Source organism: Castanea sativa, chromosome 12 (genome assembly GCF_040712315.1).
Source record: "Castanea sativa cultivar Marrone di Chiusa Pesio chromosome 12, ASM4071231v1".
NCBI lineage: Eukaryota > Viridiplantae > Streptophyta > Magnoliopsida > Fagales > Fagaceae > Castanea > Castanea sativa.
Window position 1 is genome coordinate 15,278,962 of NC_134024.1, and position 71,298 is coordinate 15,350,259.

At 37.8% G+C, this 71,298-nt stretch overlaps 5 protein-coding genes across 9 annotated transcripts; 1 reads left to right on the forward strand and 4 right to left on the reverse strand.

The window, feature by feature from the left end:
- The first annotated feature begins 1,648 nt into the window (after positions 1 to 1,648).
- On the forward strand, positions 1,649 to 17,856 carry LOC142619990 (hyperosmolality-gated Ca2+ permeable channel 2.1-like). 5 transcript variants are annotated; one of them, XM_075793417.1, is made up of 13 exons: positions 1,649 to 2,063; positions 5,142 to 5,206; positions 5,311 to 5,623; positions 6,696 to 6,845; positions 7,639 to 7,702; positions 7,823 to 8,032; positions 9,285 to 9,467; positions 11,120 to 11,418; positions 12,685 to 12,961; positions 13,297 to 13,575; positions 16,866 to 17,099; positions 17,175 to 17,367; positions 17,454 to 17,856. In XM_075793417.1, the coding sequence occupies exons 3-13, from the start codon at positions 5,343 to 5,345 to the stop codon at positions 17,522 to 17,524; spliced, it is 2,241 nt and encodes a 746-aa protein (XP_075649532.1). In that variant the 5' UTR covers positions 1,649 to 2,063; positions 5,142 to 5,206; positions 5,311 to 5,342; the 3' UTR covers positions 17,525 to 17,856. The 5 variants fall into 5 exon arrangements, with proteins under 5 accessions (XP_075649532.1, XP_075649530.1, XP_075649533.1 ...); XM_075793415.1 differs by having other exon boundaries at positions 5,321 to 5,623; XM_075793418.1 differs by having other exon boundaries at positions 5,157 to 5,206.
- Positions 17,857 to 24,025: 6,169 nt separating this feature from the next.
- LOC142620237 (uncharacterized) lies at positions 24,026 to 25,071 on the reverse strand. The gene is made up of 4 exons (XM_075793637.1): positions 25,012 to 25,071; positions 24,550 to 24,737; positions 24,145 to 24,463; positions 24,026 to 24,046 (listed from the first exon to the last, which is right to left on the reverse strand). Exons 1-4 carry the CDS (start codon positions 25,069 to 25,071, stop codon positions 24,026 to 24,028), a joined length of 588 nt encoding a protein of 195 aa, XP_075649752.1.
- A 2,338-nt stretch (positions 25,072 to 27,409) lies between these two features.
- On the reverse strand, positions 27,410 to 29,786 carry LOC142620238 (uncharacterized). Its single transcript, XM_075793638.1, has 3 exons — positions 29,721 to 29,786; positions 29,094 to 29,429; positions 27,410 to 27,772 (listed from the first exon to the last, which is right to left on the reverse strand). Exons 1-3 carry the CDS (start codon positions 29,784 to 29,786, stop codon positions 27,410 to 27,412), a joined length of 765 nt encoding a protein of 254 aa, XP_075649753.1.
- Positions 29,787 to 32,534: 2,748 nt separating this feature from the next.
- LOC142618845 (uncharacterized) lies at positions 32,535 to 34,969 on the reverse strand. Its single transcript, XM_075791878.1, has 3 exons — positions 34,803 to 34,969; positions 33,123 to 33,530; positions 32,535 to 33,017 (listed from the first exon to the last, which is right to left on the reverse strand). The coding sequence occupies exons 1-3, from the start codon at positions 34,872 to 34,874 to the stop codon at positions 32,793 to 32,795; spliced, it is 705 nt and encodes a 234-aa protein (XP_075647993.1). The 5' UTR covers positions 34,875 to 34,969; the 3' UTR covers positions 32,535 to 32,792.
- Positions 34,970 to 57,128: 22,159 nt separating this feature from the next.
- On the reverse strand, positions 57,129 to 58,912 carry LOC142618818 (transcription factor MYB36-like). Its single transcript, XM_075791849.1, has 3 exons — positions 58,438 to 58,912; positions 58,159 to 58,288; positions 57,129 to 58,004 (listed from the first exon to the last, which is right to left on the reverse strand). The coding sequence occupies exons 1-3, from the start codon at positions 58,571 to 58,573 to the stop codon at positions 57,230 to 57,232; spliced, it is 1,041 nt and encodes a 346-aa protein (XP_075647964.1). The 5' UTR covers positions 58,574 to 58,912; the 3' UTR covers positions 57,129 to 57,229.
- Positions 58,913 to 71,298: the final 12,386 nt, after the last annotated feature.

A 71,298-nucleotide genomic window follows, 5' to 3' on the forward strand; every position in this document is an offset into this window, starting at 1 on the left:
TTTAAGAATAGGAAGGATATATATTGATTATTATTTTTTGGTTATTGAGTTTGACTCATTATTTTAGTGTATGTGTTTTAAGTGGTGCTCTCCCTTCCTCCTATTATTTTAGTCTGTTATTTTTCTTCCATTTATGCTTTACTCTCTATTTTTTTTTGTATTTGTTTAGAGTGACATATCAACAATTTGGTTAGATTGCATAGCAAGCACATTGGATGAATTCGGGTGAGCGAAGTGGTAGTCAATCTATCAAGTAGTCGTTAAAAAACATTTTTTTTGTAAATATCCTACCACATGAAATTTAATTTGTTTCGTGCCTTTCATTGCACATTTGTTGATTTTGTAACGCAAATTTGCTAAAACAAGAATGATACTGGAGAAGTTATCTTTAAAGATTAAATTTAAAAATTATGGTGAAAATTGCTTCTAAATAGTAGAGACTAATTTTTAGGGGTAAAAACCTACACCCTTAAATATATCTTATATTTAATAGTTTAAAATGTTACATCATTTTAAATTTTAATGTACATACATTTTGAAAATTGGTAAAATTTAATCGGATTCAAAATAACTTACCAAAAGACAAAAAGACTCCTAACAAACCATGCCTTTTGAATTTGCACAAAGTTTGAGTTCTTCAACGTTAGTTTCATATTTTTTTACATTTTCAAGCCAAAAAAAAAACATGGCAGCACTATTTTACATTTAAAATTTACATGTAAAATTTGAAAAAAAAAAAAAAAAACAAACAAACGTTGGTTTCATGTTTTGGTATTTTAATAATATACCAGCACTGTTTTACATTTAAAAAAAAAAAACATGTCTTAGGTATTTTTATTCCTAAAATTTTGCCTATTATTTAGATATTATTTAGAAGCAACTTTTTCTATAATTTTATAATGTTATCTTCAAAGAAAAGAGGAAGAAAAAAAAAACACGTTTTATAGAATTTACGAGGTATTTTTTATTCATTAAACTTTTGGGCTTGGGTTCAAAAAATTAATACTTGCACAAAAAAAAATTACATCTTTTGATATTAAACTTAAAGAATTGGTAGACTCCTCAAATGGTATTTATTTATACTAGCCTATGTGCACGCCCTCACGCGCGTGCTCAGAAGCTCTTCTATTTTTTGATTAAGGGTTAATTTAGAGAATTTATTATAATTTGGAATCACTATATTTTCCAATTACAAAAAACACCTAGGGGCGTGATGAAAGAATTATTTCACCACAAATGCTTAACGCTCATCACATCCCTAAGTTTGTGGTAAAATAATTTTTTCATCACGGTCTTAGGTTTTTTTTTTTTTGTAATTGAAAAATGTAGTAATCCCAAATTATAATAAATTCTCTAAATTAATAATCAAAATATAGAAGAGCTTCTGAGCACGCGCGTGAGCGCGTGCACAGAGGCTAGTATTATTTAAAAGGTGTAAAAATGTGTTTAAACATACTTTTCAAATGCCCGTAACTATTATTAGGTACACACACCTCATTGTCTACTCGAACACGTTTTAAGGCGGTTGGAGCCTTTAAATTCTTTATATGGACGGTCGCCTTGCTGTTACCCACGTGGCTGTTTTGTCGGTCCCACAACCTTTTTTGAAATCAAAATCACTTGGACACAAGCATAGGTTCTTTTCGATTTCCCAACGGAATTTTCGTGAACCCTCTTTCTCTCTCCTCGAAAAACAAAACGCAAACTCAACAACAACAACAACTACTACTACAACAAAAACATAGTACAACAATTCTTAACAACGGTTTTTTTTTTTTGGTTTTGGTTTTGTTAGGTTTGGTTCACCTTCCTAGAGTTTCGGGTTTTTTTTTGGTGTTTTCCTTTACTCAAAGAAAATCTAATATATACACGTATATAAAATTTTGTTTTCTGTGGAGTCGAAGCAAAGCGCGGCAATGCCGTACAAGTTTTAACTCGACCACGTTTTTATCGATCTGTTTTGTTCTTCTTTTATAAGACCTTAATTTGTGGCTCTTCAACATTCTCATCGATTCCAAAATCGTTCGGAATTACACACAAAGCCATATCACAGATTTGTGCGGGTACTCTTCGTTTCTTTTTTATTTTTAATATATATATATATATATATGTATATGTATGTATGTATATGGATTTATGTATGTATGTGTTTTTATCTAGCTAGTTGTTTCAATGTTGCTTTGGTTTGTTTTATGATTTTATGCTTTAATTCTTCATGATTCTGCACTTTACTTATAGCAGTGATTAAGTTTCTAATATGAAATTCCAGCCAATTTATTTATTTATTATAGGTGTGAACGCGATTTAATCATGACTGAGAAGAATAATAATAATAATTGATGCTCATTGATGTTTTTACTCTATGTGATTTTTATGAAGGGAAAGATATGCTCAATCTTTAATTAAATAAAATTTGAAATGAGTGAAAGCTTGCAAGCTCGCTGAAGGCCGGCGTAGAGGCTTTTAATGAAGTGGGTTTAGAAATGCTTAGAGACATGTTTTAAATCCAGTTAAGAGTTTTTCTAGGACATTTTGTATTGATGAGTGTTCTAGTGTTTCTTCGGGTTTAAGCAGTTGAAAACAACTGGGATTATTTGAGTTTTCACTTGGTTTTTTTTTTTTTAACACATTTGAACACCAAATTTTTGGTAGTTTAGCACTTTCATCTTTTATAAGCACTGCGGGTATATGAGCAAAGGGAAAAGGCAATGCATGTTTGAAAAGAGAGCACTGTATTATTGTATTTGAGAAACAAGTTTTTATTCATCAATCAATGCAGTAAACTCAAGAACAATAAGCAGCATGCAAACACCAATGGAAAAACAAACAAAACAATAGCACTAGAAACATGCCAGGACAAACTCATAGCAGAGTCCCTACCTCACAAGACCTTTGCAAACTCTAATCAAACTAAGAAAGGAAAATACAAAATTACAGCAAACTTAAGAAACAACAAGCAGCATGCAGGCTGCAAACACCAAACAAAGGTGAATGAAATTAAGCAACAGCACTACAAACAGCAAGGATAGACACATAAACTGAGTATCTAAAGAGCTACAAACTCTAACCAATCTAAGGCAATAGACTCTTATCAAAATACAACTACTTACTCTTCTTACAATTACAGCTCTTATCAGATCATCCAGTATGGAAACAGGAAAAGTGTTAGCCATATCTGTGCTATATCTCAAAACGACTAGTCAAAAAATTTACAATTGAAGCTCTTTGTAGATGTTAATAAAACCCAAGTCTACCTAGTAAATGACCGATGTGGGACTCATTACACACCTATATGGCATACACTTAGAGTTAGACAATATCCAAATCAGATATAGGGTGGCACAAACTCCCCCACTTAAATCCCTAGCATCCTCATTAGGGCTCAATTTGTGGAGTAGTGTGTCCACACGGGATTAGAGGGCTGGGTTTGATACCATGTTAAATTACTGATTGTCTCAAAAGCTTAAGTTATTAGGATATGGTAACTTTAATCATTTAACCATGTACACTTAGAGTTAGACAATATCCAAATCAGAAATAGGCTGTCTATTGCAGGTAGACAACCTATTTCTAAAAAACCAACCAATTAAAGAAAGTCTTCTTAAGCATTGCAATAGAATAACCATTTTAGACTCCACCTATTAATCGTAGGCAACCCCTTCCAAATTGCATTCCATATCTCAGGACAAGCATAGTTGCTAGATTTAGAAGGAAGCCAAAATGCCTTATCCTTTTCACCAAGCTGAATCAAGGAGAGTTTTCTTTGAATAGAAATCTAATCTTTAGACCTTGTAGTCCTCTAACACCCAATCTTTTCCTCGAAGGACACTAGACTGATGCACTGTTAGCTGAATAAGTTTTGAGAAAAATTTTATAGAAAAATAAAAGGTTGTACACAGTGCACAGTAATCCCAGTTATATGGGTTTGAGAGAGCCAAAGAGGTAACTGTTTGGCAGCCTTACCCCCAATCTTGTTTTGGAGAGGCTGATTTCAGACTCAAACCCTTGACATGCTGATTTGGGTGAAAGGCACTTGCCTTCATGCCAATGTCTGATATCTTTTCCATAGCAAGCACAAAAAAAAAAAAAGGGAGAAAGGGTCTCCTTGCCTTAAATTCTGGTATGACCTTAAAGAACCAACTAAGCTCCCATTGAGAGAAACCAAACCTGGGAGCAATTATACACTCCTTAACCCAAGCCACATATTTCACAGGAATGCCAAAAATTTTTAGACAAAGCTAGATAAAGTCTCAGTCAAGGGAATTATAGGATTTCATTAGATCTACCTTAATAGCACACCTAGCTTGGCTTTTTTTCCTTTGATAATTCTTAACAATTTCATGAGCTAATTACTTGCATATCCATGGTATATCTCATTTAGTTTCAAGTTGTTCAGTACATGTTAGGGAATTATACAATGTACACCTGGTAGGGAAGTTCACATATGATATTAGACTTATTCAGCAGTTAGGTGAGTTGGAGACACTGTTGGTGCTATTGTGTTTGAGTTGATTGCCTTGTTCTTGTGTTTTTTCCTATTTTATTCTTGGAACTAGTACAACATAAATATTTACCTGTTCTATCCTGCTAGCACACTTAATCTCAATGTGGTGCACCAAGTATGTGAACATGTTCCTGTTTAAATATTTTATATAGTTTTTAACTGTACCATTTGTAGAAATTTTCAATAAATGCTCTTTCTAGCAAACAACCACACACACACACACACAAAATTTATAGGTGGCAGGGAATGCGAAGTATCCAACTTGGCTATCTTTGCAGAGGATCTCCGTGGGTGGCATTTATTTGTCTTCTCTCACATTTACCTTTACATAATTAACTTGTTCTTATTCTCAGATTTTTACTGGAAAAGGGAAATTCTTGGTCTAACACCAAGAAATTAAGATTTTTCTCTCTCTCTTTTTTTTTTTCCCATGTAGTAGTGAAGATGCATACTGCAAATGGTAACACTATTGCTTGTATAAAATTAAATCCTCTGCTTTGGTATGCCCTTGCTTGTGTTTTAGGTCAAACTGATGTTAATATTATTTCTTTTCCATATGCTTCAACATTATTATATGCATTTTCAGTGAGAAACTTATTTGAATTCAATACACATACCATGATACACTTACCTGCAGAGTTTTATTAAGCAGGAAAGAAAAGAAGACTACATCTAAATTTTGCACACAAAAACCTGAATCAGGTAAAGCCACTTCTCCATGCAATATTGGTCTTTGAAGACAATCAAATGCTTTCAGCTCATGGAACTAATCTAGGCGTCCTTTTTCTTTGTTCTTGGGTGATGAGATGTGCGAAGGTTGCTGACATAGCATAAGGAGATGAATGTTTCTGCTCTTCTTACCTCTGTAGGAATTAATACAGGTTTGTGTGCGGTCCTTCTATTGCTATATTCCATATTAAGAAAACAACCAAGCAATGTAAATGTGTACTTTGGACGGAGGCTTGCTTCAAAGCACTTGGCACACAATGATCCTTTTTGCCTTGAGAGGTTTGTTCCTTCCCCTAGTTGGATAGTGAAAGCATGGAAAACAAGTGAAGAAGAAATATTGGGTATTGGTGGCATGGATGCCGTGGTTTTTCTCAGGATAGTTGTTTTCAGGTGATTGCTTACTACCCAAAACTTGTAGTTAGTGAAGGGTGATAGTTTGTGCTCAATATATTGTTGGAAAATAATGTAATATAGATTATATTTGTGTTTGTTGATAGATGGCTTGAAAAGATAATTGTTGTTGTCTTGGTCTATGGCATTATTATTATTATTATGTCCCTTTTATAATAAAACTTTCTGTTTGAGGTCACTTCTTATATTTTCTGTGAACATATTACCATCTTATTGATTGATTTTATACTTCCCTATGGTATGAATAATTTTACAAGATCAAATCCAAACAATTGAATGGTGAATATAGCCACTGGGTAATTATTAGTGCTTCAAATCGGAGTTGCTTACTTCCCTTAGAATTGCCCCTTTAGTTGCTTTTTATATCTTTGTTGTTTTTTGTTGTTGTTTCTTGTGTTCACCATCACGAACACCTTGGATTTGCTGTTTTCACTTTTTCTTCATGATTAATACGATTCTTATTACTTATCAAGAAAAAAAAATAGTGCTTTACGAATGGTAATGTAACCAAGCTTTAGTTGGATTTAGTTTTTTGGTAATTATATGTTTGTTAGACATTGTGTTATTATGGCACCTGGTTTGAACAAAAACTCTGACACAATTAATTTATATTGTATGATGTGGTTATACAATTGTATGATTTATATGTATGATTATGGCACCTGGTTTGAACAAAAACTCTGGCACAATTGTATGATTTATATGTTTGTTAGACATTCTCTTCTTACTTATCAAAAAAAAAGTTGTGGTTATAGAACAATTTTCCTCTTATAATGGCTCTTAATAGCTTGTTTGCTAGAAGTTCATTATTTGTTTTCAAATTTATTGAGCTATGGTTCAAATCCCCTCACCCCAAACTGTTGAATTACCAAAAACCATTAATTTGATTTCCAACTCTCTATTAGTTCTTCTTGATTTGCTTGTAACTGTTTGAGGTGCTTTATGTTCATTGTCATGAACAGTCCTTTTCATCTTCAGTAAACTTCTATTACTTATATATATATATAAAAGGTTCAGGTTCTTATGGGTGCTCTTTAAATTTTCTTTGCAGTATTCGAGTCTTTTCTATTGCTTTTGTCATTTGCTTTCTTCTAGTGCTTCCGGTGAATTATTATGGGAACGGAGAAATTCATCACAAGCAAATCTCTTCAGAGCAAATGGAAGTATTTACCATTGAGAATGTTAAGGAAGGTTCAAGGTGGTACGTGCTATATATTGTTGATGATTAGACCATTATTAAAGCAAAGAGGTATATGTGTTAGGCTATGTTTGCTTCAAGGGAATGGGAGAGAAGGGTAGAGAAATAATTCATTTTCATTTGTTTGGTTAGAAGGAAAGAGGGAAGAGAAAGGAAATGTGGAGATAAATACTTTCTATTAGCCCCACCAATTTTTTATTTTTTACTTTCCCTCCAAATCCATAAAATTACTCTTGTATCCTTGAAAATTTTTGATTTTTTTTTAAAATTACTTTTATATCCTCACAATTCATTATTAATTTATAATTCATAAGGATAAAATAGTAAAATATTATTTTGTTATTATTTTTTTACTATGTCTCTCTCATTTCTCTTTCCCCTACATCCAAGCACATGAAATATTTCTTTCTCCTCTCTTTTTACTTTCCCTCTCCTTATTATTTTCTCTTCTCTTCCCTTCCCTCAAACCAAACATAGCCTTAATTTTTATTCTAGAGTGTTATGATGCTAACCTATGAGGCACGTAAACAATGCTTGAAAAGGAACATTTTGACATGCTGTGTCTTATTTATAATTGGTTTGGCTTGGAGTATACTTGAGCTTGTCTCTTTTCTATGGACATTTGTCTCTCTTCTTGAATTGAAGAGATTGTGGGAGAAAATAATTCATAGTACTTTAGAGTGGAGCTCAAGACCTTGTTATTTTATTGCTAATTTGCATTTATCAGCAGTCACATACTTAACCACCTTTGTTTTTGAAGTAGACTCAATTGTTATTTTTTTGGTGTGCATGTCAGGCTTTGGACTCATTGTCTCGCATTATACATTATAACCTGCTCAGCTTGCATTCTTCTTTACTTTGTAAGTATGTAAATTTATCTTCATTTTCTACTGTTGTGTAGCTTTTCATCTTTTGTTCAAAGGTTTTTCTAGAAAATTTCTTTTAATTATTCTTATGATAATTTTTGTATACAATTATAGGAGTACAAGAGCATTTCCCAGATGAGACTAGCACATATTACTGGATCTCCAACAAATCCAAGTCATTTTACAGTTCTTGTCCGTGCCATCCCCTGGTCGTCAAAGGAATCTTACAGTGATTCTGTGAAAAGATTTTTCACAAATTATCATGCATCAAACTACTTGTCACACCAAATGGTGTATCGGTCTGGTAGAGTTCAGAAACTGATGGTGCGCTTCTTAAATTAGCAATTTATTGTTTATATTCAGCAACACTTTTCAAAATTTAAAATCTTTTACATGTCTGTGAGTCAATATCCTCATGGCTTATCAAGTCATCACTTTCTATTTTACACGCTGACACTTGTATATCACATACATACTTGAGTTTAGACCATTATGTGGTTTAGTGTGTGCTTGCGCACGCGTGTGTGTATATATATATATACTGGTTTCTTACATGCTAACACCTGTATGTCACAAGCTTGAATTTTGATGTGGTCCAGAATTTTCCCTTCATACTCTGTTTTAGAAATTTCAGAAATATTATGATTCATAATCTCATATTTACCTGATTAGCATTGTGATTGGGACTCTGAATTTCGTTTGTACCAAATCCCAAATGATTAGCATATGATACGTTGTGATTGAAGTGAATGGTAATTCCACATTCCTACTACTTGAATTTATTAATCATTTTATTTTATTCTGGATTATACTATGAAAAGCCGTCTGTTGCAAAAAACTAATTGCATTGCTTGTTCTTCATTGCAAAAAACTAACTGCCTTTGACTTCCCTCATTTCACATTTTTTAACCGACTTCTTCACGAAATCGCTTAATTCTATTTTCATCTTCTCATCTTACCTGGCCTCGGTCTTGGCTTTTTTATTTTAGGCACTTTCAATGAGGACTAGCTGACTGTGCAGCATTTTCTTTCACGTTCTTTATAAAGTTTCACATTCACTATGGCTATTGGCACAATGATCATTCTTCTATTTTGTTAAATTTACACTGAGAGCAGTCCTTGATCTGTATATTAGCTGAGTTTATTTAGTGTTGTTATTAAGTTTCGACAATAATTAGATGATGATTGTGATGACTGACTGCATTCTGGTTTGACTTCCAATTTTGATGGATAAGTCCTAGATTTTTATGGGGTGTTTGGGAGAGGAGTTTGAGTTATGTTGTTTAAGTGTTTTTGATATATGTGTGGGTGAAAAAGTGTGTGAAAAAGTGTGTGATGTTGTTTAAAATGTAAAAATGTGAGTTAGAACTCACTCACCAAACAGGGCCTTAGTGGCTACACAGCTATGGAATGGTTATATTGGGGGCTATATTTGAATTTCTCACATTGATATTTGAAGTTGGGGCTTTGTTGTGTTGTTTCTTCTTGTTGGGTGGGTTGAGCGAGTGCTGTGAAATAAAATTTTCTGAGTTTGCATGCCTTTATTTTTCCTACTAAGATATGTTTTATATTGCAGACTGATGCAGAGAAGATGTACATGGTTATTAAGGCTGCTTCTATTGAACAGAACTGCAAGCCAAGTTTAATGCAACATGGTCTTTGTGGACAGCCTGCAGATTCTTTTAGCATCCTTCCTAGCGAGGATGGTAGTGTTAGTGGGAAATCTGTTGTTAATATGGAATTGGGTAAAAGCACAAAGGTAACGTATTTTGGCATGTATTGATTTAAATAGTTCTGATTTCGGGGTTACTAATTATTTATGTGAATATAACAGGGTAAATCATGTTTGGCTTCTGCTTTCTTTTGCATGTGTGGGTGTGTTTTTTTGGCATGAATTGATTTAAATAGTTCTGATTTCAGGGTTACTAATTATTTATGTGAATATAACAGGGTAAATCATGTTTGGCTTCTGCTCTCTTTTGCATGTGTGTGTTTTTTTTTTTTTTTTTGCAGGGGGGTGGGGGGGGATACGATCTCAAGTTTTGCAACATAAGCTGCTGTAGTTGCTTGCTTAGCTTTTTCTAGGAGTGCAAGTAATTTTGGTGAAGTTTTGCAGTTTATTTGCAATCTGTGATTTTTTATAAGGGAAATTCTTCATTATAAAATATGTGAAAAAGGGGCTTCCAGGGGCTTTGTTTTCTGTAAAAATTTGAGTAATATATGTATGTTTTTATTTAAGAAAAGAATTCAGTATGAATGAGTAGCTACTTATCCCTCTAGACATTAGTAGCTTTTCTTAGTTGTGTGCGGCAAGGGTTAGATGGAAAGGGATATTTCTGGTGGAAAATTACCTTTATAGATATTTGAGGTAAATTTTGAATGCTTCAGATTGAAGGTCTTCTTTCTTGGAAACAAATCTGGTTTTTTCTTGTGTAAAATACCCTTTTTAGCATGGACTGCTACACCCTAAAGAATTTTGACCATTGACAATTTGGGGAGTTGATCTTATGTTCTTTTGGTGCCTATGGATGGAGTGGAATAGCTTGAATTTTGAGGGGGTTTCTTGTTATCTCCTTGAACTCTAAGCTTTAATGTGTATGGCTGATATGGCTGATTGAATGATTCTACCTATTCTTTTATATGTTGCTTTCGGATATATTGATCTGCTACAATATTAATGTTTAGTTTTAATTGTTTTCTCTTTTCTAATATGCTTAGTGGTACCTGGGTTGTGACTTTTGATCCTGTGGAATTTTTAATGAATTTATTTATTGAGAAGAGGTTCAAAGTAAGATAGGTTTATGTTCAATTTTCGTAACTGGTCAAGGGGTGTTATCAGCTGTAAGTGGGAGGGTTTGATTCTTTAAAGCGATCACTTCAATTAAAAAAAATGCTTTAGGGTAGGATCCTCTCTCTCTCTCTCCAAAAAAAAAAAAAAAAAGAACTTGCTTTTTGCGAGACACTGTGCTTATGGCCTTTTATGGTCTTTTTCAGTCATTTTTTACGTGTTTATGGTGCAAGTTTCTATTGTCTAAGATTAAAAATTGCTTGCTGTGGGTGCATTTTTGGGCGTGGGAGAATGATAGACTGGTGTAGATGGCAGTGTGATTTACTTATTCTAGGTTTGACATGTAGCTTATGGTTTGTACTTTTTATATCTGTGACTCTCCGCAGAAGGTTTTTATGGCAGCTCCATTTGCCTTTTCAATTAGATGCAATTTAGTCACTAATTTATTTGAAAATATGGTCTAGCATATACTTAATTTAAGTAGTTGTCTAAGCATACACTATTTTCTAAATAGAGGATATTGGGCTATATTATTATCATCTAATCCTTTTGGTTTCTTAATTATTATCTTTCTTTTTTCGAAATTTACTACATAGCCTAAATTATTTTGGTCTTCTGTACAGGAGAGTGCAGCTGCTTTTGTTTTTTTCAAGACTCGCTATGCTGCTGTTGTTGCTGCACAGGTTCTTCAATCTTCACATCCCATGTTATGGGTAACAAACTTGGCTCCAGAGCCACATGATGTGTATTGGTCAAATCTTTGTATACCATACAAACAACTTTGGATCCGTAAGATAGGAACACTTGTGGCTGCTATTGCCTTCATGTTTGTGTTTCTTATTCCTGTAACATTTGTTCAAGGTTTGACTCAACTAGATCAGCTACAACAAACATTTCCATTCTTGAGAGGACTTCTGAAGAAGTACGTAAATATTGTGATGATTCATTAAAAATTAGAAAAGAAAAGAAGAAGTAAATATTGTGATGATAGAGCTGTGTTGTGTCTATTATTTTTATAATTTTGTTAGGTTAGTTTTGCATGACTCACTTGTTGGTGTTGCATTGTTAAGTGTCAAAGAACACATTTGCTTCATAAATTGCATATGTGATATTCCGAGGATTTAAAAAAAAAGAAGAAGAAGAAATTTTGGACAAGTCAGGGCATTCTAATATGTTGGAAGAATACACTAGAATATAGATTCTTGATAAAATATTCAGGTGTTTATCTGAATTAGAGAGTTTGCTATTTCTAGTGCATCATTATGAGATAACCTAGTTTGAGAATATAAAAAGCAACTATGATTTATTTTGAGTTGGAATTTAAAGTGGTAGCTATGAAAGGCAATCTAACATCAAAAATATTTTCTTGTGTGTAAATCTACATGTTATTCCTAATGGATGGTCTAATCCCTCATGGGGTTCACATATGAATGTGATATATATAAATTCTTTTGTCAAAATTGTATCGATGTTAGGTAAAGTTATTAACCATGGATATCCTTTACTTAGTAGTGCCATGATTAACTTTGTTCTTGAATTTTTAATTTTAAATAGTTTTCTAGCTTAATATCGTTTATAGAAGCAATGTATAAGAAAATGTACACTGTGAATTCTGAATGACTGGTCAGATTATATATTTCCCCCTCCAATAAACACACAACATAAGTTGCATCGTACATGATGTGGTTGTAATAATTGGATGACCTATCCTTTTATCTTTATTTTTTTATTTGTTTTTTTTTTTCTCCCTTCGTCACATTGATTTACACATTTATGCCATGGAGACTTACACATGGTGCTTGTGCAATGTGGCTCAACATAAAGTGGTACATGCTGTATGATGTGTTTCCATCATGTGAAGCACGATAAGTACTTTAAATTAGTAATATATTTTACTCTTAAGTTAAACTTTGTTACTAAAGTTTCAAGAAGTTTAAAAAAATTATTCCAATTAAATCCTATCACCATAAGTTTCCAACAATTGAATAGAAGTTTTGTTATATATTTTAAATTATTTTAATCATAGTTTTATTTTAATAATAAAGGTTCTTACATGTGCTTGCACTATGTCAACATGTCACATGTCATATGATGTGCTTTAGTTTAGAGTGATTTTGATTAAATTTAAAAGTTCTTGCATGGGCATAGTGCTAATTTGCATGTAAATTTACTATGTGCCTTGATGCAGGAAGTATATGAGCCAGCTGGTAACAGGTTACCTTCCAAGTGTAGTTTTGATTTTAGCTCTGTATATTGTACCACCAATCATGATGCTATTTTCAGCAATAGAGGGGTCTATTTCCCGCAGTGGGAGGAAAAAGAGTGCATGCTGCAAAGTCTTGTACTTCACAATTTGGAACGTCTTTTTTGTTAATGTTTTTACTGGCTCTGTTATCAGCCAATTTAATGTCTTTTCTAGTGTGAAAGACATACCTACACAACTTGCCAAAGCGGTTCCTAGACAGGTTTATTCTTTGATTCTCAAATAAGTTTGTGATTTTACTTTATTTGACTATGCTACTCTATGCAGACTATTCCATGTAATTTTGCGGGAGTGTTGACCATTATTAATTTCTAAGTATTGATTGTACTAAGGCTATACAACGAAGGGTTTTATTTGTGAAAATAATTCCTCATGATGGATGTTTCACATTTAAATCCTTTCTTCAATTATGAGATTCTCATGGAAAGAAAGATTTTCCAGCCTTTTTCAAAAAAAAAAAAGAAAAAACTTTTTAGGCAAATATAGAAGTTTCGACATCAACTTTTCATCATGATTGTGGTATTCAAATTTTTGCAGGTTACCTTCTTCACGACTTATGTTTTATCATCTGGTTGGGCAAGTTTGGCTTGTGAAGTGATGCAAATCTTTGCCCTTTTCTGCAACTTGTGTAAAAGATTCGTACTTAGAAACAAGGATGATTCATCCAGTGGCACCTTGTCTTTCCCATACCATACAGAAGTCCCACGACTCCTCTTGTTTGGATTCCTTGGCTTTACATGTTCCATCTTGGCACCCTTAATAGTGCCCTTCTTGTGGGTCTACTTTGTACTTGCTTATTTTGTCTATCGAAATCAGGTGAGTGCTCCCATCATTCATTTGTCCCTGTTTTTGCCTTTAGAGATATTAGTTGCACTTTCTAATTGTTAATGTGTCTTCAGCATGAGTAATTTTTTGCCAAGTTCTGTAATTAGTGATTTGATTGTGTTTTGTCCATGATTCAGAGCTTGTTCTTCCATTTCCATTGTAGTTATTGAATATGTTTGAATAAGGTATTCAATAGATTGTGTTCTTCCATTTTACATCATAGATACAGAATGTGTTCAAATAGTGCATTCAGTTGAGTTGTATACTAATGGTGTTTCTTTTCGTTATCTAACCTCCAACCAGATTTTGGTATCAACTTCCTTTCTCTCTTCTAGTACCTGATCTTAGTTCTCTCTGACTTAGTCATAGGTTTATTGCTAGAAACTAAATGTTCTTAGCATCCCTCAATCTTAGTACATTTTGAAATTATTAAAGGGCCAAAATGATGGTTCCAAAAGAAGCACCTTGATGCAGGGAAGCCTAGAGAATTTTTTGATTGGGGGCTGCCATCACAATGGAAGGGTGGTGAGTTGAATCTTAGGTGATAGGAAATTGATTCGATACGATTGCAGTGGCTGATTTAAATTTAAAATTTTTTTTAACTTTCAGAGAACTATTTGTAGACAATAATAGCCCACTGATAAATTAAGATAATGAAAAAGAGAAGAGTGCACATTCTAGAAACAAGAAAAGAGATAGAAGAGACCTTATGGGAAAGTGCCTATTAAGTTCTTAAGTTTTCATTGTGTCTGGGTTGTTTGACCACAATAATCATATGTAAGGATTTTTATAGACTTAGTAAAGAAAGCTGATGTGATGCTTGCACCTCGCAAAATGAAAACTACCTAATAACGCTATTAACTCAAGGACCAAGAAAGCACACACTTTGGATGGCTGGAGAAACTTTTTGCCTTGCACAATTTGATTTCATGGGCATTGCAAGCATCCCCATAAATAAAAACTGTAGACTTCTAAAATTTAATACACATAAAAGTCCTACTAAGCTCCTTTTTGATGGCTGCACTATAAGTAGAAGAAGCTCCTTCTATATATATATAAATCTTGAAAAAATCCATCTGGGATGTACCATCAGTACTTAGCTTGTGGCTTATAGTCATTCCTTTTTCTAATACATCAAGTTTCAGCTTTATTTTTAACAAGTGATGATGCTGCTAATAGATTTTGTGGCAAGGAAGGGATTGATAATGTGATTGGATTGTTGAGATTGTTAAGTTGAATTAGAGTTTTGCTGGTACCATCTATATGGTTGTATATTTTTTCTTTTGGAGTTATTTATTGTACCAGGAAACATATTTGGATACACAACTTTGGTACTGTAGGTTGGTAAAGTAGTTGTAGTTATTAGTCTTCTGCATCTGTACTCTTATTTTAGTGTGTTGTTACCTAGTTCTAGAGAATCTAATTCCCAGACTCAAGCTCGTGACTCTTGGACAGAGTGCACTTGTCATGGAACCAGGTTCTGAGGTCTTTAGCATCTTCATATAGGAAAGATACATGAGGGAGATGGAGACCGGTTGTAGAGATCCAAGTCTGGATGATATCTTAGTGGCCCAAATTAGAAATTGATTGGCTGCTAATATACCATTGTATCTATTCTTTATGTTGGCATTTTGAAACTAGGTTGTATTTGACATTATGCGTATTAGGAATAAGCTCAAAATTTTAAAATTAGAAATTGTTTGGCTACTAATATACTGTTGCATCTATTCTTCATGTCAGTATATGAGATGGGCTAAATTTAGAGAATCTACTTTCTTACAGCATCCACTAGTATCAAGGTCAAATGTACTCAAATTTTTCACTTCATTTTGTTCCTAGAATTCTTTTTTTTTTCCCCCTCTTTTTTTGGGAAGATTAGTACAGAGAGGCATTTTGTTAACAGATTGCTGATGCACTTAATAATGAGTTCAATGCTTTAGCAGTTTTAAAACAAATATAGGTAAGATGTCCTAGCTTGGGCATCTAATTTCCAATTATGTAATATTAAGTGAGCATATATAGTTTTGTGTTATCTGTGAAATGATTTGCTTACCATCTTTGAAGCTGTGCTCATTTTTCTATTTGAAGTATAATTAAGGAAAATCATAATTTAACTTCAAAGGTAGATTGGGATGTTTAGAACTTCCATTTTCCTCCAAATTTTCCTAGAAAGTGACAAGTATCAAAATTTATAGGGTGGGAATAACTGTTTCATGAGTAGCTAAGTTGAATTAGGAAGCACATTTAGATCTCATGCTAGAACTTTTGAGGGATGTAAATGCTCTATTCTTGAGATTAAGTCTTTCTTCTTTTATTTTTTGCTCAAGTGGAGTTCAGCTTTACAAACTTATTCATGTTCTTCTCTCCCTGATTTGATTGATAGTTGTAATTTGGGATCTTGATTGTATTGCACCCATAGTACATTTCCTATGTACTTGGGCCTGTTTTGATTTATAATAAAATTTTATTACTAATCCAAAAAAAAAAAATCTCATGCCTCCATATTGTTTTAGGTTAACTAATTCACTGAAAAGTGAAAACTTTTGGGAATGTGAAGAGGAGAATAAATTGCGTGTGCGCAAACAGAAGATTTTGCTGTGTGCCCTAAATATAGAAATTGAAAAAGTTTGAATGTTGGCTCTAATTGGAGCATTCCAAGTTAGGCTAATGAGAAAGATTCCCCTGCATCGTGGTCCATGGATAGAAGCTGTTAAGAAAAAAGCCTATGCATTTAATTATATTGTTTTTGGATAATGTATGCATGTGCTTTTGTCCATATGTGAACAATAGGACCTGAAGTGTTATGCGCCTATTTTTCATAATCGATCCTAGTAAGAGCGCGCAATGTTGATTTTATGATACTCTATTAGGCAATGGATTTGGAGTTCCTGTAGGACGTATATAACCAATGTCATAAATTGTTAAGACTGGCTATAATAGTATGCGTCTGAGTATTCCATTTCGTTTTAGGTCTATGTTCCAACCATAAAGTATAGTGTTCCATATTTTATTTTTGGTTGTAGTAAAAAATGGCATGTTAATTAAGGAGGTGACAAAATAGGATAAAACAACAAAGAATGCATGTGTCTGACCCTTATGAGTTTGTCAAGGATCCATAGCCAACCTTAAAATTTTGGGATTAAGGCTTTGTTGTTATTATTATTATTCTTTTTTTTACTAGAATTTAATATATTTGCTTTCATTTGAAATTTTGTGATTTGTTCTCTCTCTCTCTCTCTCTATTAAGAAAATCATTTACATGCTTCAAATGTATTTTTCAGATACTCAATGTATATGTTTCAAAATATGAAACTGGGGGACAGTTTTGGCCCATTGTTCACAACACAACAATCTTTTCATTGACACTATCACAAATAATCGCTCTTGGGGTTTTTGGAATTAAACGATCACCAGTGGCTTCAGGCTTCACATTTCCATTGATTATCTGCACTCTTCTATTCAACGAGTATTGTAGGCAGCGATTTCTCCCAATATTTAAGACCAATGCTGCAGAGGTAGCAATTTAAACTGGACCCCCCCCCCCCCCCTCTCTCTCTCTCTCAAAACTTGATGATTGGATGTTTTTACAGATTCTTATTGAGATGGATCGGAAAGATGAGCAGAGTGGAAAAATGGAAGAGATTCATCGACAGTTGCGTGCAGCTTATTACCAGTTCACAGTAGCTTCTCATGAAACAGTAGCTTCTCATGAATTGTGTAAATTTGAATGCTTGAGTCATGGGGCCAAAAAAAGCAGCCCAGATCCAAAAAATGTGAAGCCAGGTTTGATTCACTCAACACTTAGGATACTCCCATTACCTGGAATCAAAGCATCGATTGATTGGTTGTATTTTCTTTTCTCTTTTCAGGTAATGAACCAAGACAACAAAATGGGTCACAAACTGTTCATTGCGATGTAGAAGAAAACAGAATGAAGTAAATTGAGCTCATGCATCTGTACATAATTTGTTTGTTATACATGCACATTTCATTCATCACAAACAAGTGCAACAAAATTATGCTTTTGAAAGGCCTTGTACAGATTACAAAAATATTAGTGCTGGGACATTTGACAGCAAAATACATAGCTTGACCAGCATACAGATCAGTTTTTTGTTTTCCTCATTTTTGGCTCAAAAATGTTTCCTGTGATCCCAAATTTTCTGTATGGGCAAGGAAATGATGGGGAAAACAACTTTTCTATGATGTCATCATGTAGTTTTATAGTTGTGTTCAAATAAAATGAAAAAAAGAAAAGAAAAAAGTTTTACACTGGACCGTGCCTTTAGACAATTAGTGTTGGTGCATGCTGCACTAAGCTTTGTACTTTTTGTAGATATTCTTTATTCATTGAACTTTTTATGTGCAATTATGCTGCACTCATTTTACTTATCGGCATCCTTCATATTTTATATCTATGTGCTTCTCAATTTGTTCATTGAGGTCTGTTCATCTAAAATGTATGACATGGAGTATGATTTGTACTGACATAATCAAAGACTCCTAGTACCTTCACCACATATCACTACGTTAATCAGCTCACATCAATGTGGACCACATTACTCGGCTGAAGCTGATTGAATATAATGCAATTGGTTTTATAAAAATATTTATGGCACTTGGATTTTGATTCAGGGTGACCTCATTTCCTTTGTCATGGCCTTTCTCACTCTCTCAATGACCTTACCTTAAAACATTTAACTTCAGAAATGCTTTCATTTGCTTTGCTACATTTTATTCCAGACACAAAAAAATTGGACTAAAAAGAATACTGTTTTGACCTCACTCACCATTTGAAATTTTGGTGGAGGGTTTTGGATAAAACACTATCAAGATAAAAGCATTAAAACTTTTATTTGTGTAGATTGTATTCTAATTCTTCAGTGAGATTTTACATGTGAGATCCTAGCAAGATTATCTATTTCAAGAGGTGATCTGTATTGTGTAGTGTTCAGGATTACCTCGTTCTACCAAGAACGCATTGCTTTTCTCCATACATATTACCCAGTTGCATGATATGCAGAATTGATTATAGCTTTGGCAGGTGTGCCAATGGATTGGACATGACAATCTCATGGTCCAATTGTTTGCTAAATCACTGACTAGCTTGGCCGAATCTATATAATATTTAAATTTAATGCAACACCATGTGTTCCATAGAATGGTGGTGTACATTTTTTTTTTTTTTAATATTCTCTTTCTCCGTTTGTTTCAGCGATGATGTTTTTTAGAAAGTTAGTCATTGTAAGGACACAATTTGCACCCACACCCAAACGTGTGTAGGGCTAGGCTCAAATAGCCTTATACAATGAAATTTGTAGAGCGTGGGCTTGAAACCTAAATTTATGGATATTGGATAACAAGTATGGTGGGCTAGATTGCCAATACATGCATAATGAAATGGTTTTATGACAAAAACTCTCCTCGGACGCTGGTTGAGGATGTCTTGTATTACTTTTTCTCCTTTCCACAATAAATTACAGTTGAAGGTAATGGATACAGTATTTTTCTCTTTCTTTTTTCAAATCCCCCTCCTTGAATGCCATTCTTTTTCTTTTATATCATCTTCCTTCCTTCTACCATCCTCCACATATAACCAGATCACCAATCTAGATACTTGTCCCATCCACTATCTTCTTGAAGCCCTCAAACAACAGCTATAACACTGCCCACCACTGTTTAGAGGTCATTTCTCCATTAATGCGGCCAGAGAGGTAGGTGCAGAGTCTTTAATGCGGTGGTAGCAACTTTTTCTAAGATATTCTTTTTTCACTACTTCTTGTGCTTATGTGGGACATATCCTCACTCATTAGACCTTTTAGAAATCCCTTACGTACACCAGGATGTATGGCACGACCTTTATCTCATGGAGCCAAGGAGATCTCTCTCCTCGGACCATTTCCACCAATTTCTCTCGCAACAATTTGCTTGTGGGCCTTTATATCCAGTATAGTCATTATCACTAAGACCTCCTTGGACGAGTTAATATCCTCGGATTAAGCCCAAGGCCCACAAACACACTCTGACTCTTTTGCCCCCCAAAATAGCCCCTCAAAAATTCATTTTTTCCTCCCATCCGAGGGGAAAAATGAAGTTTTGATTCAACACCACTACTCTTGCACGCTCACAGAACCGCCACACGTGAGAATGCCATCTCACTTCATTTGTAACTGCTCCTGACACCTTGAGATTCATAACGCCCCCATTAAATGCTTCAAGCAACACCCTGTCTGCCACGTCCAACGGTAGGACGCGTATCCAGCGGTCTGGATTCTTCTCAAAAATTTGAGCGGGATAACTCCCAATTAATGCTGCTTCCTTTATGTCAAAACACCTAGGAAATCACGACTCAAACCATTACTCCAGAAAATCCATCACATCTTACAACTTCCTCCTTTTCACTTTTCTCCAGAAGATCGCGAAGAATCATCCACTCATTTCTCGTAAGTTTTCATTCTCCTAAAATCTTTTTCTCCCCGGCTGTATTCCTCGGCCATTAACTGTACCCCTTCCCTTTCTAAAACTCAATTTTTCTTCCAACCAAATGGGTAGATTTAAGTGTCTAGTAGATACTGACGTCGGTATGGAGGGTTTCCGGGCCAAATACCACATCTCTCCAGATGTGGGTTTGAGATACTGCTCCCCAGAGGCCATAGCTGATGATAGGAAAGAAGGGGAAGTTGTCATTCCCATCATCGCCTTTTTAGAGGGTAGAATGACACTTCCCATGAAAAAACGTAACTAGTGAATACCTCCGTAACCATAGATTATGCCCAGATCAATGTACGCCTAATATGTTTAGAATCCTAGGTTGTGTAGACGCCCTCAACGAGCAAATGAGTTTAAACCTCACATGGCACGATGTCGTCCATATGTATGAATGTCATCAACTTAAAAATGTAGGTTATTATCTCAAATCCAGGTCTAGCATTGTTAGACTCATATCATGTCTTCCCAAATCTAACAAAGGAATGAAGGACGACTACTTAATCGCCTCTAGGAGATGGTTTGACGGCCCTTATTGTCCGGTCAAAGAGGGAAAACCAGGTGTGATTCCTTAGGACTTAGGTTCCCTAGTTTTGGGTCTAGTTCCCCTAACTTCATCACCTAGATTCAGATTTGCATTCCATCGTTCTTTCCATTTAACGTTTGTTATTGATCTCACCATATTTGATTTCTTGGATGTTTTTCTTTGCAGATAAGCAACACGTATCGCCCCACTTGAGTTTAATCAACGTTGCGGACCTCAATAGAGTTCTGAGATCCGAGATATTCGTGAGTGAGGACCTGCAAGTGAGGGCTGCCCATCTCATCTTGGGATATGAACCACTGTCGAACATCGTCCAAGACATTGGTAACACGATCATTACGGGTGACCGGAGACGTAGACGGACAGACGTCTCGAAACCAAATTTTCTTACTCCTCACGACTTACCAGACGACCCCTCTGTCATCCTGTACGTGCGCCCGATAAAAAGCGATCCCTATTTTAGCACAACCTAAAGCAAAAACCATCCGAGAAGAACTCGTGTCTTCTCGTCTATCCCTTGAAGAAGAAATAGACTAGTTCCGACTCAAGGAAGCAGAAAAACCATCAAAAGACCACGTTGTCAACATCTCGGACGAAGAAGAGGAATCTGTATGTACCGATAAGAGCGACGAGGAAGAAGAAGAAATATCTCGAAAACAAGGGTTAGGTTTGAGGGGCCTGCTTACCCAAAGGGGCTAACAATCCACCGCGAAAAATGCCTCGGTGTCCCAACTTCCTACCAATCTCCCTCCTCCACCTCTTCCTCCAGGCCCTTTTCTCCCCGATCCTAACCCCAAGAAGAAAAGAGCAATTGAGGTTGAAGAAAAGGTATTGGCCCAAAAGAAGAAACAAAAACAACAAAAAACAGGAAAGGGCCAGACTCGAGCCTCCTCCATGGAGAGTAGAGGTAGCCATGATTTGGTCGAGGTGTGCCGTACCCCAGCACATTGGTCACCACCGCTAGAGTTGGACGGAACTCCTATCCTAGAACACTCTTCCATAAGGGAATTCCAAAAAGGGCATGCTTACCACTTAGCTGAAACCCTGGAAAAGCCCCTTCTCCTACCAAGGGATATGGAGGCCTTGGAGAACATGAAACAGCCTCAACTTTTCCTTTCCCTAAAAAGGGATTTGGCTCTGGTATGTACCATTCAACTAGTTCTGCTTTGCTTTTTGACTTTTCTTTTCGTATAAACTGTTTTATATATATATACTTTTCTATTACTCTTATCAAAATGCATTTGTTCGTCATTGCTTCTCAGGCTATCCAGGAGGTTTTCGTGGCTGAAAAGCGGGTACAAGATGCTCGGACCAAGACTAATGCCGAGATCAGGGGTTAAGGTAGAAACTGAAAAAGCCCTGGGATAGGCTGAGCATGAAAAGAAGAAACTTGCTGATAAGCTGGTGGAAGAGGAGCAACTAAGGAAAAGCGTTGAGGCTGGTTTTAACATGGCCGAGGCACAAGCTAAGGAGCAACGCAAGCAGCTTCGAAGCAAAAGAGAGGAACTTGCCACTGCCCAACAAGATATTGAATGCTTGAAGGGTGAATTGGAGCAAGCCAAAGAAACGGCTCGTACCATCAAGGAAACTGTTGATGCTGAGTCACTTGCTTCCTTCAACAAGGGGGTTGAAGAAACAGAAGCCCACCTAGTTGAAGAATTTGCTGAAGTATGCAGGGAATACTGTCAACAGGTATGAACAGAAGCCTTTAATGTTGCTGGGGTCCCTACTACTTCCGAGTGGAGAAAAGCTGAAAACATGTGGATTCCCCCAGACATTCACGGGATTGAAGCCTTGCCTCCTCCAACTACCTCTAAGTCAGCACCTTTTATCCAAACCTTGGCAATCCAGGACCCACTTCCACCCATTAAAGCGTCCACAAGCCCTGATCAGACTATAGCCTAGGACGAGAAGACTAACAAGGGTTTGAACAAGAAAATTGACCAGGTTGACCCTTCACTTAGGGCGAAAGACAAAGGAAAACAAATCATGACCTCGTCCGAGGTGAAATCTTCCACTGTTCCTCTTGTTATCAAGGAAGTGGCTCCTCAGTCCAAGGAAACTGGTCAGAAAGGGGCAGAGAACAAATCAAAGGAAGTAGAGACCAAGTCCCAAGAGAACCCTCCTGTGAAGGCTAAGACATGAGCAGCTGGGAACCCTCTCTCTTCCGATCTGTTGTTTAAATTCCAGATAGAACCTCTTAGTTTCTATATGTTTTTTTTTTGTTTTTTTTTTTAATGTAATCAAGTACATTCTTAATGACAAGTTTAAGATTTTGATTTTCACTTCCATACGAATTTCAAGCATTGGGAATGTTTAATTCTTACTTTTACTGCAATTACTGTGCATAATATGAATGAGTTAGTGCATAAAGGAATAAGATAGGTCTTAACAATGCCTTAAATAGTAACAACAGTATGTTCTTGAGATACTTTCATCTTTTGAACTTATGCATTCAATAAATAATTTATATGTTGAAACTATGTTAGGCAACAACAAATAGTTAAGCATATAGAAGAATACATTAACTTAACATAGCCAAAGTCTTGAAACTAAACTTCACGTGAAACATAGGCACAAAATAACTCACAAACCTTAGCCGAATACATGGTCCGAGAACTAAATATATCCCAAGTTCTGCTCGGTCCTTAGAAAGTTGGATAGAAGCGTTAAATTCTTCAAAGTAAATGATCCTAGGACTAGGCATAACTATTGGTTCTTTCTTTAATATTTAATGAAAATATCAATTTCTACAAGGTACATGGTTCGAGGAGCCAGGCATGACCAAATTTATGTTTGATACTTATTAAAGATGAATTGACATGTAATTTATCCAAAGTAGATGATCCGAGAACCAGACGTAACTAAGGTTCTGTTTAACACTTAATAAAAATATCAATTTCTACAAGGTATGTGGTCCGAGGATCCATACATGACCAAGTTTCTGTTTGATACTTATAAAGATGAATTGACATGTTAATTTCCCCAAAGTAGATAATCCGAGGACCAGACGTAACTAAGGTTTTGTTTAACACTTAATCAAAATATCAATTTCTACAAGGTATATGGTCCAAAGAACCAGACATGACCAAGTTTCTGTTTGATACTTATAAAGATGAATTGACATGTTAATTTTTCCAAAGTAGATGATCCGAGGACTAGATGTAACTAAGGTTTTGTTTAACACTTAATAAAAATATCAATTTCTACAAGGTATGTGGTCCGAGGATCCATATATGACCAAGTTTCTGTTTGATACTTATTAAAGAGAATTAACATGTTAATTTCTCCAAAGTAGATGATCCAAGGACCAGACGTAACTAAGGTTCTGTTTAACACTTAATAAAAATATCAATTTCTACAAGGTATGTGGTCGGAGGAGCCAGGCATTACCAAGTTTCTATTTGATACTTAGGTAAATGAACTAGAAATCTACACAACATGATATTAACAGGAAAAAAAATAGCAGAAGTGCTTTTTCATTAATAATAATACCTTCGTAGGTTATTTACATTCTAGGGACGTTGTACAACTTTTTCATCTAAGTCTGCAAGATAATATGCCCCTATACCAGCTATTGACGTAATACAATAAGGTCCCTCCCAGTTAGATCCTAATTTTTCCCATGCTGGGTTCTTGGCTGTACCCATGACTTTTCTTAAGACCAAATCCCCAGGGGCTAATGGCCTCAACTTCACATGGGAATTGTATCCTTGTTTAAGTTTTTGCTGATTATAAGCCAACTGAACCATAGCATTCTCTCGTCGTTCCTCAACCAGGTCTAAGCCCTTTTCCAGTAAGCTGTCATTAATGCTAGGGATGAAGGAGCTCGTTTTAACGTTGAAAACCCTGTTTCCAAAGGGATTATAGCCTCAGCTCCATAAGTCATAGAGAAAGGTGTCTCTCTAGTGGATCTTTGAGGTGTAGTTCGATACGTCCACAAAACGTGCGACAATTCTTCTACCCATCTCCCTTTGGAATCATCTAGCCTTTTCTTCAGTCCACTGACTATAAATTTGTTTACGGCCTTGGCTTGACCATTTCCTTGCAGATAAGCTGGAGTGAAATATCTATTCGTGATGCCCAAATCACCACAATATCTTCTGAAGGCTTTACTATCAAACTGCAAACCATTATCTGAAATAAGAGTATGAGGGATTCCAAACCTAGTGACAATATTCTTTTAGACAAACTTCTTTGCATCCACATCCCTGATGTTTGACAACGGTTTAGCTTCAACCCACTTAGTGAAGTAATTTGTTCCGACAAGCAACCATCTTCTATTCCTTGCTGCCTTTGGGAAAGGTCCTACAATGTCTAAGCCCCATTGAGCAAAAGGCCAAGGACTAGACAGAGGATTAAGGACACCCCCAGGTTGATGAATATTAGGAGCATACATCTGACACTGGTCGCACTTTCTTGCATAGTCTTGTACTTCTCTTTGCATATCGGGCCATCAATATCCCTAGGTAAGAGCTCTATGTGCCAAAGACCTTCCTCCTGTGTGACTTCCACAGATCCCTTCATGCAACTTCTCCAAAAGTAACTTCGTTACTTTAGGATGCACACACAGCAAATATGGTCCTGAAAAAGAGTGTTTGTACAACTTTTGATTCTCGGATAACCAAAACCGAGGTGCCTTCCTACGTATTTTGTCCGCCTTAGATTTCTCCTCGGGCAGAACATCACTCCTAAGGAAGGACACTATAGGGTCCATCCAACTAGGTCCTACCCTTATCTGTTGAACTCGAATGATGTCAACACTCATTCCACTAGGTTTGAATAAATCCTTAACGAGGATAACCCAAGGTAGAATTTGTGTCGAGGACGTTGCAAGGGTAGCTAAGGAATCAGCATAGGTATTCATACTCCTTGAAACATGCAACAAGATAAAATATTCAAATTTTGATTGCAAATACCTAACTTGGGTCAAATATTCTTGCATTCTTGGATCTCTGGCCTCCAATGTCCCTTCTACTTAGCCTACGACTAATTGCGAATCCGAGAACATTTGCACTGATTTTCCCCCCATTTTCTGAACCATATCCATTCCAACCAATAAAGCCTCATATTCCTCCTCATTATTGGTAGCCAAGAACCCCAATCTTAAGGACTTCTCAAACGTAAGCCCCTCCTGAGACACTAGAACTAGTCCCACTCCAGACCCTCTTTGATTCGCTACTCCATCGACATATACCTTCTATGCCGCAGGCTTCTCACACGAAATCATGCCAACTGATTTTTCATCCATGTCTAGCCCTTTGGCATTATTTTCTAATGAAGGCTCAGCAAACTCCGCGACCAAGTCAGCAAGCACTTGACCCTTCATGGAGGTGCGAGGCATATACTTAATATCAAAAGCCCCCGAGATGGTGCCCCATTTAGCAATCCTACCCGTATAATCAGCACTTTGGAGTATAGATTTAAGAGGAAGTTGAGTTAGAACCACCACCGTATGAGATTGAAAGTAATGGGCAAGTTTACGTGTAGCGTGTACCACTGCTAGGATTGCTTTTTCCAAGGGTAGATAATGCACCTCGGCCTCATGCAAAGACTTGCTCACGTAATAAACTGGCCTCTGTATAGTATTATCAACCCGTATTAGAACCAAACTAACAGCGTGGTGAGCCACCACAATATATGCAAACAAAACTTCATCAATTTTCGGCCGAGACGTAATAGGTGGGCGTGAAAGATATTCCTTAAGCTGTTGAAAAGCTAGTGCACATTCCTCGGTCCACTCAAATCCCTTCCACTTATTCAGCAGCTAGAAGAAAGGCTTACACCTGTCTGCTGACCGTGAAATAAATCGGTTAAAGGCAGTGGTCATCCTTGTCAACCTTTGAACTTCTTTTGGATTCTGAGGAGGTTGTAAGCTATTAATTGCCTTAACCTGAGCAGGATTGACTTCGATTCCTCTGTGTGTTACCATATAACCCAAGAACTTGCCAGACCCCACCCCAAAGGAGCACTTGGAAGCATTAAGGTGTAACTTGTACCTTCTTAGTGTGTGAAAAGTATCACTCAAGACTGATATATGCATAGAAACCATTTTACACTTCACCACCATGTCATCCACATACACTTCAATTGTTTTTCCCAACTGAGGCTCAAACATTCTGGTCATCATCCTTTGATAGGTAGTTCCTGCATTCTTCAAGCCGAAAGACATCACCTTGTAATGATAATTCCCTGTAGAAGTGACAAAGACCATTTTCTCCTGATCCTCCAAAGCCATGGGTATTTGGTGGTAACCCTGAAAAGCATCTAAAAAACTCATCCGAAGATGCCCTACAATGGCATCTACCAACTAATCTATGCGAGACATTGGGAATGAATCTTTAGGACAAGCCTTGTTCAAATTTGTGAAGCCTACACAAACTCTCCATTTTCCATTCTTCTTCTTCACTACCACTGTGTGAGCCAACCACTCTGGATAAACACCTCTTTGATAGCACCAGCCTTCTTGAGCTTAAGCACCTCTTCCTTGACAGCTTCAGTATGCTCCTTGGATGAGCGCTGAGGTGGCTACCTCTTCGGCACCACAGATAGATTGGCATTCAAATGATGACAAATGAAATTTGGATCAACCCTCGGGGCTTCATAAGCATTCCACGTAAATACATCCATATTCCTTGTCAAAAATGCGACCAGCTCCTCCTTCTCTAGAGGTGGCAGCTGAATTCCCACCTGAAAGAATTTCTCAAGATCATTGTTGATAAAAACCTTTTCCAATTCTTCACACGCATGCTCTTCTACCTCGGCCATACTAAGGGTAGCCGAGGACATTAATTGCTATGAACCCCCTTCAGCTGAGGCCGATGACTTTTGCCCAGTCTGACGCAGAATTGCAGCCGTTATACACTGTCTAGCCACAGATTGACTCTCAATGATTTCCTCGATCAGTCCTCCAGAGGGGAACTTCACCTTGACATGAAGAGTTGAAGAAACAATAGCACCCAGAGCATGCAGCCAAGGCCTTGCCAAAAGGGCTGTGTAGGGAGAATAGGCATCTACCACAATAAAATCTACATTTATAACCTCCGGACCCGATTGTACAGGTAGCCGAATTTGCCCTTTTGGAATGATAGCTTTTTCTTCAAAGCTTATAAGCGGTGAATCATAAGCCATAAGATCCCCAAGCTTCAGGTTGAGCCCCTTAAACAAGTCAGGATACATAATGTCAGCCCCACTACCTGCTTGCTCACTCTTAAGTGCAGGAGATCGTAGCAATATAATTCTCGGAGTACCGAGGTCGAACCACAAGAAGCATGGTAAATTCAAAGACAATATAATTAAACAACAATTTAGGTGAAGAAGAAAAGTACTTTTGCTAGGTGATTATTAACAAGAATAATAATACAAACTGATTTAATTCAATAATGTAAATACTAGGGCATCGGGGTGTTTCTCTATATCGATATGAGATTCTTTGTGATCTAAGAAAATATCTATTTCATAATCGATTGTTCCTATACAATTAAAAACTTATGATTCGGTTGAACTGAGACAATTCAAGAACGCATGATAACCTCGATTAATAATGCGGTTAGAAAAGTTTTTCTTGAAAAACCCATTTACTTTAAAATTTGATTTCTATTTGAAACTATTAGAAATTCATCTAAACAATAAGAAAAATATGATTGAACTTATTGAAAGCTTGGAAGAACTAATACCTCAAAAGAAATCTAATTGAACAATCAAATATGTCGTTGATAAAACCCTAGAAAGAATCACATTGAATATTCATACCGTATAGAAGAAACATAACCCCTAACCCTAGCAAAGAGTTTAGGCTGCCATTAGAGAAAGGAAAATACAAATTTTCTCTGCCCAAAATTCGTTCTACCAGCCTCCCTTCAAAACCCTAATGTCTAAGTGTCCAAAGAAAATAAAATTTTTACTATTTTAATTTCCGTCCAAGTTTACAGCGGTTACTTGTGAGTTAATTTCGGCCTTCAAAACTTGTGAATTTTGAAAACCTCAAAACTGAAAAGTTGTAGATAATTAAGTCATGGTTCCAACCCATCTGACCTTGTGTCAATTGGAGTTTTTATGAGAGAGATATGACCAAAATACTGATCAGTGCTCAAATCAAATTTTTCCTGTTCAGATTCTACCTCTTTGGTTTCTTTCCTTATTTGAAGCTTCCAATCAGAGTAGATGATCCAAGCATTCTAGTTGCACCTCCTTAGACATTTAAGCATGGTCCTTTAGCTCTACTTTAATTCTATTTTGGCCTCTATTCTCTCACAAATTCCTGTAAACTCATCTTTCTTACATGATTTCCTGAAAGTAGAAAATTACACACAATGAATGACATCTTATTCAAGAAATTATGTAAAGATAAATAATAGGGACTAATGCAAATCATGGCTTAATTATAAAAATTAAGCATAGTAATAAGGAGATAACGCCCACATAAATATATAATAAGTATACATTTTAAGGCGTTATCACTACCCTGGTCTACCATTACCCTTTTCACGTCATAGGCCCCAATCCTAATCGTAACAACCAAAGCATCGTCATGCGGTTGGATAGCCCCAACCTTATCTTCTTCCGATAAACCTAGGATAGGTGGAGTGTTCCCTTTTATCCTTTTCGGCTTAGAATGATACTCCTTGACAAGGGTTCGTGACACCGATATCACCCTAGTAGGGCAAGAACTTGTCCTTCCTGGAGCAGCAAAAATAACGTTGATCGTACCTAAGGGAGGCCTTGAAGCATTATTGCCTTGATTTACTGAGCCTGAATGATCTCCCTGCCCATTGGACCGATATAAGAATTGCTTCAACCTTCCCTCCCTAACCAACTGTTTCAAATGATTCCATAAGGTTCTACAATTCTTAGTGGTATGACCTCTCTCTTGATGATAATGACAGTGAAGGTTCTGATTATGCTTCATGGGGTCTCCTGCCATTTTGTTGGGCCATTTAAAATATGATTCATAACGGATCTTCTCCAATATTTGTTGCACAGGTTCATGAAACACAATATTCACTGCCTGAGGAGTGGCTAAACCAGATTGCCTAGCGAAATCTCTCCTCGGCCGATTGTTATTGTATCTATCCGACCTGAAATCCCTCCTCTCTTGGAGGATAACCTTCGCCTTCCCCTTACCTTGCTGCTGATCTTCCTCAACCTGTTTGTACTCATCAATATGATCCATAAGTCGACGCACACTCCGTACAGGCTTCTTAGTCAGAGATTTCCTTAAGTCGTGCTCAGTTGGAAGGCCCACCTTGAAAGTGTTAATCGTCACCTCATCAAAATCACCATCAATTTCATCAAACATCTCCCAGTATCTATTAGGATATATGTTTTCAAGGTCTCTCCCTCCCTCATGGCCATGGACAATAATGAGTCCAAAGGCCGAGGAACTCTACTGCAGGTGATGAAACGAGACCAAATGCCCTAGTGAGTTCCCTGAATGAATCTATAGAACCCGCCTTCAGGCCATTAAACCATCTCATCGCAACAGGTCCCAAGCTAGAAGGGAAGACTTTGCACATTAAAGTTTCATTTTTAGAGTGTACTACCATCCTCTGATTGAAATGACTCACGTGTTCCACAGGGTTTGTTCAGCCATTATAAATGGTGAACGTGGGCTGAGTGAACCGTCGTGGAAGCTTCCCCTTCTCGACCTTACGTGTGAAAGGTGACTTGGAGATTTGGTGCAACACTCTGCTCATAGCATCATTTTCCAGGCCCCTGGAAGAAGGCTTCTTACCCTTATGACCACGAAGATCATCCTCCTCATAGGAAAAAGTCTCACTAGGAGGAGTTCTTGACTTGGGCCTATAACCACTACCTTGGGAATCTTCAGAGGAAGGATAAGAAAATGAGGGTGTTCACCGTCGTCTTGCATGGCGCAGCTTCTTCACCAGATGGTCAATCTCTTTCTGCATGGCCTTAGCATCGTCCTCGCGAGGGATTCTGCTTCCTCCCCTTGAATGACTCCTAGCGGTATGCCTTGTGTGGACACTGCCCTCCCGATCTCTTTCCTGTTCAAGACGTTGAAAGTGGTCTTCTTGCTGGGACCCCATAGATTCTGCATGGCGTGGACTTGAGCCTACCATCACACTATCAGTCCTTCAACAAGATTTCCCACAGACGGCGCCAATTATAAGGACACAATTTGCACCCATACCCAAACGTGTGTAGGGCTAGGCCTAAATAGCCTTATACAATGAAATTTGTAAAGCGTGGGCTTGAAATCTAGGTTTTATGGATATTGGATAACAAGTATGGTGGACTAGATTGCCAATACATGCATAATGGAATGGTTTTATGACAAAAACTCTCCTCGTACGCTGGCCGAGGATGTCTTGTATTACTCTTTCTCCTTTCCACAATAAATTACAGTTGAAGGTAATGGATACAGTATTTTTCTCTTTCTTTTTTCAGATCCCCCTCCTTGAATGCCATTCTTTTTCTTTTATATCATCTTCCTTCCTTCTACCATCCTCCACGTATAACCAGATCACCAATTTAGATACTTGTCCCATCCACCGTCTTCTTGAAGCCCTCAAACAACAGTTGTAACACTGTCCACCACTGTCCAAAGGTCATTTTTCCATTAATGCGGCCAGAGAGGTAGGTGCAAAGTCTTTAATGCGATGGTAGCAGCTTTTTCTAAGATATTCTTTCTTCACTCCTTCTTCCTGTGCTCATGTGGAACATATCCTCCCTCATCAGACCTTTTAGAAATCTCTTACGTACACCAGGATGTATGGCACGACCTTTATCTCATGGAGCCGAGGAGATCTCTCTCGGACCATTTCCACCAATTTCTCTCGCAACAATTTGCTTGTGGACCTTTATATCCAGTATAGTCATTATCACTGAGACCTCCTCGGACGAGTTAATATCCTCGGATCAAGCCCAAGGCCCACAAACACACTCTGACTCTTTGGCCCCCCACAGTCATTTTTCAAAAATCATTTTTTATAAAACTATTTCATTTTCTCATGTTTAGTAGCAATGTTAAATGAGTTGAAAAATAATGTCATAACTCATAACTTCTCTTATTTAGGTTGATGTAAGATATAATTGTTTTAAAAAAAAAAATTAGTAGAAAACAATCTATAAAAATAAGCCATAGTTTTTATGTTGACTAAAAATAAGCCATAGTTTTTCTTTGACTCATTTTTCCTAATGCTACTAAATATTAGAAAATATGAAAAAATTATCTTTACATAAAGTTTTTCATTGAAACAAACGGAGCGTTAAATACGTTTAAATTAGTCAATTAATTATGATTTATTTTTTTTAATAATATCTTCTTCATTTATATACAACAATTTTATAATTATGTAATTTAAATTTTATTATTAAATTACGTTTTTCATATATATATATATATATATATATATATATATATATTGTTGTTTAATGCAATCTATATTATATGTTCTACTTACATAAAACTTATGAAAATAGTAAATATTTTTAAATAATACATGTATTATTTAATCTGCAAATTTTACATTATATCCTTATAAAATAATTATATTACATTTTTTAATGCATAGGTTTACGACTAGTTCCTATTTAATCATAGTATGCTCAACAGTTAAATGGCATTAATCTTACATTTCCACAATGTCCCAAGGGTTGAGTCCCATTTTATCTTTGGCAAGGTTGGATTTAGTAAGCCTTGCTTGCCATTGTTTAATCTTTATATGAAATAGTGATGCAATTAAGTGTGCGTTTGGTAGAGATTAAAAATGAAAATTATTTCATTATTCAGCTTATTTTTGCTACATTCATTATTTCACTGCACTTTTTAGTACTATTCATGAACCTACTGTATTATTTCAACTAACTTTTACTTTTATCTACTGTACTTTCAGCAATAATTATTCAGTTTCAGCAAAATAAATGATATCCAAACACACCCTAAGTCAAAACACAATTGGTAGAAAAGGCATCAGGGCTCATATTTGAAATTTGTTTGTAGAATCGGTTTCTGATGACACGACATATAATCCAAGCTGATATCATCATTAAGCACAAATGGTCTACGCCATTTCTCAAGGACAATTTCCCAGATGATTAATAATTCCAGAACTCAGAAACACTAAGTGATTGATATGAAAAATAGTTCCCAAATTTCTTTTTCTGTGAGCATCTGATTTAAGCACTTCAATGTCCAGCCGTAAATCTTTATTATTCAATCACCTCCATCCTTTGCTAGTGAAGCATCTTGGTCCTTTAAGTAGACCTCCCCATTGCTTTTATCTCTTTCTTCTCTCCACAACCACAAGAGTTGCATCAACCCACCATTTGCCAAATGCAAAAGAAAAACTCGTGCTTGTAATGCAAAATATGTAGAGAGAAACTTAATAAGAACAAAGAAGCTAGCAATGCCTAGAAGTTGCCACTTCAAACCTTTGTCCTGTCACACACATGCAGCAAGAAAATGTGTAATATATAAAAAAAAAATGCATGATATAATAAAAAAGATGTAAAGCTGATGAGAAGAATGCAAAGTGAAGTATACCTCTGAGTGGTGAAATAGTTCTTGTGATGTCTCTTTGATAAAATCAGTCATCAAGCAGCCAACAAAGAGACCAAAAGGAATGATCAGTTCTTGGTTTCTAGAGAATGAAAATATGACATCTGATAAGGAACTAAAAATGAACAACGTAATAAGAGTCCACTTTAATCCTTTTTGTCCAAGAAAAATAAGTCGCTCAAGCAGTATATCCTCTGCTTTCTTCCATGGGATTTCTTTAACTGAGTCAGGGATGACTTCCCATAACTTCTTCCTCACAATATTGATCTGCGTCTTGAATTTATTTGGGTCACTAAATTCTCTCATTGATAATTTCATAGAACATGTGGGGAAGGTTTGGTAATGGACACATGATCTTGAGTGCCTTTGTAACTGACAGTGAAGATGCTTAATCTGTACAGAGAGCACAAAATATCATTCTGAATAAAGCTCCTCGGGAGGTAAATTCAAGTTCCCACCAATTAATTATAAATGTCAGGCTCTTTTAAAGGCATAGATACTCTTCACGAAAATTCACTTCAAAAATAGATAGAGAACTCTGCTCAAGAAATCAACTTTGAGGGCACTGAATTATTTAGGAGGTTCAAACTTGTGAGATCCAAAAGCAAATGTACATACCAAGTCAAATCTGCACGGAATGTCTGATTACAACTTTAGGAGAGATTAGCAAATCACCAGTACTTTGCTAATATCTAAAAATTATAGTACTTACAAATGGATACCAGTTATCTGGAAAGTACACATTCACCTTAAAATTAACACTACAAAAATCAATATATTATGACCATGTTTTCTGAACATTCAAGAAACAAACAGGAATCTAAACACAAGAGAGTAACAACAAACACCATGAGTATGAGCAAGCTCACCAAAGCACAGCTTCGAATTGATTCCCAATTCCTTCAAGGGATGTTTCAATTTTATTTATTTATTTATTTAAAAAAAGGTTGTGCCCAATACACAAGGTCCCGCTTCTACGAGGTTTGTAGGAGGCAGTTGGTGGACATCCTTAGCCCCAATAAACGTTGCAATTAAAAAAAAAAAAAAAAAACCCATATAGTATGCAGCCTTTCTCAGATTAAATTCCTTAAACATAATAGCTGTCATTTTTTTTTTTTTTTTTTTTTTTTGGCTTAAAACAAGTGAGGGATTTGAGCCCAGGTTCGCCTACATGTTATAACTAGGTAAGGCCATTGAGCTACAAGGCTCTAGACATAATAGTTGTAATTTTAAAAGCAATGAGCTGTTCTTGAAACTTATAGCAAGAATTCTAAATGAGGTGAAACAATTGCATTCATATAAAAATAATTGAGCTGTGCCTGTGGCAATTCAAGCAATCCCACATATAACCCATTAATCATTTCTCTCTATACGTTGTTACCATTACTTTTTGCTATCACAGAAATCCACAGCAAAAAAAAAATCTTCCAATTAGCAATCACAAAAAATTCTGTAGCTGAACATTTCGAACCCCATTTCTAAAAAACACTAATAAGTGCAAACGGTACAACGTTTTTCAGTTTATGAGTTGCAACTAAATACTAACTAAACTTATAGTACAAGAAAGTTCCATAAAGTTCAGAGCCAACCCAAAGAAACACACACACACACACAGTTTTCGCAACAAAAAAAAAAAAAAAAGCCCAAGAGAAACTAAGAAAGTACCCGAAATTTCGAAGTTGGGGTTGGAGGCAATACTGTGGTAGTTGGAAGTGCCATTGCTAACACTGTCTTCATTTTTCACCTATGCTTTTTCCTCATCTTCCTCTGTCTCTCTCTCTCCCTCTTTTTCAAGGGTTTGGCAAACCTATGAGAATCAGCAATAGATTTTTTGGGTCAGCAATTTTCCTTCTTCGTTTCTGTTCTGGGCCTTCTGGGTTTTTTTTTTCCTTAAGTCCTAAAGGCACTGGGCTGCATCTATAACCAGTCTAGCTCAATGGGCCTTATATGGGGACCCAATTAACAATTAGGCCCTGAGGACTCTTCCCACCCAAAAACAAAATGCATTTTCAAACTTGGGTCCAATCAGAGATGCCGCATCACAGTGAATTGACATTTGGGCAACCAGCCTGGGAGGAATTTTTTTGGGGGTAAAAACCGATTGAAATTAGCAACAGTAACATAATTCAAAGGGCAAAACCTCTCCTAATACAGACCAAAAGTATCATAAAAGAGAAGCATACATTCACGACTATAAAAAAGAACTAGGTCACGATTTGCACCCGAGCTCTTCTTAGTTAGTGTATCTACATACTTGTTTGCTTCACGAAAGCAACGATTCATCTTTTTTGAAGAATTTTACTAATGACGGTCTTACAATCCATGATAAGAGATGCATGGTATAAATTACTTGGTAGGAATTTTTGTACTTAAAAAAAAATGCAGTTTAATATATAACTACTGTTATTGGGAATGTATGCATAAAATATAGTATTTGTTTTCATATTCCTAAGAAAATTCATATTAGTTATCAAGATCAAAGTTTGGGATCTCTTCTTTTTGAATTTCTTAATAATATATAAAGTTATCATCATATTGTGGCCGGGGACGCTACCATTATTGTATATACACTGTGCATCAAACTAGCTAGCCAAATCAATGAGACACAAATACAATTATATATAACTAAATACATTCCAGGAATTGTAATTTTCCCTTATATTACTTCTGACAACAGAATATAAGGCTACCGACGGCTCTACCATGTTGTCCTCGGAAACCTATAATTCCAAATATTAAACTCATTTGCAGTCATTATTCATTGTTTTTCGATTAAATATGATAATAATTTCATGATAAATAAAAGTTTGTGATCAGGTCCAAATTTAAGGTTAGGACAAAGTTACAAGAATTTTTCGTGTTAGTGAGTGTCACTATCATTATATCAAAGAAAGATATCCAAATTATGGATCATGTGAGTTTCATATAATATTGATTTGGGTATCATTATAGAATGAAAAAGTAGCAAAAGAAGTCGTCGTTTCGCTTTTGTCATGGCTAGGGCAAGTCTCTCTGTCACAGGCCTCAATTACGGGTGCTTTGTTTTTTAGTTTTTTTGGTGTTTATTATCGTCACCAAGTTGACAGAATGTGATTCACTAATTAAGTCAAGGTTTGCAAATCCTTGGTTTTTTGTTTAGAGCCTTTTGTGTTCTGCTTCTTCTTCGAGAAGGATATTCCTATTCCTTAATTAAATAGTTACTTTACAGTTTTACAGATAGTTATATATATATATGTGTGTGTGTGTGTGTGTGTGTGTGGGGGGTTACTTTTTATTTGTTTTGTTTCATTTTGTAATAGTTATTATTCTTAGAAATCATTAATTACCTTATATTTGACTGTCTCTTTCATATGCTGGAGCTTAATTATATGTGTGTTTATATGTCCTCCACAGTAGATATTCTAATACTAGTGAGCTAGAGAATTTCTTAGGGTAACTGTAGTAGTGATGCCTTATTAGTTCAGCTGAGCATGCGCAGTTGCACCCATTGATATGCTATATGTTAATATATCAATAAAATTTGGGACTCGAAAAAATTCCAGATTTTTCTCAAAGTAGTTGTGATTGAGCTAATAAAATAATGTTATACATGTCAAATTATTATTAATTTCCATTTAGACTCATTATTGATACTATTTTATTATCTACTATTTACAATTTGACAAATTAATTGCTGTGAAAAATTTGTAACTTTAGATTTATTGATATAAAAATGATATTACCGTTACTTTAAGTCTCTAATAACAATTTATCATATCAACAATTATGAAATTAACATCATGTTTCATATCCATAACATTACTTTTAATATATTTATTGTTTATTGATCTATTAAAAAAAGGAAAAAAGAAGAAAGAAGAAAGAAGGAAATAATCAATACAATAAAAATATCTTCAAGATATTGAAGGATTCCATATTCGGGCAAAAAAAGATTGGAGTTCTCTTGAGACCTTTTGGTGACTCGACTCTTGATTTCACTTTTTATTTTTGTTCATATCTTGTTAGTCGTGTCAGTGCTTAAAATACTATAGGCTATATTGCTTTACTTATTCAGTTATTCATCCCCTTTTTTCCTTGACTTTCTCAAAGCTACTGTGAAGCTAGGCTCCTTTTAATTAGCTTCCAAAGGAATATACCTATCATGCATGGCTCTCAAAGAAACCTATTTTACTATGATTGTCATATCATATTTGAACTCCCTTTTCTTTATTTGTTACTTGTAAATGATAAAGACTGGACCACCATCACCATGCATAGTCGTTATTAGGTTTCGGTTTGTATAATTCCACCTTTCTGACTTCATTACAAGCCATAAGGTAAATTAATTGATTCTAAAAGTTCACTGAAGCACACAGTCCATCACAAAATTAAAAGACCCATGTCCAAATTCCACCTTACTAAGACTTTAATGAACGCAAACATTGCCAACAAACTTCACAATTTAACATGAACAAGTTTCTTGAAGATCACTATATGTTATAAACAACAATAATTGAGATCATGAAAAAAAGGTAAAGTTACAATGAGGATGAAGAATTGTTTTATTGAATTGTTGATGTCATGCTGCATGCCCCCTGTTTTGCAAAACCAAGTTCCAAAGTGAGGGTCGAATTTAAAGTGGAATAATACATAATCATTCATGGCTTTTCATGGGTGGAAATGTATATCTATAATTAACTAAACAGTCTATACTGCGCATAGACCTTATATCCTAATTAATACACACAATGACACATCCGTGATACATAGCCTGCCAACGCACTCCCATGCATCTACACGAATACCTAGATAAATTTGATATTATGAGAAGTGAAAATTTATAGTTTTAATTATTATTATAGTTTGAAAATTTATAGTCTAAATTTTTTTTCTGATTGAACAGCAAACAGTGATATTTAGTTTTTATCTATTTACTTTTTTAAATATACTTACCAACAGATTCTGTCATTTTTTTCATCTCATTTAAATATTATTTCTTCATTCATTATTTATTCTTTTTTTAACAACTATACATCTTCTAACATTTTTTTATTCAATAGCAGATTATTATAATAGAAAATGATAGTGACGTTTTTAAGAATGCTGAGGGGAACACGCAACCTGTCAGCCAGGGTCATTAGGTTGCCACCTTTTTAGCATTCATAGCCATGCCCCTTACGCAGCAACGTTAAGTTGACGGATCACGTGGACGAGTCAGGGGTGACGACCTTGGCTGTAAGGTCTTTGGCTGACGTCCTTGGCTGATGGATCACGTTGGCGTACGTAAACTGACGACAGTATAGGAGGTACACGTGGGCTGACGACCTTGGCAGGTGAAGGCTGAAGGAGTAATCCAACTTTCATTTTTAGCCTATCTTGACTTCTGCTTATGTGAATATAAGGAAAGTTCTTGCGCTACACGTTCGACTTTAGTCAAGAAGATTCCTATAAGGAAAGGGCTCAATACAATAGGCAAAGATCCGCGAATTACTCTTTTAAAAAGGAAAGTACTTCTTCACCAAGGCGCATATTTCGGCCACATACCACTATATATACCCCAAGACCCTCATGACCCAAAGGTACGCACTATTACCTCAACTCTGGCACTCTAGGGTTGTTTTAAAGACTCTAACTTGATCGTCGGAGGGTCTTTGGCCGGCACCACACCGGTGCTCTCTGTCGATCACCTACTTTCTCTTCGCAGTGTTGCTTCAATCGGAGGAGTACTCGCGGCTTGCGGTGATTTCTTCGGCATCATCAGTTGGCGCCGTCTGTGGGAAAGAAGGTGAGACATTCAGCCTTGCTCTGTTCCTGAGACAAAAAGTTGTATGGTACTCACTCGATCGATGGCAACAATCAACAACCAAGGCGACGAACCGCATGCTACAGCGCTAGAAAGGCAAGTTCAGACGCTGGCTGCTGCCGTCGAGCGCCTTACTAAACAGAATCACGACTTAGAAGAACAACTACAAGGCGGTGACCGCGCACCAAAGTGCACCAGGGGAGGACCCGAGGAAGTAGCAAGCCCGGAAGGGAGGAATGCCGTCTCGAAGGTAGCACCGCACCAACAAGGCCGGAGCGGCCGGAGACAAACCCGCCATCTCGCCTCGGACTCCCTACCACCTCATATCGCGGCCGAGATGCGGAGATGAAGGAACGCATGGATGTGATGATGAACGCCCTTAGAGGACGGGTGTCCAAAGAATCGGACGACCTAGTCCATAGAACGGATTCACCTTTCATAGCGTTGGTGAATTCATGCCCCGTTCCTCCAAAGTTTCGCATGCCCCATGTGGAAAACGACGACGGATCCAAAGACCCGTTGGACCACCTGGAGTCTTTTAGAACCCTAATGCATCTTCAGGGTGTACCGGACGAAATCATGTGCAGGGCTTTTCTTACCACCTTGAAGGGGCCTGCGAGGGATTGGTACACCAGGCTGACGCCTAATTCTATCGGCACCTTTAAGGAACTGGGCGCACAGTTCGTGTCACACTTTATTGGAAGTCATCGGCACAAGAGGTCTATTGCGTGTATACTGGGCATTAAGCAGCGAGAAGACGAGACGTTAAGGTCCTATATAGCCCGCTTTAACAAGGAATCCCTCTCACTAGACGATGCGGATGACAAGATACTTGTGGCAGAATACACGAACGGGCTACCAGAGGGTAAGTTCTTGTTCTCTCTATGCAAGAATGACCCAAAGACTATGTTCGATGTATACTACGGGGCGACGAAGTATATGAACGCGGAGGATGCCTTGGCGGCCGTAGACGACCATAAACCCGAGAAAAAGGGAGAGACAAGAAGATACGAAACCCGACAATGGACAAAAAAGGGGGAGAACCGAGAGAGGACGAGATGATCGATGACCCAAGCCGCCTACAGAAGGTACACGAGCTTCACTCCCGAATGCGCCCATCGACCGAGGTGTTGATGCGATTAAAGACAAGGAAACTTTGGCCTTTCCCGGAAAAGGCGAAGGGAGACCCCAACGGAGACCAAGGGATAAGTACCGCCGATTTCACCAAGACCACGGCCATGACAACCGCCGATTGCTACGACCCGAAACAGCAAATAGAAGCTCTCATTAGGCGAGGGAGGTTACAGAGGTTCGTCAACAAAGAAAGTGGCGGACCCGCCACAAAATCAAGCCCCTCGGCGAGATAATGATCGCCCTCAGCAACTCGTAGGAGACATAAGGATGATTGTAGGAGGCACCACGAGGGGCCGGATCTTCCAAGAAAGCCCGAAAGACATACATCGAACGGTCCGTAACGTCCGGTCGGCAAGTCCCGCGCTTGGAAGGTCACGGATTGGAAATCCCCCATTGAATTCTCGGAAGTGGACGCCGGCGCCTTCACCATCCTCACGACGACGCGTTGGTCGTCACCATACGGGCAGGGGATTACAACATACACCGAGATCTCGTAGACAACGGTAGTTCAGCAGACATCCTTTACTATCCCGCTTTCCAACAGATGCACATTGAAAGGGAGCGACTAATTCGGTTAATGCCCCACTCATTGGCTTTGGAGGGGCGAGTACATCCACTTGGCACCGTCACTTTAGCGGTAACCGTTGAGACTACCCACAGCAAGTCACCCGGAACATAACATTCCTGGTAGTCGATTGCTCGTCGGCTTACAATGCCATCATAGGGCGTCCAACCCTCAACTCATGGAAAGCCGTAACCTCGACATACCATTTAATGATAAAATTCCCTACTGATCATGGAATTGGAGAATTGAGAGGAAATCAGGTATCCGCACGAGAATGTTACGTGGCCATGATGGAGATGGACAGTCACATTCAAGCCATGAACATAGAAGAACGTCGGGTGGCGACAGAACCCGTCGAGAGGTTCGAAGACGTACATCTCGACGAAGCCGACCCGGAGCGAACGACAAAAGTCGGAACCCTGGCTGACCCGGCGGTACGTCAGAAACTCGCAACTTTTTTGAAAGAAAACAAAGATGTATTCGCATGGAGCCACGAAGACATGCCGGGAATCGACCCGTCGGTCATGGTGCACAGGTTGAACGTGTCGCCATCTTTTCCGCCCGTCCGACAGAAGAAAAGAACCTTTGCCCAAGAAAGAGACCAAGCAATAGCAGAAGAAGTCCGCAAACTGCAAGAAGCGGGATTTATCAGGGAAGTGTATTACCCCGATTGGTTGGCGAACGTCGTAATGGTCAAAAAGAACAACGAGAAATGGAGGATGTGCGTCGACTTCACGGACTTAAACAAAGCATGCCCCAAAGATAGCTACCCCCCTCCCGCGGGTCGACGTCCTGGTGGATTCTACAGCCAAACATCAGTTGCTAAGCTTCATGGATGCATTCTCCGGGTATAACTAGATTCGAATGGATGAGGCTGATCAAGAGAAGACTTCGTTCGTAACAAGCCAAGGCCTTTTTTGCTACAAGGTCATGCCCTTTGGCTCGAAAACGCACGGCGCAACCTATCGAGGCTCATGAACAAGATGTTTGCATGGCAGATTGGAAGGAACGTCCTGTGTGTATGTCGACGACATCTTGGTCAAAAGCCAAGAGGAAAAAGCTCATCCGGGGATCTTAAGGAAACATTTGATACTCTTCGCTCCTACAACATGAAACTCAACCCAAGCAAGTGTGCCTTTGGAGTGACGGGTGTGAGTAAATTCTTGGGGTACATGGTATCCCAAAGAGGGATCGAGGCCAACCCGGACCAAGATTCGGGCCATTATGGGGATGGCCCCTCCTAAAAATATTAAGGAAGTACAAAGCCTCGACGGTAGGGTCGCCAAGCGCGAGCGTACAGTGTCGAAGGCGGATAGATGTCTACCTTTTTTCCGAACATTGAAAAAATCCTTTGAATGGACTTAGAGTGTCAACAAGCGTTCGAAGATTTAAAGGCCTACCTCTCTTCCCCGCCATTGCTAAGCCCCTCGCAAATCTCGGGAGAAGAACTGTTCCTCTATCCGGCCGTTTCCCGCCAGCGTCGGCCGCGGCCTTAATTAGAGAAGACGATAAGGTCCAATGACTCGTGTACTATGCGAGCAAGGCATTGCACGGTGCGAAGAGAGATATCCCCCCATGGAGAAACTTGCCTTCGCTTTGGTTACAGCGTCCGTAAGCTCAAAACCATATTTTCAAGCCCATACAATAGTCGTCCTAACCGACAAACCTTTGCGGCGAGCAATGGGCAGCCCCGCGGCTGCCTGGACGGATGGCGTTGTGGTCAATAGAACTAAGTGAATTTGACATGCACATCGCCCCGCGTCGCCATCAAGGGACAAGCGGTGGCCGACTTCATTGCCGAGTTCACCGGCGCGGAAGGCGAAGAGGAAAAGATTCCCCGATGGGGCATTTTCAACCGACGGGTCATCCAACAAGAAGTGGCGGGGTGAGGTCGTGCTTAACTCTCCGGAAGGCGACGAGCTCAAATGTATGATTCGCCTCGATTTTCCTACAACTAACAATGAAGGCGAGTATGAAGCCTTGATAGCAGGTCTTAGACCTTGCTCGAGTTGTAGGGGCCACGAACGTGGTTGTTCATTGCGACTCCCAAGTCGTCACAAGCCGGAGTAAACGGCGAGTACGAGTGCAAGGGTGAAAGAATGAAGAGGTGCGGGAACAAGCAAAAAAGAGGATGGACGGGCTGCAAGCCCGGATAGTCCAAATTCCAAGAGGAGAAAACGAACATGCCGACCGACTTTCCAAAGCCGCATCTCATGAAACTATGACCCCCATTGACAAGGTACTTTCTTTCATTCAATCCTCACCATTAATTGACATTGTACGCATACGGGAAATTGGTTCCGAAAACAATTGGACCACGCCCTTGATCTCCTACCTAAAAGATGGCACGTTGCCCGATAAAAAGGAGGCCCGGGAAGCCGAAGGTCCGATCTCGATTTGTCTTGATAAAGGACGTTCTACAAAAGGGGTTTTTCTCGACCATACCTAAGGTGCGTAGGCCCCGAAGAAGCGACTATGTTATGAGAGAAGTACACGAGGGGGATATGCGGCAACCACTGCGGATCACGGTCGTTGGTACAAAAGCCGATTCGGGCGGTACTATTGGCCAACAATGCAAAATGACGCCCGGGTTTATGTGAGAGCTTGCGACAAGTGTCAAAGGTTCGGCAACATCACTCGGCAACCGGCGGAAGAATTGACCCCCATAAGCGCCATGGCCGTTCGCCCAGTGGGGGTTGGATATCATGGGACCATTCCTGATGGCAGCAAGATAGCTGAAGTTCCTCGTCGTCGGCATCGATTACTTCACCAAATGGGTTGAAGCTAAAGCCCTAGCCACAATCACTGAAAAGAATATAAGGGGTTTTGTATGGAGAAACATTGTACGCAGTATGGAATTCCAAGAGTCTTAATTTCGGACAACGGTAAACAATTTGACAACGACTCCTTCCGGAGCCTTCTATTCGCAGTTAGGAATCAAGAACCATTATTCCTCCCGGCCCATCCTCGGGCAAACGGACAAGTAGAAGTCACCAACCGATTCTTGCTCCGAATCATCAAGACTCGGCTCGAGGGGCAAAGGGCGTATGGCTCCGAGATGCCGCCCCGGCCGTGCTATGGGCATACGTAACGACAATACGAACCCTACGCGGAGAAACCCCTTTTCACTCGACATACGGAAGTGAAGCGGTCATTCCAGCCGAGATAGGACTCACAAGTTATAGGGTGGCCAACCACGACGAGGGAAGAAATGATCAAGAGCTTCGTTTACAACTGGATCTAATTGACGAAGTAAGGGCGGCGGTTGAGCAGAGACTCGCGTGATACCAGGACCTCGTAAGCAAGCACTACAACTCCCGAGTCAAGCACCGAGACTTCAAAGTCGGAGATCTTGTTTTGAGGAAAGTAATGGGCGCAGCCAGAGATCCCACACAAGGAAAGCTCGGCCCGAACTGGGAAGGACCCTACAAGATCGTATCATGGCGAAGAAAGGGCACTTATCACCTAGAGACTCTTGACGGGCAGAAATTGCGGCACCCATGGAACGCCGAGCACCTCAGAAAGTACTACCAGTAAAGAAGATAGCAAGCAAAACGTTACCCCTCATTACCAGTTTACGATCCTTAATTATTTGTTTTAGCTTATTCTTGCCTACAGTATATTTTAAGTCCAATGGGCTGAAAACTTATCTTTCCTATTTTTTGAACAAAAATTTTACTTATGCATTCATCATAATAAGAGGAGGTTCATTCAGAAACGACTAGTGAATTTTTTATGTCTTGAAGAAAACAACAGGTCCTCTACATCCAAGTCCACAAAGTGGACGACCTGCTTACAAGTCCACAAAGTGGACGGCCTACATCTAAGTCCACAAAGTGGACGACCTACCTCCAAGTCCACAAAATGGACGACATTCTTATAAGTCCACAAAGTGGACGGTCTACATCCAAATCCACAAAATGGACGACTCCGCCTATAAGTCCACAAAGTGGACGGCCTGCCTCTAAGTCCACAAGGCGGACGATCTACATCAAAGTCCACAAAGTGGACGGCCTATTCCTAAGTCCACAAAATGGACGACCTATTCCAGAGTCCACAAAGTGGACGACTTGCTTCTAAGTCCAAAAAGTGGACGATCTCATTGCTAAGTCCACCTAGTGGACGGCGTCATAAATAAGTCCACAAAATGGACAATTTTACACCTAAAATCCACAGAGTGGACGATCCCAATCTAAGGACAACGGGGTGGACGACCTCACTACTAGAAGGCCTTACCACCAAGCGCATAAGATGTACAAGGGCAATAAAATGCTGATATGATCCCTCTTGAGCACGTCACCTTGCCATGATGCAACAAGGTGACGGTGTTATGTTCAAAGTTAGTCGAAAGAAAAGGCTGACGCCGTTAAGAAATTAACAAGCATAAAATCAAGTTGTCCAATGACGTCGCCCATGAAACTGACGGAGTGATAAAAACGACCCCAAGTTTTCATGGAAAAGAAGCTGACGCCGTCATCGGTTCAAAAATTGAATTGAAAGAAAAAAAACCCATCACCCTTAAGCTGACGAGCTCATCGCGGGCATGATTTTGACTTATAATAAAAAATACAACGGATACATGGCAAACATTAATCAATGCCGTCGCTCATGAAGCTGACGGTTTGATAGAGCAATTAAAGTCTCGAGTCGACGGGCTGTAATGATCGACGCCGTCAAAAGATTGATGAGCGAAAATTTTTAAAAGATAGTGGACAGGCTGACGTTGTTTTCTCTGTGGCATGAAATAATTAAAACAACGCCGTCATCTAGAAGCGACGGGATCATTATGATAAGAAAGAAACATGCTTTGAACATAAGGCAAAATATTAAGATTAACATAAACACAGTCTTTACAAAAGCCCAAAAAAGCGGGCGTCAAGCATTAAAGATCGTCTACACTTCCCTTTAAAAAAAAAAAAAAATGCTCAAGTCGGGGGATCTTGAGGGCTTCCGTCATCATTAACAACAAAAGGCTGAACGGAGGGGCTGACGGTACAGAGATCGTCGCTAGAAGGATTTGTGGAAGTAAAGTTGACGGGCTGGTCTGCGGCCGGCTGAGCAAGGACAACACTATCGTCCCTCCGATTAGCATCGTCACCTTCCTCATTGACGGTGTCTCTTGCGGGGGTTGACGGGATAGATTCGTCCATAGAAATCTTCGACAAGTCCAAGTCAGGATAAATAGATTTCACTTGCTTCAAGCAATCCTCAAACCCGTCCCCGTAATAGGCAGCACAAGCGTCAATGAAAGATGACGAGTCCTTGAACTCCGTCACCGTGTCATTCCTGGCCGTTTCCACCTGGACTAGGATGGACTTCAACTCTCTCTCCGCCGTCGGCTTAGCCTCTTCTTCCCGCTCACGACGACGGCTTTCCTCCGCCAGTTTTTCCTTGAAGTCCTTCAGCTCCTCGCCCAATATGCGGTTCGCATCCACCGCATCCGGCCGTCGATTCCAAGTTCTTGACATGCTCTTGCACGGGTAATCACCCCTTCCTTGGCGAGCACTGCGTGACGAGCCTTCATGCGAACCATGGCACGGAAGAAAAAGGGGACAAGACAACGTCGGGGTACAAAAATAGGGTCCTGACACCAAAGTAGAAAGCGAAGCTTACTCGGTAAGGTCAAAAAGGCCTGACGCCTTTATCTCGTCAACAGCCTGCTCGGCACAAGGGTCCATTTCCTCATCCTTCAAAATGGACTCCGTCACCTCTACAGCGTAGTCCTTGTGGGTCAACAGACGGCGCACGGATCCTTGGACAATAGGCCCTGACGAGGTCATCGGTCCCTTGCCTGCCCCATGAGCAGACCTAGGAGGTGACGGCCTTCGAGATGACTTGTCCCCAGGAGTGGGGGCAACCTTCTTCCCCGGACGGTCTTCCCTGCCGTCAGGTTTTCTCTTGGCCGCGGCCTTCCCAACGGGCCTGAGGGCTGACGGTGGGGTTAACTCGCCCCCCAGCCTTCTCTTGCTATTTTTTCTTAGCCGCAGCTGCAGCTCTGACCCTTTGCTTAGCTGACTCCATTTCTGCAAAGAATAAGGGTTAGAAAGAAACAACGCCAGGATAAAGACAAGAAGTTGAAGGACACTCACGTCGGCGAGAATAAGCGTTCAATTTGCAAGCCTCCTCCGTCGGTTCAGGGCCACCACAATATAAGTGAAGAGTGTCTAATGTGATTAGATCCCGACACTTCCTCTCGTCCAAGGGAATGGCCGTCACTCGACGAATGAAATCCTCTTGCTCCGCGGTGATACGTGGACGGTTGTTAGCTGCAGTGAAAAGTGACGGGTTAGGACAGCAAATAAGTAGACGGAGCGAGAAGGGTTGACGGGATTAACCCGAATCTCTAACATATGCCCATGTGTTGTCAAAACCATTGGGCATTGTCTCCCACTCCTCCGGACGACATACCCAATTCGTTCCTTCTACAAAGAAGTATCTCGCCTTCCACTTCCTATTGGAGTCGAGGCATATCGGACACTAACTTCAACTCCTTATCCCTTCTTTGCAAAATGATACACTCCTTTTGACGAGGAAATGTGCCGAGAACGATAACACCAAAAGAACTCGTCCAAGGTCACCTGACGGTTCCCACCACTCGGGACGACCCCACAAGATCTCGGCACCAATGAAGGTTCGCCAAGCATTGGGGGCAACTGCGGGCGACGGATATCCCAAGGAAGGCTAGCCGGTGACGGTGTAATGCCGGCGGCAGCCTTAGCCCGGCCGCGAACATGGCATCATACATGCGACGTCACGCGTTCGTCGGAGTAACACTTCTCACCTTCCTCGGGAAGACGAATGGGAATGTCGTGCCGGTATTTGATAACGGGACCGCAGAGACTTTTAAAAACGTTCTCCGTCATCGTTGGGAGAAAATTGTTGACGGACCACTCGAGGGTAAGATGAAAGGACGGTCGTCACCGCAGGGTCCCGAGGTGCTCTCTAAGGCTTCCTCGTCGTCGTCACTCTCACCCCCGCGATACTTGCATTTTCGTGAATCCCCCGGTCTTCATCGTCACATCACCGCTCACCCCACTTCCTCTAGAACTCTCTACTTCACCGTCGAATGAGTTGACGATTCTCTTTCGACGACCGGGATAGGCCCTCTGCGGCTCACAACCTCGACGGGAAAACTTCGTCGTAACCCGCTCCGTCCGCGGATCGACGGCCCGATCACTCGGCGTCTCCCTAGACATCTGACTACCTACAAACGACGGGTTTCTTTCTAAGATCCTAGGCAGACGACTTCACTAAAGGGCGACACTGTAAAAAGTAAAAAGTAAAGTAGCGAAAACTTACGTGTAGGAGGACGGTCTCAAGAAGCTGACGGCTGCGCGATTGACGATGTGATAAGGCTGGCAGTGACGGATTCGATCTCTCAAGATGGACAAGGCGGAAAAAGTGGGAAAAAGGTAAATAGTGAAGTATATATAGGAGAGAGGAGGCGCGGAAGACGAAGCGACATACCCGTCCCGACGCGGAGCCAATCAGTCTATGACATGTGTCCCACCATTTAATGAAGATGGCACAAACTACCATGCACGAACCCTTTCCCCAATAACAAGAACTCCATGACCCGTCACTCATATCTGACGGGACAATGGAGTTGGGGGGCAGCTGATAGTGACGTTTTTAAGAATGCTGAGGGGAACACGCAACCCATCAGCCAGGGTCATTAGGATGCCACCTTTTTAGCATTCATAGCCATGCCCCTTACGCAGCAACGTTAAGCTGACGGATCACGTGGACGAGTCAGGGGTGATGACCTTGGCTGTAAGGTCTTTGGCTGACGTCCTTGGCTGACGGATCACATTGGCGTATGTAAACTGACGACAGTATAGGAGGTACACGTGGGCTGACGACCTTGGCAGGTGAAGGCTGAAGGAGTAATCCAACTTTCATTTTTAGCTTATCTTGACTTCTGCTTATGTGAATATAAGGAAAAATCTTGCGCTACACGTTCGACTTTAGTCAAGAAGATTCCTATAAGGAAAGGGCTCAATACAATAGGCAAAGATCCGCGAATTACTCTTTTAAAAAGGAAAGTACTTCTTCACCAAGGCGCATATTTCGGCCACATACCACTATATATACCCCAAGACCCTCATGACCCAAAGGTACGCACTATTACCTCAACTCTGGCACTCTAGGGTTGTTTTAAAGACTCTAACTTGATCGTCGGAGGGTCTTTGGCTGGCACCACACCGGTGCTCTCTGTCGATCACCTACTTTCTCTTCGCAGGTGTTGCTTCAATCGGAGGAGTACTCGTAGCTTACTGGTGATTTCTTCGGCATCATCAGAAAAAAAACATTTGAACTATGAACAGTAAACTCTACCATGTTCTCTACTTGTAGAAAAGTACTGCAGAAATTCTAATCTAAAATATGGAGATGGAGAAGCTGTTAGAGTGGGTTTTTGCATGGTTTTAAAAACTGGTACGGTGAAAAAACCGAAAAATGAGCTAATTACCGGTTTTATGGTCGAACTGATGATGTCATAAATAATTTAATTATTATTTATTTAAATTATATAAATAATTAATAATTTTTTAATATACTAAAACTAACAAACCAATAGTAATAAATATGTTTCCTTTTAAAAAAAATACAAGTATATAACCTCTTTGTAAAGAATTTAACATGATAACATTACAAAACAATCATCCTTAACAAAATAAACTTTCAACAAAACCAAATAAATAAGTTCATTAGTCATTACATTTACATCCAAATGGCAAATAACAAATAAGTTCATTACATCCAAATAGTTAATTCTATCAAATTAATTGATTCAAATGCCATTGCATAATGAGAAAGATAATAAATAATTTTCCTCACCATAAACATTGTAACATTTTACAACAATAAGCAAAAATATCAAACATAATTTTACCTAAATATCTGTTACTAATCAACTGGCTGTAAAATGGTATTTTGTCATTGTTTTCCCTAGAAAGATGAAAATGACATTTTTTTCCCTCAGTTTTTTTTGACACCAAACAAAACCATATAGGAAGGAAAAAGAAAAAGAAAATCCAATTCTACTATTTAATACTTTCAATTACTAAATACAAATTTCAATATAATAAATAAAATAAAATAAAACCCTAGATTGCGAAATAAAACATGTAATGGAAGAAATGGTACCCAAAGAAGGTTCAGTGTCGGAGGCAATGGAAGCCCAGGCCGAAATTGCAAGGAATAGAAGGCAGGGAAAGCGGGCGGAGATTTGAACTGGTTTTGTAGAACCCGTCATTTTCTGGGTTTTCGAGTGGGAAAACGTCGCAGTAGAGGAAGACATTGGCACTGTTATGCTTGATGGCCTGATCGTGGGCGTGGCGGCGTGCGTGATATTCAAGGAGGTAGAGAGAGTATGCGGCGTGAGAGGGCGAGGCAGAGAGGTGTGACTCGCATGAGAGGGCGAGGCAAAGAGGCGTGAGATGATGAGACTTGAGAGGCGTGAGAGGACACTGAGAGTGAGAAGTGAGAATTGAGAATTGAGAATTGAGATGAGAGTGTGAGAGTGTTAGGACTTAGGGTTAGTTTTTAGGGTTAAACGATGTAGTTTTAGGTGGGAAAGGACAAAAAATGACCAACCGGTTAGTAACTGGTTCGACCACGCTGATTTTCGGTTCTCAAGTTGAATTGGTCGGTTTTCACTATTTATTGGTTTTTAGGCTATTTTCGGTTTTCTGCCATAACCGGACTGGATTGAAGGTTGGTTCCCGGTTGAACTGGTCAGACCGGTTCGGTTTTTAAAACCATGGGTTTTTGGGGTGTTTTCTCTCTAAAATTGGATTTAAAGAAGCCATTGGAGATGCTCTTATACAACTCGTAAGGTAAGAAATTTTTTTGTTTGAACCATGATGGCCATCATGGAGGCACAATTTTGAGTATTGTTTAATAAGAATAATTTTGAGCAATGTTGGATACACAATTTTAAGTTTTCTTTAGGGTTTGACTAGGAAAAAAATTCTACATGTTTCATTATTTAGTAAACAAGTCAAGTTAAAACCTAAATATAAAATTGATTATTGAAAAAGTAACCATGATAATCTGTTTGTACATAAAATCAGAAGTATGCAACTGGATCAAAGTACATATTATTTGAATATATGTATAACTATTTAAAATATACTTATGAGGCTGAAAAATTACTTTGATGATGAAAAATATTCAAGTGATTGTTACAATTACAATAGAAAAGAGAGATTCTAAATGGATTGCAATAGAAAACACAATAACAAATAATATAAATGATCAAAATGTAATTAATAAAGATGTCTTTGGAAAGGCTGAGGAGTGCTTATACTCCCACATTATCACCTTTCTCACTAAAATTTCACACTCAACACTTTTTTTCCCCTTAGATGATTTTTTTGAATCCCTTGTGCAAGGGGAGTCTGTCCCTATCTATACTGAAGGAGGATCCTCCTCATTGTCCACCTGTTTGGTGGATATGGCAGGAGGAAGATACTTGTCCCATCTTCTACTTCCTCTTCTTTTAAGGTGAGGTTGGGTGGAAAGCTAAGTGCTAAGCATTGTTCTAGTGTGTCATTTAGGAATAAATGCAGTATTGTTGGTAAGTGAAGTACATTTAATGTGGAGGGGATGGTTGCCTTCCCGAGAAGCTTCTTTCTTTAGGATTTTGAACTCGTTCACTCTTTGGCCCATACAATCCCTTGTCTATATCTTGGGTGCCAGGTGGGGTATTAACGTGTAGCCGAGGAGGCGTTTCTTCTTGAGTACCTTTTGAGGAACAAATCTTCCTCAGATGGTTCTTGTCAGAGTTCATGATGATCATTTCTTCCCCTTCTTCCCACTTGGTTTCTAGAGGTGCCATTGGGTCCTACCCTAGTTGAGCCAATTGTGTTTGGTTTAGGCTTTCTTCCTTATTCAAGCCATTTAGGCCTATTGGCCTAGGCACATTTGATGTAGCTAAGTCCTTCCCCCTAAATTAATACTATATAAACTTGATATTGGATTGCATAAGTTTGTAAATAAGTTAACTAGATCTCAAGTATTTAAAGACTCAAGGAAATCTAGTCAATTTGGCACTATACTTTAGAAGGACTAGTCAAATTATAATTGGAGCTCCTTACAATTACTTGAATAACCTAGATTAAAATACACACCCATGCAACACATAGGTATCATAAATTCTCCCACTTAAATTCTTGACATCATCATTAGGGCTTATACTAGGCTGCAATGCTCTCGAGCCACATGGTGTTATTAGGTTGACTTTGATTCCATTTTTATGCTTAGAGAAAAATGTTGGTCACATCTACATTATATATACTCCTAAAGCACTAAAAAAACTATAATTTGGACTTTTTGTAATTGCTTGTATAACCTCGATTAATTACCTATTTGATGGAATTTTTTCTTTTTTTGGATAGGTAGATAGTGGGGGGAGGGCTATGTGGGGTTCAAAGTATAGACATGGAACACTTAAAAAGATGCCATTACTCATATAAATATAAATATATATAAATATATATATATATATATATATATATATATATATATATATATATTTGATAATACTATAATTGGGGGAGATGAGATTAAACCTTATACATCTCCATTGGAAAGAATAAAAATTACCTGTCGAGAAATTATGAGGCTCTTGAACAAATGTAATTGTTTATGAAGAATGTGAGAAGCTACAGGTTAGTGATAATTTAAACTTATTGGTATCTTATTGTTCTTTTATAACTTGAGTTTGAGAGTAGGTTTAGCCAACGGGGCCGACATTTTGAATCACTACTTGACAAAAACACAGCTACCAATTTCAAGATATGTCAACCAATTCCAACAAATCATGACCATAGCTTACCGAACAATGCATAGTCAACACCAAGGACATCTTTTGATCTAAAATATTACAACTGTAATCAATTAATAATGTACTTGTTGTTAGCCAAGGGATGGCCTTCCTACAAACAGGATTAGAGATTTTTTATATATGTTATTTGTTAAAAAAGTGGGTTCACTTCGAAATTAATACAACAAAAATGAAGTAATATAAATAAATAAAAGCTAATCAGAAGAAAAAGAAGTCAGATAATTTTGGCTGCAAATGGGAAAGGGATGATATATGTCAAAAATCTAGCATGCCCGCCATGAAAATGGTGTGCATGTCACTGACTTCTTCCTCTAATGCTCTTACCCTGTAATGAAATGTACTTAACTTATCACATATAGTCAGACAGAATTGAACAATATAGATAAACTGACTTTCTTCACAAAATGTTTAAATCAACCTGCGTTCCAACAATAAAAGTATGGCAGCTGGGACTCTAGCAAATTAAGTCTCTTCCATTATTGATTAGCAAACACATGGGGCACTTTGATTGGCTAGCTAGGTTTTTCATTTATTTAAAACAAAACTAACAAACAGGACTCAATGATCGACATGTTTTCTCTTCCAATTAATTTTCCACAACCAAACAGAAATGAATTGACAGAGAGAGACCCAAAGAAGACACGCGAGCTCAGCTAGTCTTCTATATTCTTGAAAGGGTGGTGAAATGCAAATGCAACTCTATATTTAGGTATTTTCTTGTTTGTTTCCTTTAATTCTGTAAAAGTAATTTTATATCAAATGGGTCCCCTTATCCATTTCTTTTTTCAATTTCTTAATTTTTTTTACAGTGGGTTATAATTACGTGATATGCATATGCATTGTTATTTTAAACTTGAGGCGAGCCATGCATGAATTTAACACATTATTGGATAGGAGGAACCTCCTGGTTGACTAGCAAGTATTTGGATTTTCTTTTTGCAGGTATAAATTTAATAAGGGATAAACTATGATGGGAATTTACCCATCTAAATAAATCTGTGTAGGATTATTAATTTGTACATCAAGACTACTGCTCAAATAAGTTTATAAATAATATATATAGGCCTTTTCTAAACTTTGTTCAAATTAGTGATTCAAATGACTTGATTAAGTCATTATATTTCACTTTGTTATTTCTTTTATAAGAAGCTTTGCAACTTATTGAATATCTGAAATTGCTACAAAATTTAAGTAATATAGGTAAAGATGGATGGTGCTTTATCAAGACTGATAGGATGTCACCCCATCATACTTTAATAAAGATACACCTGAATATGATTAATCAATGTATAATCAAAACAAGAGTTTTGATAATAAGATTGAGATTTTCTAGAGTTTTTAACTAAATTTAGTATAGACTTTTTAAAATCATATATTTTGTTAGATTAATGATAGATTCAGGGGCGGTTTGATGCATTTGGGGGCCTAAGGCAAAAATTGATTATCTTGTATTATATGCAAAATTACTATTAATTAATATGAACTATGTATAAATTTTTTTCTTTTTTTAAAAATTTTATAAACAGAAAAAGTTTGATAAAATTTTTCATATTTGTTGATGTGGTAAATTTATAGTGGTAAGTAAAAAAACGGTGTTAGTAGTAGACTTAGATGAGAACTAGTAAAAGTTTGTTAACTTAACTCTTATTATTATTCTTTTTTTTTAGAAGTGCAACATTCACAATTTTTTTTACAACATATTCTAGGTTTTAAGTTGCTTTTTGTTTTCTATTTGAAAATATCACTATAATTATTTTTTTTCCATTAATAACAACCTACTACTTAACATTAGTTGTAAAAGTGTTATAAAAAATATTATGAACGTTGCATTTTTCTCTCTGTTTTATTTGTTTTTCATCTGGTAAAAAAATATTATTTTATTTATTAATTATAAATAACCCTATTGGTTAAAATTTGGGAGCCTTTTTTTTACTTGGGGCCTTAGGCAACTGCGTTTCTTGCTCTAGCATTCAACCGGCTTTTGATAGATTGTGTCACATACATCACATTTGCCATAGAGGAAATAAGAGGGGATTTGAATCATAGGTATCTCCGTTGAAAATACCAAAATGTATTAATTTATAAGACTCTTGGTGAATTTTAATTCTTTTATAAAAACTCTGTTTTAAGAAACGCAACTTGAGATTTTATGCAATGAATGGAAAAATATTTAGAACTTAAATTTGTTTGTATTGAGATACCACTTATAATAATGTTGAAACATGAAATATGTAGTTTTGCACACACGGAGAGTTGGAAGAAAGCTTACCTGAGAAAACTCACAGTCGAAATTGAGGTGATTTAAACAACAATCAACCCACAATCTAGGGATCTAGCTTCTATTTATGACGTTGATTGAAACCAAACGTCAGAAAGATCCCTATTGCTTATGGTCACATGCAACTGCGTTGACAATTGACAGTTATATAATTATAATTAGAGCTTGTTAGGTAGCAATCAATATCAAGCATTTTAAGTTTTATCCTCAAAACAATGCTTTATTCAAGAAACATTAGAACAAATTTTGTCTTAGTTACTTTTCATGCCACACTAGTGTGTCTTAAACGACTACTATGCGCGCGTACCAAATTTGAGAGCTTTAATGAAATGGCCAGAGAGACTTGCTAGTTGCTACTCGAAATTTGCTCTATCTTTTTCGTTTTTATTACTTTCATATTCTCATGTTTAAGCTTTTGATTATAAAGCTATCTTTTATGTCCTTATATAGGATAAAAATCAGACGGTTTTAGAAGTCAGCAGAAAGCAAATCTAGCTATAATTGAATAAATAGCATACCATCTTTATAAGTTGTGAAATATCTCAATATATAGAAATCTTCAAAGAAAACCCCTAGCTTGAATCTTGATTTTTATTTTTATTTATCGTGCTCATCATCAATTCATTTCCATCAGATTGTAGTGTTTTTCAGAGTTTTGTATTTCCACTATATGACTATTAGTAGCCTATTTGAAAAAATTAATAACTAACCCCCTTAGACATCTATACTCTAATCCTTAATCTATACATGCGATACTTGTGTTTGGTTTCATGATACACGACTTGCCAAAAAAGGGTTCTATATAAAAACATGCAACTCAACCGAAAATCTTCTAAGGATAAAATGGTTTTTAGTTACTCTTGCAATGTATTGACATGGGCTAGGAACAGCTAAAAAGGGTAACTTAGGAGTTAACAGTCAATCAAATTTTCAGAGTTTAATTGCAGTGGGAAAAGTATGCATGATATTATGGTCTTTGTTGCCAAGTTTTGTGCTTCAATATTGAAAAACAAGCGTCATGACTTTGAACTAAATGTGATATAGAAACTGAAGGTAGATTTATACATGTTAGATTTGGATACTTAAAGCTTGACATCGAAGTTGGGATGAGTCACACCCCAAAGAAATCCCTAAACCTTTAAATTCGGTGGAAGGTTGACTTTTTGATGAAAGCTACAGCGACTGATCACAGATGATTATTGTAAAACAGAAAATGTATAATTTGATTGACATATCTGTGGGTGGCTTGTTCTAAGCTTAAGATTGGTGGCCATATATATAGCACGATCGAGTACCTATGATTGAATGCATTGAAAAGAGGAACTAATACTTTTGACATGCTTCTTAGAGGTCAAGTTTAACAAGGAAATGCGATTCTGATGACATTGATGCCATCTCCGAATTACAAGAAAGCTTGAAATTAATTAGCCCAAGAGCTCAATCTGGGTGACACTCACAAACCCTCAAGGAAAACAAGTTTGACACCTGATAAATTGCGAAAGAATGCAAATTCAAATTTCTTGTTCATTCATATAACCCATTCAAATGATTATACATCTTGAAGTAAGGTATTGTTATTGGTAAAGCAAGAAGGAACGGGAAGTTAAAAGAAAAATAGATGAAACCAAACAAACAATTGAGACTTGAGTTTTGGGAAGCTATTTATAGCGTATGATAAAATAATCAAATAGCTAGACACTAGACAGGCACAATTGAGAGGAAGCAATTTACTTTTTCAAAATGGCTAATGCAAAAAAAGGAAAAAGCACAATTTGGCTTATCTACTTTCCGCTTTCATGAGTCCTGATTAGAAGCCCGCCCATCCACCCTATTCACAAGCTAAAAAAGGAGGCGCTTATAGTACAATATATGTTTTGCAGGGAACAACATGTGTACTAGGAAGCTGAAAGAACTAGTCCTTAAAGGTAAATTACTTATGGGTTTGGTAATGTCTAAGATATTAAAATACATCTAATCAAAGCACTCAGATTCTGGAATTAGAAACATGTTAAAGCTTAATTAATTAGCACCAAAATGTCAGGCATTGATCAAAATATTGGTGCATTCTCCTGATAAAAATTTGATACATACGTACAAGAAAACACACATACCATTTGCAAATAAAATTTTCCAAAAGAAATGTTTATTTAAACCAGACCAATCAGCAGCAAAAACAAAACCAGTCATGTACTCTTCAATATTGTAAAAGCATGAGTTCATGACCAAAATTATCAATATACAAGCTGCAGAATCCATCGTAATATAGTAACTAAGAAATTCAGTCTGCAAGATACAGCAAAAATTAAAGAGACCTCACTACAGACAAATTGGTTGATAAACTATAGTCATGAACCTAAATAATATATAGAGAAAGCAAAGCATGGAAAAAGCTACATATAAGATATAAGTTAATTAGGGTTTTCTCAGAGAATCCAACGATATTTTCTCTATTGCTACAAATTTATAATTAATGTACAGCACGTTAATTTGCTTGGTAGTACCTCAACTCTTCGAAAACACATTCTCGTTGTGTCCGCTGTAGCATACCTTCATAGTTGGAAGCTACAGGAGGATAAATCAGAGAGTTCATCTCACCCCAACCAACACTTTCACTAGAAGTACTAGTACTGCCAATTCTATTATAAACCATGTCCTCCCCACATAAGAACTCTAGCCCATCTAATCCTTGTGGATTGTTGTATACAATTTCCTCAAGCTCCCCAGGGAAACAGCTTTGCCCTTGCAACATGTTTAATTCCACTCCTTCCATGTAAGACTGTGCTTGTGCAACTTGAATGTTGCCAGTGTTGTTTAGTACTGCATCTATGGGAGCAGAAGAGGGTATATTATTGATCATTGAGTGCTCATATATTTGTTGAGTAGTGGAGGAGATATCATTTGTGAATTGAAGACTACTAGTCCCATCATGAATTGGCACATCAATATCAGAAAATCTTCCTCCGAGTTTGATAAGAAATTTTCTGATAGAAGCATGATCATTAAAACGAGGTTCTTGGTTTGAGAATGGTATGGGTGCTAACACAGGCAGCTCTGGCCAGTAAGGGTTTTGGTTATTGTTGTTGTCAGAAACCATCTCAACCCCCCTCTTCATCTCTTGCTTTAGGCTGTTAGTACCTCTACGAGCTTGTTGTTCTTTTCTTTGCTTACCAAGAAGCTTCTTCTTCAGCCTTGTGTTCCAGTAGTTCTTTATATCATTATCTGTTCTTCCTGGCAATTGTGCTGCAATAATAGACCACCTGTTCATGCCAACCAAATGATGTATTAGAGTAGATAAAATATAGTAAATATTATCCATAAAAAAGATCATACATAGTGCACACAAAACTCCTTAACTTTTGCAGGGTCTGAAAGAGATTAATAGAACCTTTTCTTTTAAATAACTTAATCTACCTGCTTCCGATACTAATATAGAGGCTGCAAATTATGTTGTCTTCCTCTTCTGAAAATCCTCCATGCTTGATATTTGGGCGGAGATAGTTTAACCATCTAAGGCGGCAACTCTTGCCGCATCTCTTAAGGCCTAATTCAGAAACAAAAAGCTCACATATGTGCGTGAGATATTTACAAGTTCACAGCAGTTTAGTTAGATTTGATTCTATGACAAGGAGAGAAAAGAACTTAGAAAGATAAAATTAAATAAATGAGTAGAAAAAGGTAGGTGTTAATTACCAATTTTTTGTGGTAAAGCGATCCAGTTACCACCGGTGCCATGCTTCTCTATATAGGACTTGAGCTTGGCATCTTCTTCAGGTGACCATGGGCCTTTCTTGACGTTTGCTTTGTCACAACATGGAGCTCTCCCCATGGTGTTGCTTTGAGCTTGATGCTATAGCCTATAGCTTCTCCCTCTGAAACCCAAATAATGAGAGAGAGAGAGAGAGGATTATAAAAGCTTGAAGATATACATGGTTATTAAGGAACAGCCAATTAATATTTTAAGGAGGGTGTGGCATAAAGTTTGTATAGAAAATTCCCAAAATTAAGCATGCCAGAATAGGAGAGCGAGGCTTTTCTTCTTGTCTTTCTTAGTCCAGAATCAACTAATTATTATAGTATTATTCTGGCTGTTGATTTTCAATTGGGACTGTTTTCTTCCATTTAGACAAATACAAGAGTGCATGAGATATGCCATACGGGATATCATGTCCTCCTTGGTCCATTTTATTAATCTTGTACTTTGTTTTGGGCAGTCATTGAACATGCCCCTCTTTTTCATGATAAAAAAATAATTTATGGTTTCTGTCGGTAAACTTTCTTGTCATCCAATAAAGGATTTAAAATTGAACCGATGATATAAAAAAATAGAAAGAAACTCATTAATATTTTGATATGATAATAAAAATTAAATCCCATATTATATATTATAAATAAAAAACCATTAATTTAATATAAAATAAATAAATAAAAAATAATTTAATAAGAGTTCCGGTTTGTATCTATAAAAAAATTTCATTAATTTATTAACTTTCCTTATATATCCTCAATTGAAAAAGAAAATGATTAAACTAACGACTTTTCTTTGAACTAGAAACTTTGTAGTTCAGTATCATTTTTTGTTCTCATTTACAAGGAGAATAAGAGTTCAAATCATCTCTACTCCATTATTGTAATTAACTAATTATCTAATTATCGTAAGAAACTCTCACTTAAAAGACAACCTAACTTAATTTATTAAGAAATAGTCAAGAACTTTTGTAGTTCAATTAGTTGTCATTTCCTACTCTTTTCAACGGAAATATTCAAGATTCAAATCTCCTTACTATCAATTATCAATAAAAAAAAAACTATATTGAGAAATAAAGTAAAATATCCTTATCATATATGAAAAATAATATATTTATAATATTTTCACAACAAATCTTAAATGACAGGTTGTTACGGGTGAACAATAAAATAATTTAAATTGTAAATTCAAATTAGAATCAATAACAACTTATCACTTATGATTTGTTGTAAAAATATTATGAACATAATACTTTTCTGTCATATATACATATTCCCCCAACCCCCGCCCCTTGTATGAGGACAATTTCACTCAATTCAATTCATAGTAAAATCAACCCAACTTCATTAAGAAATGGGTGAAATTATTATGTCGTTGAAATTTAGAACATCAATTCCATCTGATAATTGAAACATAAGAAGAGTTCTAGAAGCAATAATAAAGACATGTGCCACTACCAAATATAAAACTATGTGGAAATTAACCAGGGTTTTTTTTTCCTTTTTGGTTGGTGACCAAATGAACAACAAGAGAAGAATGCCATGAGAATCGAGGAATGAAAGATTAGTACATAGTTTGTGTTCATGAAGTAATAATTAATAAGATGATACTAACAACGTATGAAATATTTTTCAGATTATATCAATTGTCATCCATTAAAAATTTGAAACAAGATAAAGGAAATTGATGTTGAAGTTTATAGCATTTTTCCAATAAAAATCTGTTTTCTTTTTCTTTCCCATACTCCTATGATGGTTTTCAAATTTATAAGAAGTCCATCCTATGATTTGCTCCAATTCCCCAATTAGATGTGAAAGCTGTCCGGGGAAATAAATGAAGCTGAAAGCAGAAACATCAAAGTAAAACAAAATGTTTAGTCCAAAAATATGAGAAGCATTACGGTTCCACGATACTTTAATAATATTGTCACCATAAATTTTAAGTGGTAAGTTATTATTGGTTTTTTTTTATTCATTATTAAAATTTCTTTTTTGCCTACAATAACTATAAGTAACAACTTATTACATAAAATTTGTTATGAAAATATTGTGAGTATAACATTTTTTAAAAAATATAGAAAAGACTTATAGGTAAAACGTATTAGGTGGGTGTAGTAGAAGACTGAGTGTCACATCTTCATGAGCATCAAAATTTGACCTATGTTATTCCTTCCTCCTGGTCTTGCTTGTGCGTGACAGACATCATGGTTTGCTCACTGCCACAACCGAACAAACGGTCCGACCACAAAATCTCACTTCCGTTTTTTTTAAAAGGATGACTTATTTTACATTCAGTTTTTTGTAGCGGCGGGCCGATCAGCATATGCATCAACCTGTTTGCGACCGATTGACCTTCTTTTAACATTTACTTTTGCTAGGACTAGTTGACCACTTGGAGTAGGTTTTATACCAATCTAGATTGATGCTATGGTTTAATGAGATTTTTATGCAGTGAATATAAAACCCCAAATCCCACTGGCACCCATAAATCTATGAAAAAGCTTAGCAAGATTTACATACGTGCCAGGTGATGATTGTATTATTTTTTACCAAGTACTAGCTGTGGTTTAATGTGTAAGTAATTTAATAAAATCACAAATTGAAAGATGTGCAAGTTATAACAAAGTGTAGTCCTAAAAGAATTGTAGTGTTTTTGATCTTCTACTTACAGGCCTTATAACATGAATGGTAAGAAAAGATTTCCGCTCACACAGCTTGTACTTGGATTTACTTTATGTCAATTTGTAATTTTAAAAAAAAAAATTGTTATCGAATGAAGAGGGATTTGAATCCTGAACATCTTTATTAGAAACATCAAAATATACTAACTAAACTATAAGACTCCTAAACATGTTATTTTGTAATCAATAATGATTATAAACATATCTAGTTAATTAATATTGTTATCACTTAACTAACATAGATAAATAGTAAGGAAGTGAAGGAATGAGAGTTCGAACTGGAGACGTTAGGCACCGCATAAGGTACTGTTATCTTTAAACTTATCACCTAAGCCCTAATTAGATATAATATTATCATTTCAATTAATGATGTGTCGAGAAAAAAACATATAATTATTCCAGGGAAAAAAAGGACAGATTAAAAAAAGATAGTAAGAAAAGTAAGAAACGTCGTTTGAATTAGAAACTTTACACAAGGACAAGGTCTGTTAGTAGACTACGACCACCATCAACGTCTCTCTCAACTCTCTCTCTTTCTATATAAAATATAGTTTGTTTCCTAGTGTGAATGGGCCTACATGTTTGAAATATCAATCTCTTTTGACAATCTTGTTCCTCAATACAGCTCAAGCCAACCTCCTTCTCCAGGCTTTGTGCTTCTCTTTTCTCTGATTGAAAGGAATAAAAGCGCATATTACAATATATAAAGTGCGCAGGCCAAAAGAGCCCAACCTGTATCTCCATTCTCCACGCAAATTTCTAACCAAACATTTCTCATCTCGTTCCACAAATGGGACCACTTTGATCGAGTCAGGTATGATCAATAAGGCGGATTTCAATTAAATCAATTCGTTGGAGAGACTTTGAATTCAAAATTCAGCTTACATATATAAAAAAGAATCATTTTATTATCTCAGTATCCTGGTAAAGATAAATTAATTCATCATGAAAAGAACGCGATGTCCTATCGTTTATGTGTACGTGTATGTATATATAGCCAGACCACACATGGCAGACTCGTGCAAAGATGGAGTCTATCTGTCATTCTATATATTTATTAGAAAAGATAAAACACAATTATAATACCATGTTAGAAAATGAAAAATATAATTAGGGATGGCAACAGGGTAATGCGGGGTTGGATTATGGGTTCCTTGCCCTTATCCTGTAAGGGTATTACCCTCCCCACCTCCACTTTGCCCCACAGGTCCATTCTTGCCCTGCGACTCCCCAACCCAACGTACTTATCCGTTCTTCCCCTGTGAGAGTTCCCAGCCTCTAATATTGGTAATTAATATTGATATTTAATAACACAAACAAGTCTTTAACACTAATATAAAAGAATTAAAAAAAAATCACACCCAGCTATTAATTTTACAAGACAATAATACAAAATCTCAATGTACCAACTACCAATATAATTATAAAAAAAAAAAATCAAAGTTGTTACCAAGCAATAATACTCAATAATAAAAACTAATATTTAACTTTAATACGAATCCGTAAATTTCATTCTAAATTGTTTAACAAAGAAATTATACAAAGTAAACCCAAACAAATCTTTCAATATAAAATTAAGTATATTTTATCCATAAAGCCACAAGCCCTTTCTAGATAAGCGACTATAGTAAATGTGTCCAACATTTTCTATTAAATAAAGTAATAATACAAGGTGTATAACGATTTTCTTCTAAAAAAAAAAGTTCATAATATTATAATGATAATTTTGTAATTACAGAAAATATGAAGACATTCTAATAAATAAATATACTTGGGACGGGACAACGAAAGTCCATCCTCATCCCTTTACTTATTAAGGGAGCGGCGGCATACGGTGAAATTGTTATTCTTAGACATAACTTTGACATCGTGATAAAGTATATGAGAAAATATGAAGATCAGGAGAGCAAGAGAGAGAATCAAACTGTTTGGCTTGACAGCCTAGTCAACATAGAAAAAGTGGAAAATCCTCTATGGTTATATCTTGACTATTAAGTTTTGTATTTTATAATGAACCCATGATATTTATATAAACTAAACTCTAGGCTAATCATGCATTAAACTAAAGTGACCACACTTGCATTTAAAGAAGAATTAGAATGTATTTACCTGTATTATAAAGTTTAAATTTTTTAAAAAATCTTTACTTGCATACAAAGTAGGATTGGATGAATTTTTGGCATTGCAAATTCCTCGTGCTCTTCCCTAACAGCAATGTCCTAGTGCTGTTTGGCATCCCCCTCCTCTTAGTCTGTACAGGATCAATTTCGATGGAGCTTCCTTTGTAGCGGAAAATATGTTTGGCATCAGAGTTGTTATTAGGGATAATCGAGGTCTAGCCATAGCCTCTCTCTCTCTCTCAGCAACTACCTCAGGCATATCTTGCAATGGAAATTGAAGCTTAGGCAGTAGCAGTAGCCTTGGATTTTACCTTGGAACTAGGAATTGTTAATGTTGTTTTGGAAGGTGATATAGAACTATGGCCTTCTCAATATGTTACTCTTATATTATGAGAGAAGGTAATAAAGTTGCGCATATGTTAGCTAGGCATGCTAAGTTTGTTTTGAATTTTATTGTGTGGATGAAGAATGCTTCACACAAATTGTTTCTATTTTTCAGGCTGATTTAACTGGGCTTTCTTAATAATAGTGCATCAAGTTTTTCCACAAAAAAAGAAAAAGAAAAAAAGAAAAGAAGGTAGGATTGGACTTGGACTTTGACTAGGATTAGGTCTTGATATCTTTAATGTATCTTTTTTAAACTCAAGGTAAAAGCTTGAAGACAACTTGAATCTATAGAGAAAAAAATTAAGGAAATCATGATTGAATTGGATGTGGACTTGAGCAATTAAAACATAAACCATTCTTTATATGGTTTAAGTGAAAGATTCAACTGCATGATAATGTGTTATTGACAATATCAATATGATTCTCAGTATTGGAATGTCTAGTTGCCCATCGCAATTGCACTGTGGTGGCTTAAAGAAACATGAGTAAAAGAATAAGAAATCATTCTAAGATATTATTCCCAGAATTCAAAAGCATTAATTGGGTAAGATAGAGACATCGAAATTTTAAGTGGTGTTTATTGGCCATGTGACAGGTACACTGTACACCACCCTAATTACAGACTAAGAGGATGTTGAATGAGATTGCAGAAGACAATGACATATAGAACTTGTGATGATGACATGAAGGTCTCAATGTAGAGACAAGTCCAAGTATTTGAAAACTGTGGTGGCTTAAAATCCAGGAAAGAATTTCAAAGTTTTACTTGTACCAGCTTCCGAGGATTAACCTAGACAGGTTAACACTTGGATTCATGCAGTGCACAGTAACTTTTTGCTTGGTTATTTTCATAAATGGTGAGATTTTCCCTACTTCCTACTTAGTCAACAACTTCAATTAGCTGTAATGGCTGATTTTGTGGCCATTTATTTGGACGATTCAATTTGCGTTTAATGCATGGTTATTTCGGTACATGCACCCGCTGACTCAAGCCAAGTGATATCGCCAAACTTCCAATCAACATGTGGGTATAATGTACCTTTCTCTTTCTTTTCATTCATTCAATCAACCTTTTTTACTTTCTTCTCTTTTACTTTTTCCTTGACGTGGGCTTTCACTCTTTCATTCTATCTTTCTTTCTTTGTGTGTACTTCTCATGTCATATGGGATATATGGCCACTATTTCAAGACAATGTTTTATAATTTCCTGAAAAAAAAAGAAGTTACATAGAGGAAACAGAGACTGATACGCCCATGCCTAGGCCCAATTACGAAAACCACCTGCACAGAGCCTGAGGCTAGCTGAGACCCGATATTGGGTGTGAGCACCTCAGCAGTCAGCTATGTATAAATAACGTCTTACAAGAAGTATGAATAAAGTGCCTTCTTTGAACAGCCTATATCCTTTGCATTGTTGAGAACAAAACACTTTGTATATATGCATAAAAGTTTAGTATATGACTACATATTATTAACTGATTCAGAACCATCTAATCAACCATATATTTACATTCAAAGAAACTACAATGGTCATGGTCTACATCACTGGTATAAATTTCTTGGATTGATCAGCCACTGGAGTGGAAAGGCTTTATTTAATTCCTCTAATTTACTACATGTTTGCTTTCGAAAAACAAGAGTAGACTTTTCAGGAGAGAGGAATGCAGCACCTAGGAACTCATCCATATGTTTTAAAATAAAATTGTCGGACTTCGTTTTATGAAAATAAAGTCAGCCCATGTCTTGGACTTAGTCCAAGTTGAAAACGAAAAAGAAGAAGAAAGATACACTTCCTTTGATAACGGAAATTCGGGCCTGAGTTGGTCTCATGTGGGCCTAAACTTAAAGGCGTCCAAATTGTATTTTTCAAAAAAGAGCTCACGTTTAATGGGCTCTATTCCTGGTTTTGGGGACAAACTATCCGGCCCAAACTCTCCTCTAGTCAGGCTTCCTTCAAATTAAAAAGGCGAAAAACTCATTTTAGTCCTTATATTTTTACGCGATTTTCACTTTGGTCCCTAACTTTTTTTTCCACCGATTTTAGTCCCTATTCTAAAAAACGCTTCTCGTTTTCGTCCCTGACGTTACATTAGAGATGGAAATTGCACAACTGGCAAACGGCATGCATTGTTGAGCTGACGTGGACATTAAAATAATAAAAAAAATGTCACGTCAGCATTTAAATTAAAAAAAATTAAGTTATTAATTTTAACTAAATAAAAAAAATTAATAATAGAATTAAAAACTAAAAATCAAACCCAAACCCAGAAATTTTTTTAAAAAAAAAAAAAAAACCCAAACCCTAAAATCAAGAACACAGTTCAAGATCAACAACCTCAACAAGACTCGCAAAAGTGCTAACAGCTGGTAATGGCAACTCGCTCTCTCTCTCATGAGGAAGAAGAGGAATTGGCTAGGAGTAATAAGAAAGTTAAGGATGGGCGGTATGGGAACTTCAGTGAAGCTAATGTCTTAGACGATAGGGAGGAGTGCACTCCACCGAAAGCTTCTTTTAAAGACAAACTAGTTGGGTTTATACCTGGGGCGTATACTCAAGCTTTCAACTTCTTTGTAGGGATGGAGGAAGACTCTGATTCAGACGATGAAGTTCAGAAACTTAGGGAAGGACTAGCAGCGGTGAAGTTATCAAAGGGTGAGAAACAATGCATCAGAGCCCCGTGGGGCAAGACTCTGATAGTTAAGGTATTTGGCCAGACTGTGGGATTCACTTTTCTCCAATCTAGACTCCTTGCACTATGGAAGCCGGTGGGGAGAGTAGACATTGTTGATTTGGGTAAAGAGTTCTTTCTAGTCCGTTTTTACTCGGAGGAGGATCACGATGCAGTTTTGGATAAGGGCCCTTGGTTCATCGGCGAGAATTTCCTTTCTATTCGTCCATAGGAACCAAACTTCAAGCCATCCACTGCCTCTGTTTCATCTATTGCGGTATGGGTAAGATTGAATGAACTACCTATAGAATATTATGAAGCAAATACTCTTAAGCGCATTGGCTCTGCTATCGGGAATGTCTTAAGAATTAATGGCCATACGGTGGTGGAGGCGAGAGAAAGATACGCTAGCATTTGTGTACAGGTAGATGTCAATAAACCTTTCATCACATCAGTTCTCATCGGTGAGTTTGAACAGGCGGTCAGCTACGAAGGGCTCCAAAAACTGTGTTTTACTTACGAGCGCATAGGACACTAGAAGGACTTCTGCCCGTATTCAGTTCGAGCTCGAGTTCCTCCGCCGCATGAAGCACCGGAGAGTACAATGGAGTCGGTGGATGGCGCATGCAAATTGCATGAGGATGATGTGGCAGAGGATGGCAAGGCAAGTACTACAGATGATCAGGGGTCGACGTACGGCCCTTGGCTGGTTGTGACACGTAGAAGGAATGGAGCCAAGATAGCTAAGAAGGAGTGGTCTGTTAAGGGTCCTGCGAATGATCCTAAAATCACGGGTAGTGGGAAGGCAAATCCAAATTTGTCCTTTCCCAGGGATTACTGCGATATTAACTCTGATGGGCCAAAGAATAATAAAAGAACAGGGGTCATGGGCTTAGGTGAATTGGGCTTTGTTGGGGTTTCTAGGCCAACCCGCCACTTGGACCCAACAAAAGCTATGTTGCCCTCTGTTAAGAGCAAGAAAGATCTAGCTCGAACTAAACTTCGTCTCCTGAATGGTGTTAGCGGCGCTGGTGCTTCTAATGGCCTTCAACTCTTTAATCCTACTTCTATTGCTAAATCTTCTCCTCTTCCTAATGAACCTCCTAACCCCGATGGCTTGTTCCTTTTCACAAGCACATCTCCTTCTTCGATGGGCAACCACGGTGGAAGGGAAGACCGCGGAAAGTCCGGCGGTGATGATAGAGGAGGTTCGAGCAAAATCCGCTCTCGGGATTGGGTGGGTAAGCCTTCAGGTAGAGAAGGAATGGAAGCTGATGCTCCTTTAAGTGAAGGTGAGTGTAAAGATGGGGATATTCCTCCTGTTCGATCCATGGGGGGGGGGAATGAGAAGCAATTGGTGGCAATTCATGATGATCAATCTAGGTCCATCGAGAGGGATGCTTCTAATGTGGATTTTGTTTCCAAGGGAGGATCAGTCTCTGGCATTAATGGGATGAGTGAGATGGATTATGATGGAGGAAACGCAGCTGCCTGCCTGCCTGCAGTGGATGCCCCACACTGAATCACCTTTTAATAATGAATATCATTGCTTGGAATTGCCGAGGCGCTCTGAAGCCTGGTTTTTAGAATCATCTTCAAGACTTAGTTCAGAAGCATAGTCCTGCTATTTTTGTGGTCATGGAAACGCATATTGGAGGAGTGAGAGCGAAAGAAATTACGGATCGCTTGCTATTTGACGGCGCTATTCACACTGATACAATTGGGTATGCGGGTGGTCTTTGGTTATTGTGGGATACAGACCGGGTGGAGGTGTCGTTTCTGGCCAAGACTGAGCAAGAGATTCATGTCACTGTAAAGGTACGTTCTTCTAATCTTAGCTAGTTATTTTCTGCTATTTATGCTAGCCCTCGGTTAGCCGAAAGGCGAGTGCTTTGGAATAATTTAGCTAGCCTAGCTGAGCTCCATAGTATGCCCTGGGTTTGTGCTGGTGATTTCAATGAGTCACTCACGGGCAGTGATAAACTTGGGGGGAGGCCGGTAAATAACTCTAGTTCCTTGGAATTTAAGGATTGCTTAGATAGGTGTAATATGCTCGATTTGGGGTTTTCAGGTCCAAGATTCACCTGGACAAATAAAAGAAATTTTGGTGTTCTAATTCAGGAGAGAATTGATAGGTTCTTCGTTAACCCGGGTTGGTGTTTGCTGCACCCGGAGGCTAGAGTGACTCACTTAACTCGTTGCCATTCGGACCATTGCCCGGTGTTGCTCGAGATTAAGCCCCACAGTTCTAATAGCCTTCCAAGGCCATTCAGGTTTCAAAACTGTTGGTTGTCAGACCCGGATTTTCCAAAAGTGGTGGATAAGGCGTGGAGGCATGAGAATCATTTTGAGGAGGCCGTGAATAGATTTGAGAAAGAAGCTTCTGTTTGGAATAAGCTCCACTTTGGTAATGTCTTTGTGAAAAAGAAGAATCTGATGGTGATTGAACGGAATTCAAAGAAGCTTGGCCAATTACCCTTCTAATTTCCTTGTTGATTTAGAAAGGAAGCTTCAAAAGGAACTAGAGGTGGTTTTGGATCAGGAAAGGGACCTATGGGCAATGAAGCCCAGGATAAATTGGTTGGTGCAAGGAGAGAGGAATACTGCTTTTTACCATACTTCAACTTTAGTTCAAAGGAAGAGAAATCGCATTTAAACTATTCAAAATAGTGTAGGTGAGTGGATTACTGAGGAGAAGGAAGTGATGGATTTTATTAGGAAAGGTTTTAAGAATTTTTTTCACCTCCTCAAAGAGCCTGGCTTACACCATGGCCTCCCATCCTTCTAGATGGCAAACAAATCTGTCGGATCCAGACCGTGAGTCCCTAGCTGGCCCTGTTTCAATAGAGAAGATTAAGGCAGCCCTGTGGTCCATGAAGGCTCTTAAATCTCCTAGCCCGGATGGCCTCCATGCGGGGTTTTTCCAATACTTTTGGCCCACGGTTGGCCCCAAAGTGGTGCAGGAAGTTAAGAAAATCTTTTTGGCAAGGAAAATACCGAGTTACCTAAACAGAACCCTTATTGCCCTTATCCCCAAAATTCCTGGCCCTGAAACTTTAGGTCATTACAAGCCAATCAGTCTTTGTAACACTATCTATAAGGTTGTCACTAAGATTGTGGTTAATCGGCTTAGACCTTTCCTGGACAATCTTATTTCCCCCATGCAGACAGCCTTTGTGCTAGGGAGAAAAGGGATGGACAATGCAATTATTGTTCAAGAGTTAATTCATATAATCAGTAAAGTGAGAGGCCGTGAAGGATACATGGCCATAAAGATTGACCTGGAGAAAGCCTATGACAAATTAGAATGGTGCTTCATTAGAGAAAGACTAAACCATATTAGAATGCCTGAGGAGCTTTTTGATATTATTATGAGTTGTGTATCTTCTGTGTCTACTTCTATTCTTTTTAATGGAGGTACCTTAGACCCTATTTACCCCTCGAGAGGCATTAGACAAGGTGACCCCCTTTCCTCCTTTTTATTCATTCTATGTATGGACTGGTTGGGGCAACTCATTGAGAGTAAGTGTGCTGATAAGGTTTGGAAACCTGTGAAGGCATCGAGAAATGGCCCTGCTTTTTCCCATTTATTCTTTGCCGATGATTTAGTTTTGTTTGCTAAGCCAACCATTCTAGCTGCAATGCCATCTGGGAAGTGTTGGATGTATTTTGTGAGAAATTCGGGCAAACTGTTAGTAAGGCTACGTTAAGGGTTTATTTCTCTCCAAACGTGGATGCTAATATGAGAGACTCTTTTTGTGATATTTTGGGGTTCCGGTCTACGCCTTCTATTGGGGAATATCTTGGCATCCCAATTAAGCATCCAGGCCACTCTCTAATGAGTTCAATTTTATTATTGATAGGATGAAGATGAAACTTGCCGGATGGAAAGCAAACCTCCTATCCATGGCTGGTCGTACTGTTCTAATTCAATCCTCGCTTTCTACTATTCCTTCCTATGTAATGCAGTGTGCTCCTATTCCGGATAAGGTGCTGGATAATATTGATAAGATTAGTAGAAACTTCCTTTGGGGATCTTCTGAAACAGCCAAGAAACTCCACTGGGTGGGTTGGCAGAAGGTTACTAGACCAAAAAAAGAAGGAGGGTTGGGTTTACAGTCAGCCAAAGGGAGAAACACGGCCCTTCTAGCTAAGCTGAATTGGCGGTTCCACACGGAGCAAGATGCCTACTGGTCTACTGTTTTAAGAAGAAAGTATTGTAACCATCTAAGATTAAAGGCTCAAAATCAAGCTAAGCTTCCTTGTTCTCATGTTTGGAAAGGGATACAGAAGGGTATGAGCACCTTTTAAAAAGGTGCTAAATGGTCTCTTGGTAAAGATAGCACCTTAAGCCTTTGGCATGATAGATGGGCTAATTTTGGAACGCTAAGGAGTGTCATTCAGGGACCTCTCACACAGGAAGAGGAAGGTCTTAGAGTCCGGGATGTTGTTTTGGATAGGGGGTGGGATTGGTCAAAAATATCAATGCCTATTCCTTTGCATATTAAACTAGAAGTTCAAGCAACCCTTCAAGCCTTTTCTAATTCGAGCCCTGATAAGCTTGCCTGGGCTTATGACAATTAAGGAGTTTTTTATTTAAAAAGTGCTTATGAGTTAGCTACAGTCAATAGCCATGCCCCTTTTAAGGGAGATTGGATTTGGAAACTTCATACTATCCCAAAAATTCAATTTTTCGTGTGGAAGTGCTTGCATAATAGTATTGGGGTGAAATCTTGTCTAGCCAAAAGAGGAATTAACTCAGATCTCCTCTGCCCGGTTTGTAAGCAGGAAATGGAAACTATTCTCCACATTCTTCGTGATTGTGAGGTGATTAAGAGGGTCTGGTGGAGTTTGGGTATTAATCCTAATGATGCCTTTTTTAGTGGTGATATGCTAAGCTAGTTTGAGGCTAATGTTAAGGGAACGTGGGGGCTGTTGGAGCTCAACCTG

What these genes read in the sequence shown, in the direction of transcription:
- LOC142619990 (XM_075793417.1), top strand. Translation starts at nt 5,343, where the DNA reads ATGAATGTTTCTGCTCTTCTTACCTCTGTAGGAATTAATACAGGTTTG. An exon ending in AATTGGGTAAAAGCACAAAG is followed by an intron (nt 9,468 to 11,119) that starts GTAACGTATTTT and finishes TCTTCTGTACAG; the next exon opens with GAGAGTGCAGCTGCTTTTGT. An exon ending in ATTTTGTCTATCGAAATCAG is followed by an intron (nt 13,576 to 16,865) that starts GTGAGTGCTCCC and finishes TGTATTTTTCAG; the next exon opens with ATACTCAATGTATATGTTTC.
- LOC142620237 (XM_075793637.1), bottom strand. Translation starts at nt 25,071, where the DNA reads ATGGCCCGATATGCAAAGAGAAGTACAAGACTATGCAAGAAAGTGCGA. An exon ending in AAGTGCGACCAGTGTCAGAT is followed by an intron (nt 24,738 to 25,011) that starts GTATGCTCCTAA and finishes AATGGTTTGCAG; the next exon opens with TTTGATAGTAAAGCCTTCAG. An exon ending in CAGACTTAGATGAAAAAGTT is followed by an intron (nt 24,047 to 24,144) that starts GTACAACGTCCC and finishes CATGTTGTGTAG; the next exon opens with ATTTCTAGTTCATTTACCTA.
- LOC142620238 (XM_075793638.1), bottom strand. Translation starts at nt 29,786, where the DNA reads ATGGATCATATTGATGAGTACAAACAGGTTGAGGAAGATCAGCAGCAA. An exon ending in AAGGTAAGGGGAAGGCGAAG is followed by an intron (nt 29,430 to 29,720) that starts GTTATCCTCCAA and finishes CATTTGAAACAG; the next exon opens with TTGGTTAGGGAGGGAAGGTT. An exon ending in GGGCCTATGACGTGAAAAGG is followed by an intron (nt 27,773 to 29,093) that starts GTAATGGTAGAC and finishes GACTTGTTTAAG; the next exon opens with GGGCTCAACCTGAAGCTTGG.
- LOC142618845 (XM_075791878.1), bottom strand. Translation starts at nt 34,874, where the DNA reads ATGAAGACAGTGTTAGCAATGGCACTTCCAACTACCACAGTATTGCCT. An exon ending in CCCCAACTTCGAAATTTCGG is followed by an intron (nt 33,531 to 34,802) that starts GTACTTTCTTAG and finishes CTCTCTGTACAG; the next exon opens with ATTAAGCATCTTCACTGTCA. An exon ending in AACTATTTCACCACTCAGAG is followed by an intron (nt 33,018 to 33,122) that starts GTATACTTCACT and finishes TGTGTGTGACAG; the next exon opens with GACAAAGGTTTGAAGTGGCA.
- LOC142618818 (XM_075791849.1), bottom strand. Translation starts at nt 58,573, where the DNA reads ATGGGGAGAGCTCCATGTTGTGACAAAGCAAACGTCAAGAAAGGCCCA. An exon ending in CGCTTTACCACAAAAAATTG is followed by an intron (nt 58,289 to 58,437) that starts GTAATTAACACC and finishes TTTCTGAATTAG; the next exon opens with GCCTTAAGAGATGCGGCAAG. An exon ending in TATATTAGTATCGGAAGCAG is followed by an intron (nt 58,005 to 58,158) that starts GTAGATTAAGTT and finishes TGGCATGAACAG; the next exon opens with GTGGTCTATTATTGCAGCAC.